Source organism: Sminthopsis crassicaudata, chromosome 5 (genome assembly GCF_048593235.1).
Source record: "Sminthopsis crassicaudata isolate SCR6 chromosome 5, ASM4859323v1, whole genome shotgun sequence".
In the NCBI taxonomy this organism is placed as follows: Eukaryota; Metazoa; Chordata; class Mammalia; order Dasyuromorphia; family Dasyuridae; genus Sminthopsis; species Sminthopsis crassicaudata.
In genome coordinates this window covers 112,816,472-112,881,105 of record NC_133621.1, presented here as the reverse complement: position 1 = coordinate 112,881,105, position 64,634 = coordinate 112,816,472, and the positions used below count along the sequence as shown (strand labels likewise).

General features: G+C 38.6%; 1 protein-coding gene and 1 pseudogene across 7 annotated transcripts; both read left to right on the top strand.

The window, feature by feature from the left end:
• Positions 1-3,906: 3,906 nt before the first annotated feature.
• Positions 3,907-34,658, top strand: LOC141543077 (carboxypeptidase A4-like). 7 transcript variants are annotated; one of them, XM_074267915.1, is made up of 14 exons: positions 3,907-4,115; positions 4,670-4,751; positions 7,222-7,330; positions 9,709-9,799; positions 17,480-17,561; positions 17,971-18,105; positions 18,572-18,670; positions 19,962-20,063; positions 22,373-22,474; positions 23,824-23,937; positions 24,690-24,780; positions 25,780-25,973; positions 28,672-28,756; positions 33,482-34,658. In XM_074267915.1, exons 1-14 carry the CDS (start codon positions 4,015-4,017, stop codon positions 33,775-33,777), a joined length of 1,683 nt encoding a protein of 560 aa, XP_074124016.1. In that variant the 5' UTR covers positions 3,907-4,014; the 3' UTR covers positions 33,778-34,658. The 7 variants fall into 7 exon arrangements, with proteins under 7 accessions (XP_074124016.1, XP_074124017.1, XP_074124019.1 ...); XM_074267916.1 differs by having other exon boundaries at positions 3,908-4,115; positions 7,222-7,315; XM_074267919.1 differs by lacking the exons at positions 3,907-4,115; positions 4,670-4,751 and adding exons at positions 4,832-5,107; positions 13,485-13,585 and having other exon boundaries at positions 7,222-7,315.
• An 18,210-nt stretch (positions 34,659-52,868) lies between these two features.
• On the top strand, positions 52,869-53,227 carry LOC141542516 (transmembrane protein 170A pseudogene; annotated as a pseudogene).
• The last annotated feature ends 11,407 nt before the right edge of the window (positions 53,228-64,634 follow it).

Genomic DNA, 64,634 nt, shown 5'->3' with positions numbered 1-64,634 from the left:
AAGCCAAAATCAGTTCCCAAATTACCTTGCCATGATCAAAGACAAATACATTTTGAGCCACTATGAAAGATTTACTACTCTGAATGGATTCCAATTCCAACAGTTCAGCCTGATATTTTTCTAAGCCTGCAATACAGGCTGAATTCTTATGTCTTACAAGCTTGCTGACTTTTAACATAGAACACAGAATGCAAAGCAGACGTACACACACAGACACATGCAGAACTCTATTTTTACCTTTTACATACAGATTTAAGTCTGATATACCCAAACCGTCCTGGGAACATCCTCCCAGTTTTCTTCTCTTTTATATCTGAGAAGTTCATTCCAGTCTTTAAGTCGACTTCCAAGAGGACTGTAGACTGGTATTCTCTGGCTAATATCCTGACACAAATTCTTGGACTGCTTCTGTCCTATTTTACAACCTGGTCCCAATCCAGGTGTCAGTGGAGGTTCTCATTACCCTCATGCCCACAGTCACCCAAGAGATTCCTCAGGAAAGTCCTTTATTACTGGGGTCAACAGCAGTCCCCACCAAAAACAAATTTAGGAGGGCTAATCCCTCTGATCTACCTTGAGTGAGCCAATAAACCCCCAGCCTCCTGAGAGCTTTACCTTGAGTTACACATGTAAATTCTTTCAGACTGCACTTTGCTGGCCATCAGGACTCAATTTCCCTCAGTCTTCAATTCTGCTTTCCACTGACTATTTCTGCCTCGAGTTGTTGTCTAAGGGGGGAGGGTAGCTACACACTCAGAGCCAGAGACCAGGAGAAAAGTACTCCATGTATGCGCCTGTCCCCATTAGGGGTGCACAGCTGTCTCTCCCAAAGACCCTCATCCCGGATGAGCCTCCATTTGTGTGGGATGCAGAAGACCCCTAAAGGACTACTCAGAGATCACTCAAAGTAGAAAGCAGAAAATTGTTTATTATAGCTTTTCATGAAAGGAGGGCAGTCCAGATGTGAGAGATAAAGGAAAGAGAAAGTACAGCAGGAGGGCCAAAGAATCAGTGACTATACACAGCTTTTATAGATTTTGTTACAAGAGATTACATCACAAGTAAGATAGCATTGAGGGGGGGAGACGTTGCTATCTGAAATGGAAAGTTTCTGTTTCCCCAAAATAATCTGATTTCTAGGAAACTGAAAATCAGGCCTTTAGGCTTTAGATAATCAAAGCAGACAGTGTTTAAACTAACAGACTAAATATCGATAAATGTCAAATACTGTAACATGCTCTCCTGGCAGTTACAATTACTAGTCTGTCCTACGCCCAACAGAGTACCTTTGACCACTGACCTTTGCAGTGTCAACTCTACCCAGCTTGCCTCCTCTGAGGCCTTCAAAGGTCTCTGGCCACAATTTCTTGAATAGTAGTTTAATAACTGGTAGCGCACTCAAGGACAGCACATGTAATCTTAAAAGCCTTTATTATACCTACTCACATAATGCCCTGACTTGATGCCCTGACTTGTTAGTTCCCTAGTGAACACCTGGTCTGAAGACCCATGTGTTCACTACCAAACTTCTTACCTCTCTCTGCTATCTATCAGCTTGGCTTAGCTACCCCAGGCTAGGGAGCCAGGTTAAAGAGCGTCAGGTTAAAGAGAGCGACTGCTGTCTGCAGTGGGCTTATAAAGGGCCTATGAGGTCTCTCACACACAGCCAACCAGCAAGAGAGCTGTCACCCATTACAAAGCTATCTCAATATGGACAGGATCCCACCCACAGGGCAGTCCTATATCCACAGAGATTACTTCTAGGACACTCAAATCTCCTGTTGTGCTGTGCCCGCCCATTTAAAGGGCCCTTACAAAATACTGATAAATGTCACTGACTAATGTTAAGTAAATATGTCTGCATATGCAGGACACAGGGAAATAACAAAAGGGGAGGGAATTTATACAATACTTATCTTGTAAGTTCTTCTCTCATACATCTATTTTTTAATATTTTTTTTTTAGTTTTTAACATTTAGTTTTCTAAGGTTTTGGTTTCCATTTTTCCTTCCCTCTTTCCTTCTCCCTAAAAAGTCAAATAATCTTATATAGGTTATACATGTTCAATCATATTAAACATGGTATCTATTTTTTAAAATCTCATTTCATTTTTTTTCAAGGAAAAATATATCTTTTTCCCTCCCCACTTCCTTTCCATTAAAAAGGGGAAGAATCTTTACTAAAAATATATAGTCAAAGAAAACAAATTCCCTCATTCATACAAACACATGTGTACCTAAATATAAACACACACATTTTTCTACATATTATCTAATATATACATTATTCTAATGTATTATTCCAATAAATAAAGCATATGCATAGATACATCCTTTATATATTGGAATAATTTATTACAATAATATCCTAATGAGAATAATAATCCCAATATATTCCTATGTACATTGTTTTAATATATTTTTCTAATATGAATTATCCAATATACTTGCCATTTGTTATTATAATAGGTATTATTCCAATATATATCCCTATTATTCTAATAGGTATTATTTCAATATATATTCCCATCTATTATTCTAATGGGTATAATTCCAATACACATCCCTATCTATTACCCTAGAATATAATACTTATATATAATTCCAATATATTATTCTTATATCTACTACTCCAATATGGATTTTTCCGTATGTGCCTTCACTTTACCCAGCTAGTGTCTAAGCCAGAAATAGGAGTTCAGGGCTTCCTTATTCCCAGACCCCTGAGGCTGAACATCACTCTTTCAGGAGGAGGGGAGAGGGAGGAGGGACGAGGACCACCTGTGTCCTTTGCAGTTCAGGGTTTAATTTTTTTTTTTTTTTAAACTGTGAGTCTCCTGGGGACCGAGGGCGCTGGGACAGGCAGGGAGTAGAGCCACCTGGGAGGACTCTTGATGTCCCTAGTCCTCCTGGCCGCCTCCGTTAATCTGTCGTTCTGGGAAGCTCCGGGGATGGGAGCGGGCTTCTGAGAAGCGCCCCTGAGAGTGACCTTTGTTTGACTGCTGGTACCGGAGCGCCAGCTTTCCCCGCTGTGGGTCCTCGGCTCAGCGGCCCTGAAGATCTCTTTTCTGCTCCCGCTGTGGCCGGTGACTCTGGCAGCCTCCCCATGGTGATCTCAATCGCCTCCATTGCAGAAATCTTGGTTCTGTGGGCCCCGGGAAGAGATTCTGCTTTAGGGAAGAGCACTGGGAATGGTGGAATGGCTTCCAACACACAGGGTCCTCAGTGCTCCTCCCTAAACTGTAAGGGGGATACAATAGGACTTCCCCCAAGAGTCAAATTTACATTTTGTTAAATCATTCAGCAAGCTTCTCTCAACTGCCCGCCCTCCCTCCCAGATAGGAAAAGTGAAACAGAGATAAATGACTTGTCAATGGTCACACAACTAGTAAGTGTCTAAAGCTGTATTTGAACTCATCCCTTCCTTTTTCTAGCGGTGGTGTTCTATCCTGCACTTACAGCACCCATGCAATGAGGTTACTGCTGCTTTGGGCATTAAATCCCAAGCTGGCTCTCCTGGGAGAAGGGAAGACCGAAGGGAAAGTGGGAGAGTGTGTGTTAGGAACAGGAAAGTTGTTTTTTTAAGTGTTAGAGAAATGCTAATTGTTTTTTTAACATTGTTATTTCCCAATGACATTCACCTAAAATTATATTTTACACGTCTTGGATTCTCATAAATATTACATAAAATTATCTTGGAACAGTCACAGTAGCTCCCTAAGTCAGAAATGATTTGGAATTAATCTGAACTCTCATTGTTCTGGAAGATAACGCCCAAATGCAGAGTAGAACGTAGTTTTATTTCCCCCTTTGTCAGGGCTGAGAGTCTTTTGTCGGGTTCCTCTCTGACCCTCCACCTGCCCCGGGGGCTCTGCTACAAGTGGGGAGGGCGGGGCAGGTGCCCTAACCAGAGCATCCAGCGGCTTCTCCATCCCTCATTTCTGTTCCTCCCAAGATAAGCAGAGGCTTAGCTGCTGAGGCCATGAGGAACAGCCCTTGAACGCTCCACACGCCCATGGCAGCCGGGAGTCCTGCTCTGCTCTGGCTCATCATGAAGCATCTCCCCGTCTTGAGCTTCCTCCTGGCAGTAGTCTCCAGCCAGAAGATGTTCAGTGGGTAAGAAGGGGCTCTCTGCCTTGGAGTCCTGGGTGGGGGTGGGAGGGAATCTCACTAGAGAGAGCCAGAGCTTTCTAGCTGCCTCAGTTCTCAGTGCCTGTGAAATGGGTACATTTGCAGTCACCCCCTTCCCCCTTCCTCCTCTAATTCTTTCTTCCTATTAGCATCCTGATACATCCTGCCCTACAGCATGTAGGGCAAGCAGGGGAGGATCTGGAGCCGCTGAACTGGTCCTGCAATAACCATCTCTGCCTCCTTTTCTCCATTAAACAAATGTCTTTCCTCTTTCTCTCTCCCTTCCTTTTCTAATTCCCCACACTTTCTCTCCCTTTGCTCCTCCCTCTTTTCTCTGCTGATCTCCATACCCAGAAGGGGTAGGGAGTGAGCTGGTCCACCCGCCCGAAGTTCTGCTGCTGGTACCTCTCCTTCTGGCCCCCCCCTTCCCCAATGCTTCTCCATCAAAAGAACCCCAGGGACTAACACCTCCCGTGGCTCCCACCTGCCCCGGACTCCCTGCCACCATCCCGCCCCTAGGCTTTTTTATGTCTTCCCAGAGACCAGGTTCTCCGTGTCAGGGCCAAGGACGAGAAGCAGCTCCAACTACTCCGGAATCTAGAGGACTCCGAAGACTTGAAGGTGAGCTTGGCGCCCGGGAGTTCCCATGATGCAATGGAGAAGCCACGAGTTCGAATCCCATCTCCGCTACAAACGGCCGTTGGGACTTCGGACAGATCCTCTCACTGGCTGGTTTCTCCTCTGCGCAATCAAGGGCTTGTGTCTGGAAATCCTCAGTCGGCCCTCTAACCCCGAGCCCAGCGCTGCTGGTTTTAGACCCAGAGACTGACAGAAGGCTGCTTCCCAGCGCTCATCCCTGGACTCCCTCGGGGTGTCTCTAACCTGGAGCTGTCGTGAAATACTCATTAATTTTAATTCATTTTCACTTTTGAAAGTGGCTCTGTCACGCGGCATTTACCAAAGAGTGGGCGGCTGAGGTCCGTGGAATTAATGTAACAGCAGTCGGCCCCTCCCAAGAGGAGGGCTCCGCGGGAGGATTGGGGTCCGTCTGGAGACCCTGCGTTAGCTGGCCCTCCTGTGCTAGAGCGCCCTTCCTGGGACCCCCAGCAACGCTAGCGGGAAGGAAGGAATCCGGCCTGGAGCACCCCTTCCTCCCCCATCCCTCCAAGATCATAAAATTCCAGGGAAGCCCCAAGGACCCTTGCTGGGAAAGATCAGAGCCCACAGGGATCCATCTCCATGCGTGTGGGCATTTACGCAGCTGAGCAGGATGGTTGAGCCGGGAACATCCAGTGAAACTGGGAGTTTAATAGTCATTGGCAGGGGCAAGAGGCATTTTTGCACCAAAATTGGGTGCAAAAAACACTGGTGTCCAGTATCAGGAACTGAGCACCACATAACTCATAGATGTCATGATGAAAAGGTTCAGGGAAGCAAATGTGTGCTTTGGGTCCATCCTAATAGCCCATTTTACCACCTGGATGAAGTAGTGGTTAGAGTGCTAAGTGCAAATTCAGCCTTGGGGGCTTCCTGGCTGCAAGTCAGGCCTCTGCCTGCCTCAGTTTCCTGAACTGTAAAATGGGGATCATTATAGCACCCACTTCTCAGGAGTCTCCTGAGGATTAAATGAAATAATATTTGTAATATGTGCTTAGCACAATGACTAGAATATATGAGGCACTATCTAATTGTTATTTATTAATCTTATTACCTGTAAGAGTAGTGCCTGCCTTCCAGGCTTGTTGTGAGGATCAAATGAGATAATTAATCATAAAGAGGTATTATTAATCTTTTATTTCTTATATTTACATTCTTGTACATTATGGTTATAGATTTATAGTATATATTCATATATTTCCTATATTTATATCTTTAATAATAATATCAATACTTTATTTAGATTGGAAACCTTTCTCTAATAGTCAGAAAAAAAAACCAGGTTCCTGATACTTGTGTGAGGCTCTGTAGTTCCAAAGTGTCCTCACTTACATAATCACATTTGATCCTTACCAGCCCATGTTTTAAGGAAAGATAGACTTCATTGTCTCCATTTATAGATGAAGAAATGGGATTAAGAGAGATTAAAGGATTTTGCTCAAGGTGATAGTCAAGAGTCCTCTGAGTTTAGCAGAATTTCTTTTGTTATAATAAAATATATTTTATTGGGGGGGGGGAGTTGAGGCAACCAGTATTCCTGAACATAGTCATTCCCACAGGTGAGACCAGTGGTTACCTCTGGGCACAATCCTCACTTTTTAAAACTTATGAGTTTTTCTATTGATCAGTTATCAAAGGATATTACAAATAACTTTCCCCTTTTTAACAGAGAGCCACGAAGTGACTTTGGGACACCAAAGATGTCCAAGAGTAGAATCCAAATGTTCTTTTTTATGATCATGATAAGCATTTATAAAGCATTTTAATGCTTATCAAGCAATGCAGACATCTATATGCATGTGTATATATATATTATAGATATTCTCATTTATCCTTATAACATATATCTTGGGAGGTAGATACTATTATTATCCCCTATTTTGCAGAATAAAAACTCAAGGCAGGGCAAGGATAAGTAACACAAGTGGCCAATTTTGGTGAAGGAATCTAAATGTTTCATAAGCTTTTGTTATATAACGAACTTGAAGTTTTCCTGTCCATTCCATGGCAGAAGGAAAGGGATATGTTCTCTATAATTCCATTCAACACCTGGTTTTTGTTGTTCCCAAAGGCCTTTTCAATTATAATTACAGTGATTGGTGACCACTCATCCCCACTTTAGATAAAGTCTCTAATAAGGGGTGCTTGAGGGCCTTTGGGACCCAAAGATGCTCCAGAACAAGGTGGAATTTGACCAAGAAGCAATGCTGGAAGATGGCAGTGGTTTGGGCAGCATGGGGTGGGGAAAAAGACAAGAAATTCTCTTTATACCTCCCCCCTAGTTTGCAGACATGAACTTTTCTGAAATATAGGAGGGGAGCGACTCTGCTAGATAATAGTAGACCAAGCCCTTACATCCCACCTGAGTGCAAATGTTGGGGTTACATGATGAAACTCAATCTACTTTCTTTCCTCTGCTCCATTTCCTGCAAAGGTTGATTTCTGGCATGGTCCAGCCAGGCCCAGCCTCCCTGTGGATATGAGAGTTCCTTTCTCTGAATTCCAGAGGCATCTCCTATACCGTCATGGTAAGGGATGTCCAGGTAGGACCAAGAATATCTCACTAATTAATTAACTAATTAGATTTTAATGTGGGCTTCCATCTAAGTCAGTAGGCAAGAGAGCACAGTTCCTCATTTGTGAAATGAGAGACCTGAACAATTTCTAAGGTCTGAGTCTTTGACCTTAGACTCCTTAGAACTGTGCTTGAGGGGGCATCTAGGTGGCACAGTGGATACAGCACCAGCCCTGAAGACAGGAGGACTGGAGTTCAAAAGTGACATCAGACACTTAATACTTCCTTGCTGTGTGACCTGGGCAAGTCACTTAACCCCAATTGCTTGAGGGGGAAAAAAAAAGAACCCTGCGTTAATGGAACTCTAAACAGGGAAGGAACCTTACAATTAAAAAGCCATTACTTCCTTTTGATCTATGTTTCTGCCCTCTATTATGCCTTTTGGACTTTGTGGGAAGGGGTGGGAGAGGCTGATAGATGACTTGAGAGAAATTAAGAGGATTGGTCAAGTGAATATCCATCTCAAACACAGTTTCTAATTTAATGAGTATCCTACTCAACTAAATTTCAGAGTTGCAAGAGAGCTTGAAATGAGAAATTTTCCTTTTTTTTTTCTTCCGAAGAAGATTTTTAGTATTTCTCTATTTCAGCCTGGGCCTAGAATCAGGAAGTCTGAATTCAAATCCTGCCCTAGACACTTACTAGCTGGGTTACCTGAGCAAGTCCTGTTTGATTAGATTTCTCATTTGTAGACTGAATTGGAGAAAAAATTGGGAAACCCTTCCAGGAAACATTCCAAGAAAATCCCAAATGGGGCCACAAAGAGTCAGACATGATTGAACAGCAAGAACTTTCAGTCTGAACCTGCAAACATTCACTTTTTTAGATAGTAGCACCAAAAAAGCATGATAAAATAGTTTGTTACCTTTTTTTCAAGGACAGGTCTCATTTATTTTGGAGGTGCTATCAGGAGGAACACTTAAGGAGAACTAATCTAGATGGAGCTCTACCAAAATTTGGTCTGAAAAATAGAAAATTTGTATAGACTTCCTAGACCTAATTCCTTTTGATATTTTAAATCTGGGTAAAGTTTGGTTCTACAACATGCCTTCGTGGTCTCTGATGGGCACAATAGTCAGGCTTGTGCTCAATCACAGATTGATATATTTACCCCTTTCAACTGAGAAAAATAGTGCAATCTTCAAACTTTAGTTAGTCCATGCCTCCCACCTGGGGCCAACTCAATGGTCAGATGAGTCATCTAGAACCAATATTCTAGCTTTGGTATTTTTTTTTTAATTGAATAATAAATGTATGAGCAGATTGCATTAAATATTTTGGTTGCTAAATTGACTCAGACACATTGAGCTTGTAGTACACTAAAACCCCCATTTTCCCCCCCACATAAACTATTGTAAAACTATGAAGTAGAACAGTAAATAAAATGCTGTACTTGGAATCAGGAAGACCTGAATTAAAGCTTGACCCAGATATTTACTAGTTGTGTAAGTTTGGTCAAATTATTAACTTTTGTCTGCCTAGGAATAATAATAACACCTACCTCCCATGGTTATTGTAGGAATAATATCAGTTTTGGGGAACATTCAGAACGTTAAATGATTTGCCCCAAATCACACAGCTGCATTGTAGAACTAAGATTGGAATCCAGGTCTTTTGATTCCCAAGCCAGTGCTCTATTCCTGTACCACTTAGACTAGCTATAACTTAAGTGATACAACTGGGCTAGAACCCCAGACTCCTACCCCTCATGACAGTGGCACCTCCAGCCCATGGTGAGGCAGTCTGTCCACAGACTGACCCATTTCTGACCCAAATCCAGTGCTCCCGGCCCGACCTCAGCGGTCCGGCCCCTTTGGGCCGGGGGCTCACACCTCATCCGTGGGTCTGGCTTGCCCTGGTTCTGACCCATCCCTCCCCGCCTCCCGTGGGGCACAGGTGGCAATGGCGGCCGGGTGAGTGACCCAGAGCTCAGTAATGGCCTTTGCTGCGTGACCAGCACCACTGGGCAGACCCTGGCTCAGCTTGTGGAGGGAGCATGAGGAGGATCACCGTCCTCATTTCATAATGATGCTTGGAATTTGGGGCCCAGAGACCGGATCCTGTTTTAGCTCTTTCTGTCACGACCTCTGTGACCTTGATCGCCTCTCTGCCCTCAGCTTCCTCATTTTTTATATGACCCAGCATACAGGAGGAGCCTAATAAATGTTCATCATCAACGGCTAGGTCTCTTCCGGTCCTAAAAGTCTGTGATTGTCCCAAATGACACGGCCCATAAGAGACGGGATCAGAAGCCAAGATTTGTACCAGCCCAAGTCCCAGGCCCTTTCCCAAGACACCCAAGGGTGCGAATGTCCTTGGGACACAATGACCATATTTTCCTTCTAGAACCGTCTGTGGCGCAAGAACAGAGCCGTCAATTCAAACTCCACTTGCAAGGGCGTCGATCCCAACAGGAACTGGGGTTCTGGCTTTGGAGGTATGACATTTTCCCTTGGGGGGAGGTCTCCTGGGGATTCCGTACAGAGAGCATGTGACCCGGAGTTAAGTAAATACCAGGAGTACGGCTAGCGGCTCTGAAGGTGTGAGTCTGAAACGGAACTGAAAAGGTGTAATGGGGCAAGCCGGAGCTGGCTGCTACAGGTTCCCTGAAGCCTTGTATGTGGTCAGTGCGAGCACTTTCACCTCAGAAACCCGATACAAAGCAGGACTAAGCTAAATTCATTGGCTAGACTTAAACAAGCCATGAGGAAAAAATCTTAATAATGCAGATTCAATTTAAAAGTATGTCATGCAGAGATCACCTCCCAGACAGGGAGCCCAGTGTTAAATATTCCCCAGCACTCTGCTGTTACAGTGAACATATTTGTGTAATCTGTATTATATATTTGGGTGTGTGTATTTATATATATAATATATATTACACTAAAGAGGGAGACAGAGAAAGAGAGACAGAGAGAGAGAGACAGAGAGAGAGACAGAGAGAGAGAGAGAAAGAGAGAGAGAGAGACAGAGAGAGAAAGAGAGAGAGAGACAGAGAGAGAGAGGGGGGGGGGGAGAGAGAGACAGAGAGAGAGACAGAGAGAAAGACAGAGAGGGGAGAGAAAGAAAGAGATACAGAGAGAGAGACAGAGAGAGTGAGAGAGAGAGAGAGACAGAGAAAGAGAGAGAGACAGAGAGAGAGACAGAGAGAGAGAGAGAGAGAGAGAGAGAGAGAGAGAGAAAGAGAGACAGAAACAGAGAGAGACAGAGAGAGAGAGAAAGAGAGACAAAGAGAGAGAGAGAGAGAGAGAGAGACAGAGAGAAAGAGAGAGACAGAGATAGAGAGAGAGATAGAGACAGAGAGAGATAAAGAGAGAGACAGACAGAGAGACAGAGAGAGAGACAGAGAGACAGAAAGAGAGAAACAGAGAGACAGAGAGACAGAGAGATAGAGAGAGACAGAGAGACAGAGACAGAGAGAGAGAGAGAGAGGGAGGGAGGAAAGTAGGGAAAGAAGGAGGGAGGGAGGGAAGGAGAGAGGGAGGGAAAGAGACAGAGAGATAGAGACAGAGACAGAGAAATAGAGAGACAGAGAGACAGAGAGAGACAGAGAGAGAGATAGAGACAGAGACACAGAGAGAGAGAGAAACAGAGACACAGAGAGAGACAGAGACAGAGATATAGAGACAGAGAGAAACAGAGAGAAAGACAGAGAGACACAGAGAGAGACAGACAGAGAGACAGAGAAAGAGAAGGGAAAGAGACAGAGACAGACAGAGAGAGAGACAGAGATAGAGACAGAGATAGAGACACAGAGAGAAACACACACACACACACACACAGACAGAGAGAGAGAGACAGAGAGACAAGAGACAAAGAGACAGAGAGAGAAGGGGGAAAGAGAGACAGACACACACAGAGACAGAGAGAGAGAAGAAAAGCAGGAGGGAGGAAACACACACATGCATGTAAAGACAGACACATGTTTTGTTTACACACATATATACACACATGGCTCATGTATTTAAGGAGTAAGAACCATTAATAGTAAGAGTTTTCCAGGCTAGCAAACTTTGCCTTGGCTGACTATCCTGTGATTGATTGGGAAACCTGGGTGTTGCCGCTACAGCTCATTGGAGGACACTTGCCTATTTGTAGTGAGCCGCCTGGTTTTGCCAAGTGTGAGTAAAGTCTTAGACCATACAAGACCAGCTGAATTGACCATCAGGAGTAATAGCAGAATATTTAAGAAAGCCGCCTTCAACAAAGGACCCTCAGAATGTACTTGGAAGACTTTTAAATAGAGGCAGAGAAATAGAGAGGAGACTGGAGTGAGGAAGACCTAGTTTCAAGTCTCTTTGTCTTCTATGGCTTTATATATGCATATCCTGTATACATCTATCTATCTCTATCTCTATCTCTATCTCTATCTATATTTATATATTTTCTCCTTTATAAATAATGGGGTTGGATGTGTTCACCTCCAAGAATTCATGTGACTCTGAAGTTTTTGAATCTAGAATATTCTAGATGCCCAAGTTCATTAGACTATTCAAAGGTTATTAACATGTTTTCTAGATCAAACAGCCAAGTCTGGATTAATGTGAAGAATGAAGTAGTCCCATTATTTTCCTTTTATTTATTTGTTCATTTTATTTGTTTGTTTATTTCCTTTATTCCCATTGAATATTCTTACTAGCTCTACATATTTTGAATTTGTGAAGATTTTGTACCTAGAGTTTTGAAAAATCCCAGGTGTTTGGCCAATGACCAAGAAGTTCTGTTCTTCATCGATTGGGCCACCCTGGGTCCAGGTGCAGGTCCACTGGTATAGTCCAGTTCCATCTAGAGAACATGGGCTGTGGCCATCTGACCAGGGTTTCTAATACAAACCTCACTGAGGAAGAACTCTGGCCTGATAAAGTCAGAAAAGTCATGAACTGGGAGTCAAGAGTCCTGCGCCCCTGCTAGGCCCTTCCTCCTGGATCTCCATTTCTTAGTTGTAGAATTGCATTTGGACGTGATGCTAGAACTGCAAGTCAGGGAGATGCTCAAAATACGATGGCTCCACTTGTTAGGAGCTGGCTGTTTTTCCTCTGAGTCACAGAATTTGAGTGTCAGAAGGAGCCTTAGTGACCATCCAGTCCCATCTAGCTTAACTCAGATGGCTTTGAATGTCTACAGACAGTTCTCTGAGTGTGGGCAGAGTCCAGGACATCTGCAGGTGGTGAAGGCTCTCTGTGAAACTTGGGTATAACTTCCCTGCTCTCAGCCCAAAGAAATCAGTCCCCATTGGATTTGTCATAACCTTTTGTCCGAATCTCTGTGGTGTCCGTTTGTGTCCTACCTGGCCCCCATCTTTGTCTATTACCTCTCTAACCTTCACCAGTGTATACAGGGTTAAGTGACTTGCCCTGGTCTGAGACCAGAAAGAAGAGTCTCCCTGGTTCTAAGCCCAGTGTTCTATCCCCTGCCCCACCTCTGCTGGCCACATTGGGAAGAGGGCTATTTGTATTGTGTGGTCACAACACCTTGGTACTGTGCTAAAAGTTTTACATATCTCCTTGGATTCTCACAATAACACTAGCTATATGACCCTGACAAGTCTCTTGATGCTTTTGACCTCAGTTTCCTCCTCTGTAAAATGAGCTCAAGAAAGAAATGGCAAACCCCTCTGCCAAGAAAATCCCAAGTGGGGTCATGGAGAGTTGGAAAATTAAAAAAAAAGACAATAAGAAGAATAACAATCAATATATATATTGAAGTAGAGAAGGAAATCACAACCACTCCAGTGTCCCTGCTAAGAAAAGCCTTAATGGGATCACAAACTTGTTCATGACTGAAATAACTGAATAACAACCCATCTTCCTTTTAGGATTGCACCTTTAATGTGCCATATAAAGGCTAGCTATCGTTGCTGTTATTAGTAGAATTCTTAGTCTTGTCCTGATCACTCTAAACTCAGGGGGAAAAACGTCCCTCAGGGAACTAGGCACCCCATCTACATGCCCAGGGCTCCTTAGGTCAATCTTTCTGAGCCTGAGGATCAGAGTAGTCTTGACTTGTCAATCAAGTACCTTGTCCTTTATCATCCCAAAGGAATGGAAGTCACATAGATACAGACTGTTATTGTACAGGAGTGGGAATTTCATTCACATTGTTGGGATTCCTTATAAATACAGCCTGACTCAGGAACTTCATGACCCATCCTATTGGACATGAGGTGGATACTGCTCTTCGGGGCCCTTATAGGGTCTATCTATGGCAAGAAAACTTTTAATGGGTAAGTTCCGTTTTTGGTTTACTTATTTATTTTTTATTATACTTGAAATATGGGAATTCAAGTTAAATCTCTTAGTATTTGTGTGTGTGTGTGTGTGTGTGTGTGTGTGTGTGTGTGTGTGTATGCTTTGCACAGTCTCCTTTTTTGTCTGTTTCTGTCTGTAATTCTATTTATAAATTTCAGCATTTTCTGCTTACTGTACAAATTATTTTATCAATTAATTACATTAAGTAATAAGTGTAATATATTATGTCTTATTATCAAGATTCAATCTCTTTGTGCCATGTAGGTGACTCTGTATTCTTGAAGGCTACATAGAAGTTGAGATCTGATAGATGCTAAGAGATTTTGAATGTATATGTATAGATAGTAGACTGTGTAGCTGTTGTTTAAAGACCAGTATAGCTGAGGTTTGAAAGGCTCATTAAGAGAGGATGGGGGCATGTAGGTAGAGCAATGGATAGAGCACCAGCCCTGAAGTCAGGAGGAACTGAATTCAAATGTGGTTACTAGTTGTGTGACCCTGGAGAAGTCACTTAACCCCAGTTGCCTCATCGAGAGAGGATTGGCTACCAGATTGTGAACTTTTTTGTCACAATTTATAAAATAATCTCCAAAGCCATTGCGTTGTAGAGATTGAAGACATGTGTGCATGGGTAAGGTAGGGTTGGTTGTATCAGGACTTCATGTTTCTTTCACATGAGAAGCTCTAGTAGTTTTTTCCTTTTTCTCTCATTGACTGATGTGGAATGTGCAAAATGGGGCAGTTACATATAGAGTCTCGTAAAAGTTAGTTTTGTTTAATCCTTGACTTTGGGGATAGTCTCTTTAATAATAATTTATACTGTGCTTTAAAATTCACAAAGCACTTCATGCTAATTATTTCATTTAGGCCTGCTATGTAAACTAGTGCTATGTAGTACTATGTAGCCCTACAGCCATAGTGCTGTCCCATTTTGTCCTAAGTCATACACCTAGTCAGTGTCAAAAATGTCTAAATGTGAGAATGTGATCCGGAAAAAAATCTATTAAATCTAGGCATTTACAGCTTGTCAGGGACCATTGTGGGCCTTTGGTCCCACTGCTTAGCACAGTGCCTGGCACATAGGAGGCACTCAATAAGTGTTTGTTAATTGACTGATTAATTTGAGGCCTAGTTCAACCTCATTTTATGATTAAGGAAACAGAGGTTCAGAGAGTGAGGTCGTTTGTTCACAGCGAGTAAAATGGCAGTGGGTATTGGAAGCCAGATCCTCTTGGCTTTTAGCATAATCAGTCCATCTCTGCCACCAGAAAAATAAAGTGAGAGTCTCACCAGTAATGTGATCGCCACATACAAGAGCAGTCTACCTGCACTGCTGCTGTGATTTCTGTTATTTTACAGTTGTTCCTTTTTGCTTATGCAGATGTATGTGTAAATACTAGCATCAGGCCATATTTTTGTCAGAAAGGAACTAACTTTAGCCTCTTTTTATGGATGAGAAAACGGAACTCCAGAGATTAAGGCACAGGTCTCACAGTGAGTGAATGGTAGAACTGGAACTGTATAATCTAAGTCTTCTGATCCTCAGAACCCAGTGCTCTTTCTCCTACCTCATCCTGGGACTCAAGACCTCCATGTCTGACCTTGCACAGGCTTCCCTCATTCAAATAAGTTTCATTTGCTTGTCATGGTGACCTCTGAGGTTTGCTTCAAGAAGGAAGGACAAACAACAGCATCAGTTGAGGACGTTGAGGAAAGTTTAAATGACTTGCCAGGGGCACTTAGCAAATGTCTGATGTTGGATTCATATTGCTAACTTTCAAAGAACAAACAGGAACAACAAAACAATGCTTTGTTTTGAGGCATGTTGCTAAATGCTTTACAGTTATTATCCCATTGATCTTTGAAATAACCCAGCGAAGAGGTAGGTAATATTATTCCTGTTTTTTATATATTTATTTACTTTCAGAATTTTATTGTTTTATTTTTTTTTAAAACACAATACCTGATGAATCATGTTGGGAGAAAAAAAAATCAGAATGAAAGGAAAAAAAAACACAAGTGGAAAAAAAAGAACAGGAAAAAGAAAAAAGTGAGCATAGCATGTATTCATTTACAATCAGTTTCCATAATTCTCTCTCTGGATGCAAATAGCACTTTCCATCCAATGTTTATTGGTTACCCCTGTGTTTTAGATGAGGACATTGTAGCTGTCGTGGATGGCTTATAGATGTGGTTCTTTACACAGAAGGATAAAAGGCAGAGGGCTGGGCTTTGAGTCAGGAACTAACTTATCCAGGATCATATAGTGGGATTTGAATCCATGTCTTCCAACTTAAAGTTTAATGGTCTTTTCATCCCATCATCCTTCATCAGTGACCTAGGTGAAATAGAAATAATTTTAGTTTTCTGGAAGGCGACACTCACATAATGATGACTGACAAATCATGAAGCAACCTTGCATTTGTGAAAGAAGGTTAGCCATAAAGTCAGGAATATATGTTCTCAAATCCCACATCTGAAGCTAATAGTAATTTTCTGTGCCTCAGTTTCTTTTTTTTTTTGTAAAATAGAAGGAATCAAGGAGAAATAAGCCATTATTAAGTATCTGCTATATGCCAGACACTTTACTAAGTGTTTTACAAATATTTCATTTGATGGAGATAATAACATCATGTACTTTCCTTATAGGGTTGTTATAAGTCCTAAATGAGGAATGAGTAAAAAATAAAATAAAAAATTAATACATAAAAAATACTAAAAAAGTAAAAACTACCTCCCAGTGCAGATATAAATGTTTTCCACTCAAATCCACTTCACTTGCCTGTCAAAGCACCATATCCTTGATGTCTTTATTGAGAAAGAAGGACAAACAACAAGTTCAATTGAGGATGCTGAGGAAAGATTAAGTGATTTGTCCAGGGGCTGGGTGTTTTGCATAGAACAATAAAAATCAGCACAGCCCCTGTCCTCAAAAAACTTGCAATCTATCATCCTCATCCACATCATTTCGTGTCATTTTCTTCTCCCAAAGGGCTCCATAATAATCACTCAATCAATGTTTATAGAATAAATTTGAAATTGTTTTATCCTCTCTACAATTTTCTATGTTTATCCCCAAACTCTTCCTCTTTGATGGAAGCTTTTCTATCTCCATGCCTTTTCACTAGAGCTGTGCCCTAAGTTTAGAATGCTTTACACCCTCACCTCCATATCTTAACTTCCTGAGTTTTCTGCAAGACTCAGTTCAAATCTCACCTTACTCCTGGAAACTTCCTCTTTTGGAGCACTTTTCATCTACTCTGTATATTCCGGTTTTTTGTTGTTTAGTCATTTTCAGTTGTGTCTGACTCTCTGTGACTCTACTTGGGGTTTTTCTTGGTAATTATCCTGGACTAGTTTGCCATTTCCTTCTCCAGTTCATTTTGCAGATGCAGACAGGGTAAACTGACACAGCTAGAAAGTATCTTAGGGTGGATCTGAAGTCAGGAAGATGAACTGGGAACTCTTATCCACTGTCATATCTTATATATACCTAGAGGCTTGTCTGTTATCCACCTTATTAAAATGTGGTCTTGAGACAGGGATTGTGATTTTGCTTTTCTTTATATGCTTTGTATCCCTTGTATATCATACAATTGCATCCTTTGTATCCTAGGCCTGTATCCTCAGGGCCTATGGTATCTGCCATAGCAGGCACTTAATAAATGCTTATTATTGACTGACTGACTGAAGGGAGAAAATCATGCAGCTATGAGACTGTCAATAATACTGGGTGTTTAGTAAAGGCTCATTGACTATCTGGCTGAGCCTAATTTATTTGAAATATAGACTGCAGGCAATTTGACTTTGCTTTACTATGCTGGTGAAGAACACATGAATTTATGTTTATCTGTTTATTTTGTTTTTAGGCACCAGGTTTTTCAAATTAACATCCGGGATAGAAATCACATTGACAAATTGAAAGGGCTGAGCAACATGCAGAACTCTACGGTAGCACATTTCCTTTCCTTTGGGCACCTTCTGATTCCTAGGAAGGATAATCTTTCATCAACATTCTTATTATTGTTGGTGATCCTAAATTTAGGTTCAATCACACCTGAGATAGTGATAGGGATATATGTACAACTCTTTGAGGCTGATAAAGCAGTTTGTGTAAGTTGTATCATCTCACACTGTCCTTGTGAGCAAAGTTTGGGGATCTTATTCCTGTTTGATGGGTGAAGAAACAGGCTCAGAGACTTGGCTAAGATCCTCCAGCTAAAGGTCAAAAGTTGGAGATTTCTCCTTCACTCAGTGCTCTTGGAAGTGGGAGGAAGAAAGGAAAAGGTGGTGCCCTAGTGCAGAGAGCACAGGACTTGGGTCAGGAAGACTCAAATTAGTTTCTTTGCTTTTTTTCCAGCTCACCTTTTGGAACCTGCCAACCACCCCTGGGCATCCTGTAAATGTTGTAGTTACACCAGCCAGTCTGGAACTTGTCAAATCCTTTCTGGAGTCCCATGGCTTCGAGTACTCAGTCTCCATTAAAGACCTGCAGGTGGGAAAGTGAAACCACACTTGGAGGTTCATTGTTGCTTCTAATTTACCCATCATCCAGAATGTGAACTTCATACAGTTTGGCCTTGATTATGGAAGAGATGGGCCTGAACTACCAAAGGCCTGGGTGCCATTATGCTATTGCCTTACTCAACTTAAACCACCAACCTGATCATTTGCCAGGCTACTAAAAAAACATGTCATAGTACAATTATCCTGTACAATTGTTGTTTCCCAGAAATGTGGTTAGGATGGCAGAAAAGAACTGGGAGAAGAAAGATGGGGAGGTTTGGGTGGTGTAAGGGGACTGCACGATTTCTTAGATTCTAAGAATTGTGATCCTTTTTAAAAGTGCTGGTTGGTATTTTCCTCTTAATCCCCAAGTTAGCTGAAATTTTGATTAATAGGAGCCTGTCTTCAATAAGTCCCATGGGCAATCCTTGTCATTCCGTCATTGTGTGTTTTAGGCTGTCATTGATAAGGAAAATGAAGAAATGAAATTCAATACAAGAAAAGAACAGCATGATGGTAACTTCAACTATGGGGCTTATCACAGCTTGGACGAGGTAAATATTTCAGAACAAATTCAGATTAGTGATTTTTTAAGTTGAGTGCAGCAGGCTTAAGATCTTTTCATTCAAGAGTAACACAAAATGTGTTTTTTCCTCCCTTTGTTTCTCTTGTTTTTTTTCCTTTTGTTCTGATTCTCCTTTCACACCATAACTTATGTGGAAATATGTTTAATATCATTGTACATGTATAATGTATTTCAGATTGCTTGCCATTTTGGAGGTGAGGGAAAAAAGAAGAAATAAATATCTTATAAAAGTAAATGTGGAATACTAATAAATAATTTTTGAAAATCTGGGTAATTAAAAAAAATAATAAATGAAAATATTCTTAGCTCCTTCCTTTTTTAATTTCAAAATAATTATTCATTTAAAAATAAAATCAATCAAGCGTAAATCTAAAAATCTGTACTCCAAAATTGTGTTTGATATGCAATATGTTCCCAGTAGCTTAATAATATATGCTCCTAATAGCTTATATTTTCTCAATTAATCCACTCCCTTCTATAATTTTTTTCATTTTTATTTTGTGATCTTTAACTATATTACAATATTTTCTGGTTTTGACTTCTTCACTTGGTATTCTTTCATTTGTCTTTTCAGATTTCTTTATATTTTTTAGAGTTATAATTTTAATGGTATTGTGGTATATCATTTCTATACTTTGACAAGTTATTTAACATATCTGGGGCTGGATTTCTTTATCTGTAAAAAAAAAAAGTTGAACCTAATAATCTTCAAGTTTAATTAGTCTTTCACCAATTGTTAGACATTCAGGTTAGCTCTTGGTAATATTTCTTTGTAACTATCTGTGTGTGTGTGTGTGTATGTGTGCATGTAGACATAATTTTTAAAAAACCTTTTTTTTTGTTATGAATCCCTTCTTTGGGTATATTCCCAATAATAGGATTAAATGGGTGCCTTTGTCATTTAAAGCTTTTCTGAATTTACTTCCAATCTATCTTTCCATGCTGATCATATATTATTCCTTCTCATTTTTTCCAGTTAAATTGACCCTTTTATTGTTCCTCAGATATAACATTTCATGTGCCTTTGCAGTGATATTATGTCTTTGCATCTTTGAAGTGAGGAGGGCTTAATTATGAGAACAGATATGTTATATCTTCAAAACTCAGATGATAATTGTCAAGGTCCCAAGAATGGGCATGCTGTGACTGATGTACTTGGAACCAAGGAGTTAGAAAGTTTGGGGGAAGAAAGTTTATAACGAAAAAATGTACAGGGACACAAAAACATCCATTTACAACCCAACTCCTTCACATTTCAGCTTTATCTTGAGATGGCCAACATTACTTCTGAATACCCCAATTTAGTGAGCCTGCTGAAGATAGCTAATTCTTTTGAAAATCGACCATTGTATGTACTAAAGGTATGTGATTGCGTTGAGAAAATCAGGGCATAACTACACAGGTTGGCCATATCCTTGAACTTACTTTCCTGTTGAAGAACAGGGAGACCTAGAAGCCTTGACCTGGTTTTTCAGATTGGTCATTTCTTTGCTGATTTATAGAGTTGGTTGTTCACTAAAAAAGGGGGAAAAGAGAAAACTGGCTGAGGTTTCTTAATAGTGAAACAGGGATGAGTGGGATTCTGGTATTTCTGGGTGCCTTTTTACTGTGTGTCTCTTGAAGAGCTCATACGTCTGGGCTGTGAACTCCCTGAAGACTGGCCACAGAGAACATTGAAAGTGTGAACGAAGTCACAGCACCCTGGCCATTAAAGCTGTGGAACCCTGACAAGTATGGGTTCGTGTACATCAATCCACAACAAACAGTTGTGTACCTACAACTCTTTCAGTGGTGGAAAGTATTGAGGTGACTATTGATTCCAGAAATGTATAGTGGCCACTGAAGAAATTAATAAGCAGAATTCATGTCTTCAGAGTTTGATCTGTATGAAAGACCCAAGTTCATATTTTTTTGTGCTTTATTGTACTAGAGCTTTTATAACCATATTAATTTACAAGTTTCATCAGAAAGATTATCTACTTCAAGGTAAGGGGACCCCCGAAATCAGAAATCTTTCACATGAACAACACCATTCACCTTCCTGCAGTGATTGAGAGAGTTCTCCTGCTCTCAGAAATCACAGATTTCTTTTCTCTCTCTTATTTTCATTAATGAGGTTGGGCTATAAAGAACAATATTTACCCCTTCACGGGGTTATTATAAAGGTGCAATGAGATGATATTTCTAAAGCACTTAGCACAGTGCCTTGCACAGAGTAGGAACCCCACTCCTGCCTCCCCCCACTTTTTCTGCTTTGACCAATGCCATACATTTGAGAGGCAGCTGGCCAGAGTTAAAGGTGACAAACTGCAACTGTGGAATACTATGATGATAACTAGCTAACATGAAAACTAAGTCTGAGCTTGGATTTTTTTTTTAAGCTGTAAACCAATATGGCAAACTTCAATATTGGTGGAAGCCAGAATTCACCACTATTATCAGACTTGAAAACAACTTGGGTACTAAGCTCACTTATTAAGATGAGCGCTTAAAGCAGGGTTGGAGTCTAGGTTATAACACTAGCTTGAGTTTTGAAAAGATATAATAGTATTTTTGACCATAGCACCAATAGCTATATGTGTGACAACCTTTGAGCACATTAGAATTAGTCAGGAAATATCTTGCACATGGTCTGTAAAAACAAGGCTACAATTATACCAATATAGGCAAATCATTTTCTTTCTGTTTGCTTCAAAGATTGCCCATGAAATTCTGACAGGTTGTAGGAAGCATTTTTGTTATAGGATGATCCCCATTGTTAACCAGCTGGGCTACTTTCCAATAGACCACTTGGACAATAGTGCCATTGATTACTTTGGTCTGAATTATTTTAAATACGTAAAAAGGAGAGAGTGAAAACACTTCCTAGCAAGGAGAAAGGGCTACAGGAGTATCCCTTGCCACATGAGATATAATAGAAATAACATTGGACATAGGATTTGAGAGACTTGGCTTGGCCACTTGCTAATTATATGGCCATAGGTGAGGCATTCTGATGAGGTTAGTGGCAGTCAGATAGTTGTTAAAATCCCCTTCTAGTTGGTGCAGGTTTTTCATGAAAGAATTCATGAAACCATGAATTATTAATTGGCCAAAGTGAAAGTTTATTGTTGGACAGAGAGCCAGTTTTGCTAAGAGACTCATTTTTATAGTGGCAAAATGCCTTCTCAGTAGGTAGAGGATTTTTGCAGGCAGCTATGTCAACGAGAAAGAGAGGTTCCTTGGCATGACATATTCCTGCTTTTGGGCCTCTGCAAGGAGTGAGTGTGAGGAAACCTGTTATATGGATAGGTCTTGATGGGGAGCTGGGACAGCCTGAGCTGATCAGACCAGGATTTCTCAATGTAATGAGAATTTAGTATTTCAAAAAGATGAATGGGAGTTGATTTGCCCTTGAATAGTGTTGCTTCTCTCATCTTGGGAGGACTGGCACTGTCTCTAGACTCTTTGGAGTCTGGGAGATCCTGATCTCTCAGATCAAAAAGGGAACAAAATTTAATTTTAAAGGGAACAGTTTCCCTTCCCCTTCAATTCTACCTTGATTTTCTTATTTGTAAAATCGGGATTCTAGAACTTGGACTATTAGCTTCACAATGTTGCTATGAGAAAGTGTTTGGTAACATTTTTTGGAGATATGTATTTGGCTTATAATTTCATTTCCATTTCCTAGTTTAGCACTGGGAAAGAAGACAGACCTGCCATTTGGCTGAATCTTGGATTACACTCCCGGGAATGGATCACACAAGCTACAGGAATATGGATAGCCAGAAAGGTCATGTCTCCTCCTGTGTACCAGAAAATTTTGTGGGCAAGTGGGATTTTGTAGAGTGATGATTTGGTTTCTGTACCAGGAAAGACATGCTGGACTGAACATGCCCCACTGATAAGTTGGAAAGTTACTGGAGTAAAATATGTTCTTAAATGACTTTACTGATGGTGTACAAACTGGCAGCTGACCAACGTTCATTCTGCTCTTAGGGACCCTGCTGCAACAGGATCAGCCCCAGGCAAAATTATAAAGCAGGCAAAGGTTGCCTTCAGGGGTCTCTCTTCATAGCTGTCCCCTAATCTTTTTGGGCACTCAGTACTCTCATTGACTCTCCAGCCTCCTCAGATAGAAACCTGTTTCCAGCTAGCTGTCTCATTGGAAAATGGCAAATGAAGTGGGAGAGATTGCCAAATAACAATTTCTCATCGTATCCCTGAGAGTTTTTTGCATTTTAACTGAGTACAGACTGATAGTGGAATTTCAGATATTAATGAGAGATTCATATGAAGAAAATAATCTTGGAATTGCCCCTCAATCTTATAACCTACAGGTTAGGTAGACCCTCCCTCTTTAATGATATTATAAAAATGGAAGTCCCTTGTTATTACCACAGTAGGCTAGAAAATGTTATCTCCCATTTTTCTACAACCAAATGTCCTTCAACCAGATGTGAACTGGAAGCTGGTCATACCTATATGCAGAGGAACAAATTCAGGAGATTTGTATTCTACAATTAGCACACTAGACCCAGAGTTAGGAAGACCTGAATTAAAATCCAAACCAGAAGTAGTATCTACCTTTCAGGGTGGTTATGAAGACCCAATAAAGTAATATTATGAAATCCTTAAAATGTTATGCAAATTACTAGCTAAGTATTATTGTATTACCTTGGTCAAATTAATTTCACCTCAGGTTCTTGATTTCCTTTTCTGCAAAAAGAGATTGAAATAGGTACCTCAGAATAGAGGTTCTTAACTTGAAACTGTGAAGTTGTTTTTAAAAATATTTTGAAAACTGTATTTCAATAGAACTGGCTTTCTTTGTAATGTTACACATTTCACTTTATGCATTTAAAAGCATTATTCAGAAAAGTAGGCCATAGGCTTGAACTACACTTTATGTCCATGAAACAAAAGGTTAAGAATCCCTGCCTTAACATTTCATGATTCTATGAAATGTCATCCAAGTGACTGATACCTTAATAATTAGATTTTGCTTGGAGCTGTCTCTCTGAAGGTAGGCATGTGGTGACAATTAATGGAGCACTGCTCAAAATAATTGACCTTGGGGTAAAAGTTAGTACCAATAACAATACTGGGATCAGCAGAGCTGATGGTTTTCTCTCTGCTTAGATTGCCTCTGACTTTTCTGGGAATAATACAAACATGACTTCCATCTTGGATAAAATGGATATCTTCTTAATGCCAGTGGCTAATCCTGATGGATATGTTTATTCTCAAACTAAAGTGAGTAACACCCAATGGAGTGGATTTGGGAGTCAAGAGCCTTGGTTGTTCAGAGAAATGTTTGTGGGAGGCATTGTAGCACAGCAGAAAGAGCACAGGATTTGAAGTCTTAGTAAATCAGTGAAAATTGGCCAAACTATTAGGCATTCTCTTGGGATCAGTCAGTGAGCCACAGCTGGGTCTGAAAAGAGTCCAAAAGAGCCTTCATTTTGAGATTCCACATTTCTGGAAGGGCAATGGCATGTAGAGAATTCAAAGCAGGGTAACCAGAGTGGAGACTGAACACCACTCTGAATGAAGATCATTGGAAAGGAGTGGAGAATTATTGATTCTTAGCATGAGGAAGTGGGGAATAATGGCTGTTTCTAAGTATTTTGAAATGCTAGTATGTGGGAATGGAGTTACATTTGCTCTGTCTGACCTTAGGGCAGAGAGACAGATTTAAACTTAATATAAAGAGAAAATTTAAGGACAGCATTCATTTGGAGCTGTCCAAAAGCAGCACTGCCAGCTTTGGGAACTATTAAGAGCCTTTCACTGCTACTTTTTGGGGAGATTGTAGGGTAGATTCCTGTTCAGGCATAGATTAGACTATTGTAGGTGGACTAGGAAGTCCATCCCTTCCGATTTTATAATTCTGGACAATTGTGATCTCTCAGGTCCTTTCTAACTCTGAGAATCTGTGGGCAATATATAGATCATGATGAGTAATACTTTGCATCTGACTGTTCTTTCTTGGATGGGTTTTCCAGGATCGCCTTTGGAGGAAGAACAGATCCTATATTCCTGGAAATAAATGTCTAGGAGTTGACCTAAATAGGAACTGGGATGTAGCCTTCTCAAGTAAGACAAAATCTTTAAAATATTTTGTCATATTGTATGGCTTTATATCATGTATAGTAACACTTAGCACAGTACCATCTAACAGTGTTTAATAAGTGCTTACATCTTGTTAAAATGCTTATTGATTTCCCAAAAAACATTCTCTTCCTCCGTCTCCAAAGAGTCATCTTTTTTTTTTTTTTTTTTTTTTAACTGCGGCAACTGGAGTTAAGTGACTGCCCCAAATCACACAGTTAGGAAATGTTAAATGTTTAAGACCAGATTTGAACTAAGGTTCTCCTGATTTCAGAGAAGCATCCTTTCAAACAACAAATTAAAAAAAAGTGAAGAGAAAAAACATTTATTAATAACCTACTATGTGCTAGGCACTGTTAAGAGTTTTACAAGTGTTAGCTAACTGGATCACATAGTAGTTGCTTCCTACATGCTTTTTGTCAGATTCCCTGGTGACTAACCTGCTGCAGAGGAATTTCTCCTAACATGGGCTATTTCTGGGCTTTTTTTGAAGCTTTCGTAGCCTGGTATAGGATCTGTTTTTGTGAAACCACAGTCCCATTTACATCATGGTGGAGCATTGAAATAGTTATAATGTAAATTATAACTTGCAAGTACAAAACAAGCCCCTTGATTCTTTCCCATATGATTTCTAGTCAGATTATTCCAGTTAAACCCAAGCTGAATTTCTGGCTAAAGAGAGGAAAATTTTGGGGTGAGCCCAAAGGGCTTATGGCATTGTAGAAGGAAAATTATTACTAAAAATTTCCTTATATTTACCTGTGGATGTACTATATTTCCATAGCAGAATGGAGGCTCCTTGAAGGCAAGAGGCTATTCCATTTTAATTATTTTCTTCCCAGCACCTAGAACTATGCCTTAGATAGCATGGGTATTTAGTAAATGTGTCTTGAATTTAACTGAATTAAATAGACTTGTCTTTCCAGAATCTTGTAGAGTCTGTTTTCTTACTGATGTTTGTGCTTGGCTTGGTTCCTGTCACAGTGGGCAGTCACCATCCCTGTTCTCTATTATACCATGGGCCCAGTCCTCATTCAGAAGTAGAAGTGAAATCCGTGGCAAATTTCATCAGAAACCATGGGAATTTCAAAAGCTTCATTGATTTCCACAGCTTCTCACAGATCCTGATGTATCCTTACGGTTACATAAGCAGCAAGTGCCCTGACTTTGATGAACTGGTAAGTGTTACTTTTCCCCATCTTAGAACCCCAGGAAGCTTTAAAACCATCAGTTACAGTTGACTTGTTAATCTTTATAGTGAAGGAAACTTTTCACAATGGGAGCTCCTGATACCAATGAAACTGCAGATTCAGCACAAAAATTAAATAGAGAGAGAGGGGAGAGGGAAAGAAGTGGGGGGGGGGTAGAAAGAGGGAATGAAAGAGAGAGAGAGAGAGAGAGAGAGAGAGAGAGAGAGAGAGAGAGAGAGAGAGAGAGAGAGAGAGAGAAACAGAGACAGAGGCAGAGAGAGAATCAGATTGCCTATATAGTCATAGGAATTCTTTAAAATCTTTACTTTTCATTTTAAGGCCTAATATATTGTGAAATAAATGGCTTACTAAAAACTTTATTTTCAGCATCAGTATAATACACTTAATGTGCTTAGTAATAATAAATCAACCAATAAACTTTTATGAAGCACTCATTATATGTCAGGCACTGTGCTAAGAGCTAAGGATACCAGAAGAAGCAAAAGACAGTCTCTACTGTCATTGAATATAAAATCTAATGGGTAATTATTCTCATTTACATTTTTAATTTTAATTTATATTTACATTATAATATAATTTAGAAATAATTTTATATGATAATTTATATTAACATTATTTTATTTGTTATATTTAATTGTATTTAATTTATCATTTATTTAATTTGTATTTATGTTATAATTTAAATTATAATCTATAAAAATTTATAATTTATATCTATATTACTTATTATTTTTCATAAATAATTGTATATAATTTTAATTTATTTTACATTTAAGCATGTTAGCCCTTACCTATCCTTCTCAGTCTCTGGTCCTCCCTGTTCCTTCCCCTACTGCCATAGATGGGTTTCCCATGTCCTTCACAAATTGTTATTGCCCCAAACCTCTCATAATTGAGGCTATAGTTGATAGAAGTTCTTATATCTCTACGTCTTTTCTCACATTTCTCTTTCATTCTCTTTTCTCTGAGTCTGACATAGAGAGGACATAGTGTACAGATATTTGTGACGAGCAGCCCTGGAAAGATTATTTCTACCTGAAGAAACTACCTTGACTTTTCCTGCTTCTTACCTAGATCAAGTTCCCATGAATTATTAGAACTAGAAGGGACATCAGATACCAGTTAGTCCATAAAAATGAGAAGTTCATAAAAATGAGTCTAGAGGGGAGAAATAACTTTCAAAGTTATTCAAGCAAGACATTTTTATCTACTTCTTCTTTTTCTAAATTAGTCAAGCATTTATTTGGTGCCTACTGGATGCAAGGTAGGAGCATCTAGATGGCTCAATGGATAGACCCTGGGCCTGGAGTCAGGAATATTTGAGTGAAATCCAGCTTCAAACACTTACTAGCTCTGTGACTTTGGCAATCTGCTTAGACTCTATTTCTCTTAATCCACTGGAGAAGGAAATGGCAAACATTCCAGTAAATTTGCCAAGAAAATCATCTGGACAGTATGGGGTCAGAAAAAGTAGAGCACAACTGAACAACAAATGTGCTAGGAACTGAGCTGGGATACCAAGAAAAACAAAGACAATCCCTATTCTCACTGGACTTTAATGGAAGAGAAAATCAAGAGAGGAAGCACTAGCATTCCAGGTGGTTGGGAAAGACTTCTGTTAGATTGTCAGATTTTAGCTGGGCTATGAAGGGAGCCAGAAGGCAGAGATAAGAAGGGAGAACTATTCCAGGAATGGAAGGGAACCAGAGAAAATTCCAGAGTCCTGAGATCAAGTGTCTATTGTAAGAAACAGCAAGTCCTCTATTGGCATGATGCTCTCTACCTTACCTACCATGCCTTCTGATTCTTTTCATTAATATTAATCACTCCCATTAATGTAGAAGAGTCTCAATGTTGAGAAATTACATAAATTATCTCAAGTAAGTTCTCACATCACAACCTTGCAATATAGATATTATTATTATATTATTTTAAAGATTTTAAGAATAACATTTTAAAGAAACTGAAGATTTTAAAATTTTAAGAATAAGATTTTAGAGATATTATTTTAAAATGAGGAAGCTGAAGTGCAGAAAATTTAAAGAGTAATAATAACAATAATGGCTTACATTTACATAACACTCACTGTGTTCCAGGCGCTGTGCTAAGGGATTTACATTTATTACCTCATTGGAGCATCACAAAAACCCTGGGAGTTAGATACTATTACTACCCCCCTTTTTACAAAAGAAGAAAGCACCAAACAGAAGTTAAGAGACTTTCCTCGGTAGTCTCACACAAATACTGAATTTCTGAGGCAGGATTAAAATTCTGACCCCGAGTCCAATGCTATTTACTGGGGATAGGGATGGGGATGTATTCAGGATGTGACCTGGATCAGTTTAAAATGCATTAAAATGCATAAAATGTATATTATTAAAATAATAAAAATATAATAAAGCACAGATAATGTTCATTTGAGGTTTTCTCAGGCAATATATGTAGTCTTCAGGAATCCATTCCCATCTGAAATTGACACCCCTGTACAGGTACACCTAGTTCACCAGCTGGGCATTAGTGAATAGAGCCAGGGGCATCTGTTGCTCCAATGGGACCAGAAGCAGCAGAGAAAGAGGGAAATAAAACAAGTTTGAGCGGCATGAATATGTCCATTGTTTCCAGGAGGATCATTATTTCTCACTTTGCTCTTGTTCTCTCCCTCTAGGACAAGCTTGGAAGAGATGCAGCAGAAGCCCTACACTCCTTGTTTGGCACCGAGTATCGAGTGGGATCTATCTATGAAAGTCTATGTAAGTTTTTGCCTCATTTATTTTGTACTTTGGAAAGTTCTTTGAGACATTGATAGAAATGCAGCAGACACTGGAAATTAGGCATCTTCTGTTTGCCCACCAAAGCCAAGGAGGATGGCATCTTAGGCTGGCCTGATTTTTACATTATTTACTTTGATGTTTTTGATAGTAACATTATTATATTAATTATTAATGTTATATCATTAGTTTATTGTTGTTTTTATTATTATTCTTATAGTGCTTTATGCTTTACAAATTATTTTCCTTATAAAAACCCTAAGAAATTGGTTGTACAATCATCCTCATTTATATAGATGAGGAAATTGATCAAAATTCATTGGCTTAGAAGCTAAGAGTCCAAATCTCCTGAAACCAACCCACAGCTCTTTCTATGACACCATCCCATCATCCTGGAGATTACAGAAGTCACATTGCAGGGTTATTTTTTGTTTCTACAATAAGCTTGATGTAGCACTGGTATCAATAACATGATTTGTGGGTTATCTGGGTCTTTGATTCTATCCCTGTTACAACTATAAGCAATTACATTTACAGATTGTCTGCTGAGTGGTAGATGTGCATCTCTTATGCACCCAAAGCTTGAAAAGACTTCAAAACTTTCTCAGAAGAGAAGTATCTGTCTTATATTCAGGGGCAAAGGCCCTAATGACACCTTTGAGGAGCTGGAAGGGTCCTTCATCTCCTAGCCAGAAACCCTTCTTAGCAGCCAAAGCAAGAAAATGAGAGAGCTGGGACAGATGGCGGGCTGAATCCAGTGGAGAGAGCCAGTGTTGGTCAGGTGTGGAGGTTGTAGGCAAGATGTAGGGACTGAGAGCCTTGAAGACCCTGTTTTCCAGAATCCATCCTTTGGCCTTAAAGGTCAGTGCTTTCAATGCCCACTTTATATCACTTTGGAGGTTTATAGTCAGAGACTCATAATAGGAGAGAGAAATGTTCTTCATTTTAGTTTTCATTGTGGTATCACTTCTTAGTAAGTGACCCATTATTGTAAAATATATAAAGCACTTTGTAAACTCTTAGGTACTACATTAATTCTGTTGTCACTTTTTATTCTCTAATCCATTCTGCACACTGGGGCCAGACTGATTTTCCTTAAAAACTGATTTGATTTGTAGAGATGATGTGGTATTAAGGAAAGAGCCCTGTATACATACATATATATCTATCTTTCTATATGGATAGGTATATCTATATCTAATTACACACATTTTTTGAGTTGGAAAGTTCAAATATTCTTCTATATTCTACCCTTACTTTTTCCTCATTCTTCTTCCTTTTCTTAGTTTTTATTGAGTAAGGTTACCTATGTCACCTAGGTTAGAAGTTCAGGAGTCTATTCATAGAGCTAGTCCCATTTAAATTTGACATAGGAGTGCTTCATTTTTTATCTTTTTGTCCTTCTTCCTGACCATTGGTCCAAGTTCCTATATATTATAACCACCTACTTACCCAGTCTGTTTGCCCCAATTGCTCCTGTGGACCACCATGATCTCTTCCAACCTCCTCCCTGGGACTATCAGTGCTTGCTTCTTGGAACTTTTCTCTTCCATTTGAACTAACTGCTTCTAATCTCTGTGTGCTAGAAAATTAGACAACTCCTAACCCAAATTTCTTAATAGATTCTAAAACAAGGATTCTTAATCTAGAGTCCGCAGACATTCAAAGGGTCTGTGGATAGATTTCAGAGATTCTCTGAACTAGATCATAATTTTAAAAATATTTTAACAGCTGTGTTCAATGGAATCAATTTCCTTTATAATCATACATATTTTATTACATGATTTTTTTCTTTCTTTTTTTGCAAGGCAATTGGGTCACACATCTAGTAAGTATGAAGTATCTGAGTCTAGATTTGAATTCAGATCTGCCTGGGCCCATGTTCTATCCACAGTGCCACCTAGTTGTCCCTATTACAGGATTTTTTTTTTTTTTTTTTTTTTTTTTTTTTTTGCTGGTGCAATTGGGGTCAAGCCCAGGGTCACACAGCTAGCAAGTGTTAAGTGTCTGAAATTAGATTTGAGCTCAGGTCCTTGACTTCAGGGCTGGTCCTCTTATCTACCGAGTCACCTAGCTTCCCACATGATTTAAAAAACAACATTATTCTGATAAAGGGTCCAAACTCTTTAGGAGATTGCCAAAGAAATCCATGGCACAAAAGCCTAGAGTGAGGGGGATGCAAAGCCTCTATATTTGGGTCTCGAATGAGCTTTACTGAAATGAGTTTGAGTAGCTCAGCAAACTCGTTTGCTTCCTTAATAATTCTTAACTGTGTTTTAGATACATAAAACTGCTATAAGAGTGACCTCAGGAAAGGGAGGCGTCCTTGAACAATGTTGATCATCAGTCTAACACAACACAATGCTGTTATAGCCATCCAGAAATGCAGGAGACACAATCCCCCAGCAAGTTTATAAGGGAAACATAATCCATTTAGTACTAGTGGTGGAAAACCTTATTCAGCTGCTGTGTGGCCACAGGCAAGGCATTTCAACACTCTGAACCTCCGTTTCCTTATCTGTAAAATGGGAATAGTAAGACCTATATCACTTACCTCCCAGACACAGATGAGGCAATCATGTAAAATGCTTGTGTAAAGATGGAAGTGAATTAAAACATTTATTTTGCCTTATGTCATACTCAAGTAGGAAATAGGTGCTCTTTGACAGCTTATGTCAAGAAGGAACTATGTGTCTGCAAAAATGCTCAATGTTTTTGCTGATACCTCATGTGGAAATGGAAAAATGAGGAATAAGAGCAATAGAAATAAGTGATATTTTCAAAGTACTCTTAAAAATAATACTTTATTACAGGATGTCCCAAAAATCTTAAAGCACTTTTAAGCTTATTAAAACTTTTCAACTTAATAAGGCTTAAATTGCACCAAGACTCTGGGGACACCCTGTTTATTAGCTCCTTCGATCTTATTATTGGTATGACTACAGAGATCATTTAACTTCTCTAGCTTCTGTTCCATTGTAAAGTGGGTCCATGCCTGTGATAATCCTGTGACAGGGGGTACAATATTTGTTGTTCTCCCCATTGTACTGACGGCCATACTGAGGCTTAGAGAAGTTAATTGCTTTGATTGGTTTTTAATGATCACATTAAATCTTCCCCCTTATTTCACATTGCTTAGATGCAGTCTTAGATGCATCATCCTTGAGGCCTCTCTAGAGAGGAGTGAGCAGAAGTAGGTCCTGTCCCCTAGTGTCCCATGAGGACAGAAGCAGGCTGGTCCAGTGGAAAGAGTGCTGGGGTTGAAGTTAGAAGTTCTGGGTTCAAATTCTGACCCATTTCTTTTTTTCTTAGTGGCCATATCCAAATCCCTTCATCTCTCTGACTTACAATTTTTATTTGTGAAATGGAAGCAGATAGAGGGGAATTGGGTTAGATCTCGCCAGAAGTTCTTTCCAGTTCTAAATCTACATCTCTTTGACCTGCTAGTGACAGGCAGCAAATAAGTACCCAAAAAACAGAGAGAGGGAGGGATTAAAACCTATTACTTTTTTAGTCTCTGAGCTCGAGTTCTCTTGAAATGATAAAATGTTATCGTTAAGTGTTAGCGTTAGCTCAAGGGCCCTCAGGGATCATTTGGTCCAAAGATTCTTCGCCTACTTTGTGTCATGGGCCTTCCTGTGGTCTGGGGAGTCCTATGGACCTCTTCTCAGAAAAATGCTTTAAGTGAATGAAATAAAACAAGTAGAAGTACAAAAGAGACCAGTGAAATACACAATGGAACAGGATATGATTCTATATATGACACAATAAGATGTGATATAGAATCCAACATAACAATCTAACAAAATATAACATAAAATAACATAATGTATAATATAACATAGTATATAATATGATATAATAAATATAATATAATATACTATGTGATATAACCATAACATATGAAATAATATAACTTGATATGATATGATATAATATAATGTGATATATAATATACAATGTAATATGTATAACATGACATGATAATATAGTGTAATATAATATAACATGATATGATATAATGTAATATCATATCACATACATAATGGGGCAGCTAGGTGGTACAGTGGATAGAGCACAGGGTATGGAGTCTTCCTGACTCCTCTTCCTGAGTTCAAATATGGCCTTAGACACTTGGTTGTGTGGCCCTGTTACTTACCCTGTTTGCCTTAATTCCCTCATCTGTAAAATGAACTGGAGAAGGAAATAGCAAACCCTCTAAAGTCTTTGCCAAGTAAACCCTTTGTGGGTTCATGAACAGTTGGACATGACTGAAAAATGGCTGAATAATAACTGAAACACACATAATATGTTTCATTATTTTTGTTGTATGAATACATTAGAATTAGATGTAATGTACAACTGCATTATAGCTAAATACAGTCATTGAAATATTTCAATAAAATAGGTTCATAACCCCCAAGTTAAGAGCTCCTGAGCTAGACTAGCCCTTTTATTTTTCATATGAGGAAATTGGGCCCCCCAAAAGTAAAGTGATCTGGTCACAGGGTCACACAGCTGGTTATTTTTCTCTTTAACACTGCAATAGGAGACAGACTGTTTTCAGTACAGTCATGATGATTTTCAAACACAGTGTAAGGTCCCTTAGTAAGTGCAGGCAGCAGACAGGAAGGGCTTCTGACCCACTGTGTGTTTTGATCTTGAATGAGACCTGTACCTATCAATGACTTTTTTTTTAAATTACAGACTTTATCAGTGGCAGCAGCATGGACTGGGCTTATAAAAATGGAATTAAATATGCATTCACCTTTGAGATGCGAGACACCGGCAAATATGGCTTCCTTCTGCCAGCTGAGCAGATCCTGCCCACTGCCCAGGAGACCTGGCTGGCCCTAGAAGTGATCATGGAGCACGTTAAGGACCACCTCCACTTGAACACCACCTCTGATGCTGAAGGACAGAAGGACACTCTGAGGAAACTGCTGCTTGTGCTCCTGGTCTCGTTGTCTGTCACCCATTCAGCCATGAGTTCTATCAGATGATGGCATCAAGGCATAATATTATTATGTTCCATATTGTGACATGACCCCTGGTTATCCCAATACTTTAGGGTGAATGCTTCACATGGCTCCCTCCCAAATGAACACCTGACACGGATATTTTATATTCAGTCTTGTTTTGGAGCCTTTTTATGTTTTCTGCCTCTACCTCTTTATGGCACATTTTCTAAAGTTGCCCCTGGGGTTTGTTGTTTTGCTCGGGGGGTGATTTCCTGTGTGGAATTTCTCTCTCCTGATGCAGAAATAGAGAATACAGCTTCTAGATATCTGAATTATTTCTGATTACCTCATCCTTCTACTTTGCCTCATTGTATCCTCACAGCATCCTTGCCTTCACAGTGTTTTGATTCTGCTCTCAGTCATTTGGCCATCTCTGAGTAGCCACCCTCTTTCATCTTTCCTTCTATCTGGGTATACTGTTCTATGTTCCCTCCTCCTAAATTCTCCCTCTTTCTTGCTTTTTCTCCTCCCCCTTTCTTACTCTTTCCCTCCTTTCACTCTCTCTTTCTCCTCTCCTCTCTCCTCCTTTCCTTTCTCTTCTCCTTTCTTTTTCTCTACTTTCATCTTTCTTCACCTTTTTTGTTTTCTTCCTTTGCTCTTTTTCTCTCTGTCTTTCTCTGTTTCCTTCACTCTCTTTTCCTTGCTTTCCATCTTCTATGCCGTGTTCTATGGCCAAGTCCTAACCAAATTCCAGGATTCACAAAATCCTGGACAGCCTGCTTGCATTTCTCCCCAGCACAGGCTGCTCACCACCTGTTCTCCCTCTGCCCCTTCTGACACCAATGCTGAGGTCTCACCTTGCTTGGTTTATGATGTATAAAAATCATCCATGGACTTTACTCAATAAATATTCATGATTGAGACTCCCCTTGCTTCTCTGTTACTTTCATAAATTGAGATCATGGCCATTTGCCAGGGGAAAAGAGATACACCATGAGGTTGGGAGCCTGTCTTTGACTGGCAGATTGAATCCTGGGGAACCTGGCATCCTAAAAGGGTTAGCTGTAAGAAATATTGGGTTGGGAATCATGGTAGAGTTGGGTCTCATCATCACTTCAAAGCAAATCACAGAGTTTTTGGACCTAGTTCAGCAGGTTTCTCCTTCGTTCCCAACTGAAGGAATTTTAGATTTGTCACAGTGGAAAATTGTGGGAGAGCAATTAACAGAACACTACCAAAAGGTAGGGCTGGATAAGTTTCCTATTCACTGTTTTTAGCTGTATAATATTTTAGCATTGTGCATGGCTGATTTTACTTGTTTCTGAGAAGTTAAGAACCTCTCTGCTGAAACTCAGACACATCCTGATAAAGTATGTCCTTTAAGTGGAGACAGTTATAATTAAAGAAAAGCCTCCAGACCCTGCTCAGAGAGAACAGTCTTTCCCTTCTGTCTCAGGGCAAGAGCAGCAGCTGCAGTCAAAATAGCAGCCTATCACTCCTTTGTATAAACTTTTACAGTCCCACACAGGGGAAGATTCTCTTCCAGCAGATTCTCTTTTTGAGAATTTTCCTGTCATTGAAACTCAAGATCCTAACAATCCAGGATAGCCTGGGCAGGATTTTGTTCCTTTGCCCATGGATATTTTTAAAGAGTTAAAGGCCACTTCTAAAGATTATGGACCTACATCTGCTTATGTAAGGAGTCTTTTAGAGCAAGTTCAGTATTCTGTCTTGCCTCCACATGATTGGTGAACTGTGGTTCAAATCTTCCTGGACCCAGGGGACTTTCTAGCTTGATTCACAGTGTTTGGTGAGCAATGTAGACTTCAGGCAGTAAATAATCAAACCAACAACATTAATATCACCTAGGAACAGTAAGTAGGGACAGGTCTATATGGTCAGTTAGGAAGACAATTGCTATAACATGCTAGCATATCAACAAAGTGCTATTTGTGCTTTAAAAACTTTGCAAAAAAAATTCCACCCGCAAAAGAGAGAAATGTCTCTTTTACACAGATAAAACAAGGACCTACAGAGACTTTCAGTGATTTTCTTGCTAGACTCATAACAGCAGTGCATAGAACAATTGGAGAAGGACAATCAGCTGATATTATCATTAAACAATTGGCTACAGAGAACTACAACAAGGACTGCAAAAAAGCCCTGGGGGGGGGGTGTCATCAGACATTTCTTTTGAGGAGATGCTTGTCAGTAGGAACATAGAATGTCGACTTATTGACAGAAGCCACGGCAGCTATTCTCAGAATGGTTGATACTGCCTTGGTGGGAAACGGTGCTGCTACAGCACCTTGTGTTAGTACTCAACCTTTAACTTGGGCATATAATGGACATCAAGGAAAAATCAAATCTTATATTATTGACCATCTGCCAGTAAATTTATGGGACACAGATTTACTCAGTCAATTAGAGATTCACCTCACCACAAGGTTGTTTCCTAGGGGCCATAGCACAATCTGCTCCTGTCCCAGGAAACAGAAAATGGAATGATGGAAATGATGGAAAACATCATCCAGTATAGCAGTGGCCCCACGTTAAAGAGAGATTTCAGGCTTTGAGAGACATAGTACAAATTCAATTACAACAAGGACATATTGAGATCTCTAACAGTCCTTGGAACTCTCCAGTATTTGTGATCAAAAAGAAATCAGGAAAGTGGAAAATGTTAACAGATCTTAGGAAAATTAATGATCAAATGGAGACAATGGATTCTTTACAGCCCAGACTCCCATCTCAAGATATGATTCCTTCACACTGGCCGGTATGGGTCATAAATAGTCAGGATTGTTTTCACTCTATACCTGTTTATGTCAAGCACAGAGTAAAATATGCTTTTTCTGTTCCCACTCCTAATCTTTCAGCTCCTTATGAAAGGTATCAATGGACAATTTTGCCACAGGGCATGAAAAATAGTTCTATACTATGTCAAATGTATGTTGCAGAAGTTATTAAACCTTTTAGGACAAAATATCCAGGTTCTATAATAATCCATTATATGAATGATATTCTTGGAGCTGCTCCAACGTCCTCAACTGCTGAGGACATGCTACAACACACAAATGGAGCCTTAGAAGCATTATATTATTGCTCCTGACAAAATACAGAAAACTACTACTGTTCACTATTTAGATTTCAAGGTGTCCCTGGAATTCATTTTACCTCAGAAGGTACAAATAAGAACAGACCAATTGATTATTCTTAATGACTATCAAAAGCTCTTGGGGGATATCCAGTGGTTACACCTGAGATTGCCATTAACTAATGCTCAATTAAAGCCTTTATATGATTTGTTCCCAGGGGTGGGGTGGAGTTGGGGGAACCAGCTTTACATTCTTTCTGTTTTCTCACTCCAGCAGCTAAAGCTGCTTTGGATCAGGTTGTAAATGCTCTTCACTCAGTGTCTCATCATTATGATCCAGCCCTTCCGGTTACTTTGTCTGTTCTTCCCACTTCTATCCCACTGCATTACTCTACCAAAGTGATTCTGTTTTAGAATGGTTTTTTCCCCTCCATTTCAACCTAACAAAGTAATATTGACTTATGCTTCTTCAGCAGGACATCTCTTACAGATAGCAATTAAGAGAGTTATTTCATGTTTTGTTCACTTCCAGATGCTATTGTGACAATGTATACTAACAACCATTTAGAGACTCTCCTTTCACAGGACCCTAAATGGCAAGTGCTTCTTGCCTATGCTATTCCATTTGTGCCATTATCTCACTCTGAAATTCCAATTATATCCACTATTTCTTGGATTGCCTTGGATTGCTCCTAGAATAACAAATCTTTCTCCCTTGTCACAGGCTATTCACACACTTACGAACGCCACAAAGAACTATAAAGCTTCCTTATTTCTCTGATTTATCTCAATCTTTTCTGCTTAACACTTTTATTTCTACACAATATCTCTGACGGTTTGTATGCTGTAAATGCTGTTAGGCAATTAGAGACAACTATCCTCCATAGATATTCCAATGATGTATTTCAATTGTTTTCAGACCTTCAAGCCTTAATTACACTCCCAGACTTCACCTTTCTATATCATTCATATTCCCTCTCACACAAATCTACCCGGCCCAATGGCTGAATCAAATGCTATTGCAGACTCTCTTCTCCTAGGTACTCTCCAAGAAACTCAGCTTGCACTTGCACATTTATCTCTCTCAGCAAAATTGCTTTGCTGCCTGTTTCATATTAAGAAAGAGCAAGCTAGACAGATAGTGAAAAGCTGTCCTGCTTGTCTGCTGTTTTCTCCACTCATTCTCCCTCCCTCTTAACCCTCGTGGTTGTTTCCCTAATGATCTCTGGCAAACTGATGTTACTCCTGTTTTAATATTTGGTCACCTTCATTATGTCCATGTTTCCATAGATATGTATTTGTTATTTGCATATGCTTCAGCTCATTCCTCAGAGAACATGTCAGCTGTACAAAATAATTTTCTCTTCGCATTTCAACCTTAGGCTTTCCAGCTTATCTTAAAACAGACAATGGCTCTGCATATGCTGTTTCTGCTTTTTTTTTTTTTTTAATTTAAATTTTTAAATATTTCTTTTTTTAAATTTATTTATAAATTTTTTGACACTATATATGCATGAGTAATTTTTTAATAATATTATCCCTTGTATTCATTTTTCCAAATTCTCCCCTCCCTCCCTTTACTCCCTCCCCCCGATGACAGGCAATCCCATACATTTTACATGTGTTACAGTATAACCTAGATACAATATATGTGTGTAAATCCAATTTTCTTGTTGCACATTAAGTATTAGATTACCAAGGTATAAGTAACCTGGGTAGATAGACAGTAGTGCTAACAATTTACATTCACTTCCCAGTGTTCCTTCTCTGGGTGTAGCTGTTTCTGTCCATCATTGATCAACTGGAAGTGAGTTGGATCTTCTTTATGTTGAAGATTTCCACTTCCATCAGAATACATCTTCATACAGTATTGTTGTTGAAGTGTATAGTGATCTTCTGGTTCTGTTCATTTCACTCAGCATCAGTTGATGTAAGTCTCTCCAAGCCTCTCTGTAGTCCTCCTGCTGGTCATTTCTTACAGAGCAACAATATTCCATAACCTTCATATACCATAGTTTACCCAACCATTCTCCAATTGATGGACATCCATTCATCTTCCAGTTTCTAGCCAATATGAAAAGGGCTGCTACAAACATTTTGGCACATACAGGTCCCTTTCCCCTCTTTAGTATTTCTTTGGGATATAAGCCCAATGCTGCTTCTGCTTTTTGAGCATTTTGTGCTTCCTTTCTTATTCATCACCTCACATATTCATAACTCCCAGCGTCAAGCTATTGTTGAATGCGGCCACCAAGACATCAAAACCTATCTCCTTAAACAGAATGGGGGAGTCAATGACCACGTGCAATTACTTTCTCCAGCATCAAGATTAGCACAGGTGTTATTCACTTTAAACTTTTAAACTCTTGACTCAAACAACATTTCTCCTGCAGAGACATTTTTTTTCTCCCCCACTGCAGCAGGCACCCCAGCGTTCTACTGGTTGTCATGACTAGCTCCCACTGTTAGCTTCACAGTCATGTGGAAAGAGCTGACCACAGGGCTGTGGCATGGTGCAACTACAGTGGAAAGATGGGAGAAGGGTTCTGTTCTTCTCATTACAGATTCTGGAGACAAGATAACTGCACCCTGGCGAGCAGTACGGCCTGTGGAAAGTAAAGCAGTGCCTGCTGTGCCCCCTCGTTCTTCTGTCATCAGAGCATGGATCCATGGGATTCCGTTGGGCATTGTGGGATGCACCCCCATGGTTTTTGTTGGTGACCTGGCAAGATCCACTTGTTCCCTTATGATGGATGACAGTTCCGGAAGCCACTGAAGCTGTGGACATATTAATACCTCCCACTGTAAAACAGTTGCTTTGTGAGAATGTTATATTACATTTTAATTATACTGGTGTGACAGTCCACCTTTCCTATTTGTTTCCACAGGGGGGCTGGTCCCGGAATCCAGATAGAAAAGGTATTATTGTTATCATCTGGAAATGTACATGTAAACAACAGATTCTTTTCTCTAGATGTTTTTCTTCCTGCAGCTCAAAATGTTAATCAACCCAACACAACTGCTCTTGGTCCTTCACAATTTCACTATTATCCCAATGTTAATGGACAAGGATTATGGAATGTAACTTGTATGGATTGTATGCTTTTGCAATATTTATCTTATGGAATGGATACTAAAGCTCTAACTTTGTGGCCTGAAAAGCAAATTCATACCTATATAGTAACATATGCTCCCTTCGCTATATTGCCTGTAGTTGCTCCTTAATGGTATTATTCTCCTGCCCAAAAAACATTGTATTATCTCCAGCACAATATAAAAAAACAGTGTATTTAATGTATTGTTTTGGCATCTCTTATGGCCTCAAACTCCATTGCTCTTTCTGTACAAGCTGTTCAGTGAAAATGGACAGCTCAATTTGTAACCTCTTTGCAACACAATATTACTTTTGTTTTTCAAAAACAAGAAGCCATTCACCAGAACTTATTACAACAAATTACTGAAATGAGAGATACTTTGTTAGTTTTAGGAGATCACATAGATTAGTTAGAACAGCTTACATTGAGATGTGATTATAGATTTCATCCTTTATGTGTTACTGCTATAAAAGTTAATGTATCTAACTGTTCTTGGAATCATTAAGAACTTATTTCTTTGGTGTGTTCCAGACTTCTAAAATAGGTGTTAATATGGCAACCTTTGAAAAAATCATTCAGGATATGAATAGGGTTTCTTTAGATCAATCTGACCCTAAGAACATTGCTGATAAAATTCGTAAATTATTCCAGCTAGCACTGTCATCTTGGTAGTCTGTTTTCTCACCACTTAGCCCTGTCTTTGCCATCCTATTGTACATATTTACATTCTGCTGCCTGATGCCCTGGATCTGTCAAGTAATAGTGAGCTTGCAGAAGCAAACAGCAGTTATTAATCACTGGATATGTTTGCAACAACAACAACAAATTAAAAGGGGGAATTTGTGACCTCCTAGGTAATCACACCTATTTTGGTGATTTAATACACCTGCCTAGTCTGTGCATAGCTTGTTATTTCCAAGCTGTACCTTCCCAGGCATTCTGACCTGCCCAATCTGCACTCAGTTTGTAGTAATTCATGTCATTCTGACCTGGTACAACCTCCCATTCCAGTCTGCTCATTGGCCGGCAGAGGCCAGGAAACTTTGAGAGTACCAAGATGTCATGAGAACAGAATTTGTGGGAATGATAAACCACCTGCCCAGAAATGAGAGAGAGTTTGTCAGAGAATGCGAAAGTTTCTCCTTGAACACAATTTTCTCATAGTCCCTTTATATATTGATGGATTTATCTACTTTTTGTTTTCATTTGTGTTTCCTTAGCAGCATTGTGGTTAGAAAGCATTTAAGGATATAATAGTGATAATAAAGAACTCAGTTCTGCTTCTATTCTCTTCTTGAGATAACTTCATTTTAGAGAAAAACACCGTGTTTCTTTTCTCTTACTTTTCGTGGTCTCTGTGAGAGCCAGAACAGCTGGTCTGATTTTGGGCATTTTCATGGGTTGTGCATTCTACACCTACTACCTAAAACTTGCTACTGTACATCAGGAAGGGAACACATTTGAGGTCCAGGGTAAACATCTTGCTGATGTAGAGAAGAGGAAAGCTGGGAATGAAGGAGATCTTACTGAAGTAATGATGGTATTAATTCCTGTTCTGCCATCCAATCCACCTTCCCCATCTTTACCAGAGAGGAAAAATTAAGGGCCCGTGATTTGGGCGCCCAAGAAGATGACATGGGATGATGGTTTCTTCCAGATGGCAGAGAAGTACAGATCAAAGCAGATTCTATGTTATCTACACCAAGGTAGCCATATATTGCATGGGATGTCCATGATCAGTGTGGTGCTATGCTTACTACGTTTGTGACTCCTGGATTACACACATTTGCCCTGCAATTGGTGGAGGGATGCCTGATCTGTCAAAGGACAGATTAAGGCTGCCTCGAACTATGTGCAGGCTGGAGGGAGACCTCCAGGATTGAGACCATTCCAGACTGTACAGGTGGACTTTACCGAGCTGCCCACAGTGAGCCACCTCAAATATCTCTTGGTTGTAATGGACCACCTGACCTCTTGGATTGAGGCTATTCCCTTGTCCTGGGCAACTGCCTCTGTAATAAGCAAAATTTTATTGGAAAATATAATGCCCAGGTATTGGATGCTGGAATGCATTGATTGAGACCAGGGCACCCATTACACAGCAAGAGTTCTTTAGGGTCTAATGCAGGCCCTGGAAATCCTTTGGGAATTTTATATCCCTTGGCATCCTCCCTCTTCAGGCAAGGTAGAAAGAATGAATTAGGAAAAAAAGAGGCAATTGGCTAAATTGGGCCTAGAAATTGGGTTACCTTGTACCAGATGTCTTCCCCTTGCCTTGCTTAGAATTAGGACTAAATCTAGGAGGGATATTGGATTGTCACCTTATGAACAGTTTATAAGGACATCCATATTCCAGAGGAAGAGGACTAAAAGGTGTAGACCCTATATGGGACATCAAAGATTTGTTTATTAGAAAATATGTTACACAACTTGTCAAGCATTTACATGAACTACAATTAAAAGGACTTATTGCTCATACCCTGCCTCTAGGATTTGCCATGCATAAATACCAGCCCAGAGATTGGGTACTGATGCAAAGCTGGAGGGAGGACAAGTTGATCCCAACCTGGGAAGGACATTTTCAAGGTCTTTTTACCTCAGATACCCCATAGGACCCAGGGACATGGTTGGAATCATCACACACTGTGCATGCTACAAAATAATGATTGTAGAGCCTGACCCTACAGATTATTTGAAATTATATTTGAAAACAAGGACTCACTAAATTTGGAGGGAATTGATGGATTGTGTGTATGCAGATTTCTGTCAGATTTCTTGATTTGAGTGATTGTTTTGGAAACTAGTACCTGCCAACACAAGAGAAGAACCAGAGAGAATCGCTGACTTAGAGAGAGGTTGTAAAAGTATGCTCTGATTATTTGAGGATAAGGAATGTGAAAGGATATTGGAAGATTTTAATGAAAAACCACAGTGAGGTATGGAAGAGGAGGGATTGTGTGGGGCAAACAATGTGGTTTCTAAAAAACTGCTAAGGCCTTAGGCCTCAGTTTTGATTTCCTAGAAATGTGACCTTGAAGAAAGGAAACTTTTTATGTAATTACCTCATCTCTAATCAGCCTATTCTCAACCCATCTGCCATATAAGGGAAAAGTAACCCCAAGAGCCAATCTAGACTAAAAGCTTTGCATAAGGGATGTGGGGAGGGGTTGGACAGTACTCTCTTATTGAACTGAACTCTCCTTCTGTGAAATCAGCCTCCTCCTTCTGGACTTCCCAGAGGTAAGGACAGCCTGCTTCTCCCCAGAATCTAATAAAACCTTTCTACCTTCACTTGGAAAGGTCTCCGAGTAGTCAATTTGGGTTAGGTTCTCTGTAATCCACACACATCCCATCTATTTCCAATAACCAAATCACTCCACTTCCTATATTTATTTAAATGGAGATAAAACACTTGTGACTGCCTTATGGTATTATTAACAGGAAAAGTGCTTTATGATAATTAAATCAGCATACAAATCAAAGTTATCATTTCAATGTTCTCCACAGAGATGTTACACGTAATGGGACCTCATTAATCACATTTTGATTTGATTCATAACAGGACAGGAAGTTAAGAACCACATAAATAACCCTGCACAACAAGTTAGAACAACAAAAGAAAGAAAAAAAAATTGATTTCCAACAGAAACTTTGGGTGGATTTCTGTGAGACATGTGCATGTTGGAACACACCAGAATTGGTGTCAGGAAGACAGAACAGAGAATTTATTGTCCCAATTAGAGACAGGAAAAAGCTGTTTTTAATTAAATGTTTAGCCATCTTCTCCACTAACAATCTTTTTGGATGCCTTATAATAGTGGGGGGTGGTAATCCTGCATCCTTTTAGGCTGGGCCAGTAGTTTCAACCCTGGCACATCCACCTGAGGTAGTCAGCTTTAAGACAGGTCAAGCAATAACTAAGTCTCTGTCATCCAAGGACCAGCTGAACTAAATTTATATGGGAGATGGTTGGTTCTGTGAGTAAGAGTCCTGGCCTTTGAGTTGGGAAAACTTATGCTCACCAACTACCTCAGTCCTTATTAGCCCTGTGACTCTGGGCAAGGATGATGACTTCCTAGTCCTAGGTGACCACCCAATGTTCCAGGTCCTAATGGAAATGCTACTTACTCACTAAATCATTTGTTAATGTCACCTCAGCCTCAGTTTCAAAACTGGTAAAATGGGCATAGTAAAAGCATTCATCTCACAGTGTTGTGAGAAAAAAATAAAATTATGTAAAGGACTTTGCTATTGTTACTTATCATCATCATCCTCATCACAATGAGTTATTAGGTGTTTTATTTTGTTCACAGAAACTCATGAGGAGCATCCATTAAAGAAATAGGGTGTACTACACTAGAAAGAATATTGGATTTGAAGTCTTGAGAGGATGGTGTTCAAATTCCACCTGACACTTTTTTTTAATGTAATATTATCTATTTTTATTGTATTTGGATAAATATTTCCCAATTATGGGGCTAGGTGATTTCCCCAAGATTACACAGCTAGTAAGTGTCTGAAGCTGAATTTGAACCCAGATCCTCCTGACTCCAGAACTGGTGCTCTATCTTCTGCAGCACTTAGCTGCCCACTCTGATATTTTTCTATCTGTGTGATTGTAGGCAAATTGCTTAACTATTCTGAGACCTGGTGTTCTTACCTGAATAATGGAGCCCCATTCTACCGATCCAGTATTATCTCATGTTATCCCCCTTTTATACCTTCAAAAGTAATACCTGTCTCACATAATTATCAAGAAGATCTATTAATAAGAATTAGCATTTAAATAGTCCTTTAGGGTATCTAGATGGCACAGTGGATAATGTGCCCAATTGAAATCAGAAAGACTCATCCATCTTTCTGAGATTAAATCTGGCCTCAGGGGAAAAAAAAAAAAAAGTTGGAACAGAAGTTTTTGCAAGGGTCAATGTTGAAAAATTACCCATGCATATGTTTTGTCAATAAAAAGCTATAATAAAAATGCCAGATATTATTATTACTACCAAGACATGAAGGCCTTGTGATTTGCCTAAATAAGAGACGTAACCATCTTGGTTAAATCCTGGACCCTAGAAATTGAAGTTAAATTCTCTGAGAGGTAGGAAGAGCCCAAGGTTGCATTATCCGCCATTTTGGACAACCAACTGAAACTGATTCCTTCTCTGCCATATTCTCTGTAGCTGGATAAATAGTACTCCACCTAGGAGCTGGAGAGTTAAGTGGTCACCAAAATACTCTCTGCTCAGAAGCTCCCATCACCAGGTGAACCATACCGATATATCTATTAATTCTTTAGACTATTATATTCCATGTTTCACTCACACAAATACTCTGTTGAAGATTGGTATATTTTTAAAAATGGACTTTGGCTTTCATAGGGACTTGGGATTTTTCTTGTGAAGAACTTTGAAGGCTAATTGAGTTGAAAGTTTAGATTTGATGGGATAGCAGATAGCTTTGAGCATTGAACGCCATTCTTGGTTTAAGTGACCCATTGTTTCTAACAGTAGACATAGTCTAACTGTAGACTGTTCCAGCACGAATGTAAACAATTTTGAGGAACTAAGAGCAGTGTAATCCCTTTGATGTTTCTTTCATTTTCAAGTTCTTTGGGAAGTATCCTGTTCCTGGCTTCTCAGTAACCTGTAAATTGTTGAGTTGTTAATGCGTTCTCTGCTTCTGTGAATATATACAAGATGTGAGTGAAACTTGCCAGATGGGAAGAAAATTTCAGGTCTCACTCTTTCTTTTTTTGCAATTGCTATTAAGACTTGTATAATTATGATTTCTTTATTCAAGGCATGTTGTTCAGTTGTTTCAATCATGAAAGTTTATGACTGAAGTTTTTTTGGTCAAAATACTAGCAGGGTTTTCTATTTCTTTCACCAGATCATTTTACAGATAAAGAAACTGAGGCAAACAGGGTCACACAATTAGTGTCTGAAGATGGATTTGTACTCAGGATTCTTAATTCCAGGCTTTACTTGCTATCCCCTGTGCCATCTCACTGCCTGTTTGGAGGTATAGTCCTGTATTATTTTCTTGACAAAGTAAATGAGTTGTAATTTCACAAAGGTAATCCAGCTTTTTCTCGTCTTCTTATTTAAGGCTGGCCCTACTTATTGCCCATTTGTATTGTCTGATTGGCCCTAGTAGTCCTTCCAATGAGGGAAATGAACTTTCCTGTGTGTATGGTCAAACCAAACTCTTGAATGACTTCAAAACTCTTCAAAACTCTGCAATTAGTGTGATGTTACTTATAAACATTAACATCTGGAGGACCTTACTATTGACAAAGAATCCCTACTTAATTTGGACTTTATCCCCTCCATCCCAGTGGGGAACACTCATATTTTTAAATTATTTTTATTTTTTGCTGAGGCAATTGGGGTTAAGTGACTTGCCCAGGGTCACACAGCCAGGAAGTGTTAAGTATCTGGGGCCAGGATCTCCTGATTGCAGGGCTCCAACCAGCTGCCTTGGAATATTTTTAATGGGCATAGATTTCCCCGTTTTAGGCATCTCCTGATATTTAGGCCACCAAATGGGATCATTCCCGTCATTATTGTATCTCTAAAGAAATTTTTTGAAGCACAAAACCTTTCAAAAGTGAATGTTGAAAACTCTTTATGTGTATTTATATACTATTGAGGAAAAGAATAAAGAGAAAACTACACATCAAAACCCCAACATTTTCTTTATCATTCTAATCCCTAGCCCAGATAACCTCTTAGCAGTTAACATTAATGTTAATAATAGCTGCTGAAGGAAGAAATTTTTGAGGTAGTTTTTAAAGAAAGAATCATAAGATCAGTGATTATCATGGATGATATAAAATTCTTATCTAAGCATTTGTTGTATAGATCTTACAAATGTTATCATATATATTTATTTATAAGGAAAATGAATGTATTTGAATGGTTACTTAAAAAAAAGATTTTAATGTATGGATGAAACCTTTCTCAATGCCACCATCTGCTTATATCTTTCCTTAAACTTCTGTGTTAATTTTGTTTTTATTCTATACACATGGAATGTTTTCTTCATATTGTAATGTGAGGACACAGACAGTTGTATTTTTGCTTTTTTTTTTTTTTTGTTCTCAGAACTTTACACAATTTCTGATACACTGTATGTAATTACTGAATGTTTGTGGATTGATGACTGATTGTTTAATGGGAAAGAAATATATCTTGTAGCAAAAAGCTTATAAGATGGCATTTTGCTCTACTTTTTAAAAAAAATTTAAACATAATAAACTAAACAACAAGCACAGTATTTTGTTTCTTTTATTTAATAAACTAAACAATAAGCACAATATCTTGTCTCTTTTAGTCTTTTAACTGTGGGATCCACAGTAAAACGTCAGCATTTATTAAGCATGTATGTGCCAGGCACTGTACTAGGTGCTGGGAATACTGTGAAAGGCAAAAGCCAGTTCTTCTCTTCAAGGAACCCACAATTTAATGCTTCCTTGTTCCCTCATAGTATTCTCATTAAGGATGCCCTTGATTTGTGCAGAGATGATTATCATAAAGATTGCACATAAACTGGAGAGAAGACATGTAGGTTGTTGGTCACTGATATTTCCTTGGGTGTCTTTTTGGAATCACTAAGTCTGTCTGAGATTTTTTTTCATGCCTTCATTAGTGATCTTTAACTCCCTCACATGTGTGCTGCAGCCATTGTGGATCTTCTTTATATAGATTTAATTCTCTTTGGTTGCCTTCTGCATCTTTGTACTTTTTAATGGGGAGCCACCTCCAGTCATCCTGACTTTTTCTTGCTATGGCACCCTGATGACCCTGGAAGAGAAAATAAGAACAATGACTTTGTACAGCGCTCCTTCACTTAACTCCAGCCCACACCACTCTCATCAAGAACAAAGAGCTAATGACAACAAAATTTTAGTGACTCATAATTTCCTTAGAAGCACATTTGGGTCTGTGATGTTAAGGTCTAAGTGTGATGTTCCTATGACATTTATAGAGAAGTCAACTTGTCATAATTTTTAGAAATCTTTTCTATTTAGAAATAAATAGATGATTTAAATAAATAGATAATATGCCAAATTGATAAGAGGAATGATACTAACAATTATAATAATTTTATTAAAAATTTAATCACTATAAATTAATTAACACAATAAGAAGTCTAAAGGAATTTTGAAAAGCTCTAAGTCAGCAAATATCTGAATTTATGTGCCAAATAGAGAGAGAATGACTTTGGATTAAACTATAAACTGGCTTGTAAAAGCTTATTGATGCAGTTTGAGGTTAATACAGAAAGAATTGTAAGATTTTCTCTTAGCCCTCAGGAGTTTTATGCACATAAAAGCATACAGACTTGTCATGAGAGAATAATAGGGTTGGAGAATCTAGCAAATGGGAGAGTTTGTGGGGATCAAAGAAGTAGCTATTATAGTTATAATTTTGGCACTTTCCCAAGGCTTCCAACTTAGCATAGCCTACACATAGGAACAGGTGGATAGATGGTACAGGGATCAGGGAAAAGATATGGGTCTCTGAGACCTCCTCCATGACCTCCATGAAGAGGAGGAGGAAGGAGATAATGTCTGCCATCCAGGAGGCAGATTCAAGCAACCCTTGGCATGTAATTCCACTTTACAGAATTTTTTAGCGTATATGCCACGGGAAGTATTAGCCAGAGCACCAACATCTCCAGAGGATGCTAAGAGATAATCAAGAGCTACATGGTTATTAAAGACAACATTGGTCAGAGGATTAAGAGACTTTGCAGTTTGGTGAAGTGATGGGATATTTCATTGACAATGCAATTGACAGTTGCAGCAAGATCAGAAAATATGGATTCATGGGTCCAATGCCCATACCATAGCATGAGATATTCAGCCCCCTTTGAAAAATGCCAAATAGCATTCCCCCAAAATCTGTGTTTACTATGGGAATAATGTTGAGGATGGATCCTATTATCACTACTATTGTAAATATAATTCTGGGTGTAATATGGCATGCATTGTACAAGAAGCTTATTTGGCGAAGGACAGTAAGTGGCTAGGACAACATTGAGGGGGTAAGTCTCATTGGGAAGAGGGGAGGACAGCCCCAAGAGGAAAATAATTCCCAGGGGGCACAAAGGGAACCCTGAGTTTGGTTCAGCCGGTGCCATAATACTGTGGGGAGGAGGTATTACAGAAACCAAGGAGATGCTATTGATGATATTGTAAGAACACAAGGTGGTATTGATCTATTGATCACTAGGTGATCCCTATTGGGAGACTGGAGGAAGAGGTTAGAAAAATACTGCACTGTACTCACTCTTGTGCCCTGAGTACATGTTTGTTGAGATACTGATGATGGTGGTCTCTGTAGTGTCCCCTGCCCAGAAACAAGGGTGCTGAGTTGTCAAGTTCAAAGAAAAAGAAAGCTACATGAAAATACAAAACAGCTACAACCACTCCATCATAAATTGGTCAGGAAGGTCCTCTGCTGCTTTTTTTTTTTTTTTTTTTTTTTTTTTTTTTTTGAGGCTGGAGTTAAGTGACTTGCCCAGGGTCACACAGCTAGGAAGTGTTAAGTGTCTGAGACCAGATTTGAACTCGGGTCCTCCTGAATTGAAGGCTGGTGCTCTATCCACTGCGCCATCTAGCTGCCCCCCTCTGCTGCTTCTAAGGGAAAATTCAAGTCCTCGAATGGTCACTGGGGCACCCAGTGAGAGTCTGCCTGAAACATGAGAACCAGGAACAAACTATCTGCATACATGTGTCCAGCTGAGGAGGCCTTCAAGTTTGACAGCCACAGGGTCATCAGAATGACCTTGTAACAGACCTGACCCAATCCTCCTTTATTAACCTCCCAGAGAAAATCTGGTTAAGGTGAGCTTTAAAGTGCGATTCACTATTTCAACTTTTCCAGATGATTGGGAGTTCCAGGAGATAGGAAGAGTCTTAGCTATGCCTTGAACCATTTGGGATGTAAACCCAAGCCCATTTTGCTTTGCAAGAATTGAGGAAGACCAAAATATGGAATAATTTTGTTAAGGAGAACCTTTGATCTCCGGGGATTTTTCCTTTTTTTTTTTTAGGATTAAAACTTTTAATTAATTAATTAATTAATTATTTTAAATTTTATTTAGAATTTTTTTCCACAGTATATATGCATGAGTAATTTTTAAAATAATATTATCCCTTGCATTCATTTTTCCAAATTATCCCTCCCCCTCCCTCCACACCCTTCCCCCCCCCCATGACAGGCAATCCCATACATTTTACATATGTTACAATATAACCCAGATACAATATATGTGTGTAAATACCATTTTCTTGTTGCACATTAAGTATTAGATTCCGAAGGTATAAGTAACCTGGGTAGATAGACAGTAGTGCTAACAATTTACATTCACTTCCCAGTGTTCCTTCTCTGGGTGTAGCTGTTTCTGTCCATCATTGATCAACTGGAAGTGAGTTGGATCTTTATGTTGAAGATTTCCACTTCCATCAGAATACCTCTTCATACAGCATTGAAGTGTACAGCGATCTTCTGGTTCTGTTCATTTCACTCAGCATCAGTTGGTTTAAGTCTCACCAAGCCTCTCTGTATTCCTCCTGCTAGTCATTTCTTACAGAGCAATAATATTCCATAACCTTCATATACCATAATTTAACAGGGGATTTTTCTGAGCAGCATGGAAAGGTTTTTACCCAATTTGCTGTATCTGTGGGAAGCAAAAGAATGGCAGATGAGTAAAGTACATGCTTTGTAGACCTGCTGAACTGTTTCTGAAAAACCACGGCCTGTACATACTGACCCTACTCCAATTATAGTAAAAGATTCGGAGGGCATTTAAGTACTTAATTCCAGAACACAGCATATCAAATAGGATGTTTATTTAAAAAAAAAATGTATGTACTGCAAAACATGTAGTACAAACAGAAATTACTTCTACAATTGTAATAAACTTGTACACACATGACTTTTCCATTGATGTAAACAAAATATTCCATAAGTTACATCTTTATCTGATTACACTAAAATTCTCTTCTCCAAAAAACACTAACGATGCTTCTGATTTAATTTCAATAAGCAATAAAATACCATCTGGGGTCACACAAATTGTGGTTAGTTAGTAGTTGATAATTAATTTTTATAACATTTAATAGTTAATTATTCTTACATAATTTTGAAATATTTAAAGATCTCTTTTCCTGCAGGCATATACAGCTTATAAGAGGCAGATGACTGAGTCAAATACTCATTTGCTTAATGAGTATATTTTCAGATTGAAAAGAGCAAGATCCTATATATTTGCATTGTGCTTCCATCTTCTACTGACTAATTATTCTGATTATAGAAATTTGGTGTGAGAAGGAAAAATAGGGATACGATTATACAGCATCAAACTGGTTCTGCAAGCTTAAACCTAAAGACACATATATGGCAGGATAATGCATCCTTAGTTCTGACAGGCTTCGAGTAAGACATGCAGAAACAATTCCACCTTATATTCAGACTCAGGAATTATCAGGTGGGAAACATTGTTGTTCAAAGGAACACAACCTGATGGGGAAACTGAGCCAGAAGGATGCTAATATAACTTTAAGTGAAAGATGGCTTTCCCAGCTTTTGTCCAGACACAGACCTCCACTAAAACTTTCAGGATGCATCCTCTGAGTAACCTGTAGCATTTCTCTGGAATGGTGGATTACTGACTTGATGATCCATCAGACTATCATATTTGATTCAAAAATCAAAAGGATATCAGTTACAATCTTGAGATTTTTTTCTCAAATAGCAAGTTTCACTAACCATAACATATAAAAGCAATAAAAAATTAATTATATATATATATATATATATAACCATATAATAGATTTCCCTTGTCACTTTCCCTTGTTTTTCTTCTCTTCTGAGTTTCAACTCATCCTGATGCAAAAACGAATCATTAGAAATCATTTCTATAGAAAAAACTTGTAGATTCTCGGTAAAATATTCCTTTTTGGGGGAACTATATACACAAACTATATAATAGCTCATAAGTTGATTTCAAAAAAATCTGGCAAGTTTACAAATTAAGGGGAGCCAATGGGGACTTTAGAGAAAGAACTGAGTCTGATGTTCCTGCCTATCCAACCTAACTACCCTTAGAACCTCTGTGCGCTGTGCTCTTTGAGATCTCTTCCCCCCCCCCCATTAACTTCTTAACCTTCAAGCAAAATTGAAATTATCAGTTACCTATCTTGCATTTTAAAAACATAAAACAGAGTTAGCAGGGCATATAAAATAACATAACTTGTTTTAAACAAATTTCTATCTTCTTTTAGTTGTTCAGTTCATACTCTTAAAATATTCATGTTACTGGATGACAAGCTAAATCTGGGTCCTCCAATCTCAAAAAGAACCCATTACATATTGATTAGCATTTATCACTCATTAGTGGACACATCTGGTAGGATTTTCTTTTCCCAAGCTATTGAAGCTCTGGGAGTTCTCAGAAGAACTTAATACTTCCCCTCCTATTCCCTTATAGACTTTCCCTTTGGGCGGAAACAAGGCATTTCTTAAAACTCAGAATATCATCTATCACAAAAATGGATAAAAGTCTCATATAATTTATAGTCAAGTTTCCAATTGTAACACACGCACGCACACACACACACACACACACACACACACACTACTTTAAAGAGTTATTTTTAAATTGACCAAAACTTAAGTTCAGTTTGCAAGATTCCCTAAATTCTAACTAGATATTCCAATCAATCCTTATTACTCTTTGGTTGTTTCCTAATTCACACAAACCTTTTCTCTTTTTGTGTTCTAGGAAAGGGTTAAGTGCCAGTTTTATTTCACAGTACAGGCCTTGAGGAGAGTGGGTGACCTGAAGGCATTGGCAGCAGCGACTGTGGTGGTGGCCTCCCCCTCAGATCCTCTTGCTGTCTTCTCTCACAGGTGAATGTCCACAGGATGGAGAGCGAGGGGAGCAGCAGGAGCAGGGGCTCAGCCCGGCTCCTGCAGCAGATCCTGAACTTGGAACTGGTGCTGTGGGTGGGCAACGACACACTCTGCCCCAACTCCACCTCCCTCTGCTCCTGTCCAGAAATGTGCTATGGCGTGTTCCCATGGGCATCGGTATCTTCTGGCACATCCCTACTGGATTATTGGCACTATCACCCTCAGGCATGACAAATATGGTGCAACCATTGCTGGAGTTTACTGAGCTGCAGGCAAAGAAATGATCCCATTCAAAGCCCTCACCCTAGATGTTGGTCAGACATTTTTATGTAATGATGGTTTCCTTTTTATATATTTTAGCAACACTATAGCACCTTCTTACAGACTATGATAGTACAGACCATGAAGAGAGGATTTCTGTTGTAATACATGGGAGCCACCTGGCAGTGGCTGCTGGAGATCCAACCCAGAATGGATCTCCTCTTGTGAGAGGATGATTCAAGGAGACTAAGAGGCAGTTGCTGTTCTCTGACCTCTCTGACTGAGAGGCCCTTGCATTGTCTGACCTCTCTCCTCTTCCCTCTACCTCCAATTTATCTCAATCGCAGTCCACAACACCTGTTTTAGCAAAGGCTGCCCTGCAACTCCTTCAGATGCTATGATCCACAGCTGTGGAGGCATTCAGAGAATTGACCTGTCCCTTAACAGATTTCAGAATATTTATTAAGAGCTTTGCTAAAAGTGCTAATTTATTTATTTATTTATTTTAAATTCATTTTTCCAAATTATCCCCTCCCTTCCTCCACTCCCTCCCCCCGATGGCAGGTAATCCCATACATTTTACATGTGTTACAATATAACCTAGATACAATATATGTGTGTAAATACCATTTTCTTGTTGCACATTAATTATTAGCTTCCGAAGGTATAAGTAACCTGGGTAGATAGACAGTAGTGCTAACAATTTACATTCGCTTCCCTGTGTTCCTTCTCTGGGTATAGTTATTTCTGTCCATCATTGATCAACTGGAAGTGAGTTGGATCTTCTTTATGTTGAAGATTTCCACTTCCATCAGAATACATCCTCATACAGTATTGTTGTTGAAGTGTATAGTGATCTTCTGGTTCTGCTCATTTCACTCAAGTGCTAATTTATTTAAAGTTTTTCAGCTAGAAACAGCTTGAAATAGAGTTTGTGAAGACCTACTGTCTTGGTCCCTTCTTAAGTTTGAAGACAGCTTCAGATCTTTTTGATGACATCCAGATTTCTTATTTTTTAAAAAGCATAGGGTTCATCAACTTTTCTCTTTGAGGAAATGTCAAGCATTTGAGCTCTTTTGCCTGCCTGCACAGTGGTACATTTGGATAAGTTTTTGTGCCAGGATTCTGTGGGAGCTATGACAGTTGAGTGTTTTAGATCTACACAAAAATTGCAGAGCAATTTGTCTGAGGGGAGTTAGGTTTTATTGAAGTTAGCTTTTGCAACTTTTATTTTGTTACATTTTTGTGACAATTATGTGCCAAGTAGGTTTTTGCTTAAAGATTATAGCTGAGAATAAATGTGGTGAAACATTATAGCAGAGAAATTGGAATAAAATGTAACAATGGGGATAGCATTGCTTCTCCTTGTTTAAAGGAAAAAAAGTAACAACTACTGGATGATGACAATAAGTGAATTAAATATTCTTACCTCTGACTTTAACACTTTGTAAAGAGCTAATGAGAACTCCTAAGTTTTTTTTTTATGTGAAAATGAAGTTTTGTATTCTCAAAATATATTTGCTAGTTGCTATTTTTTTCTGAATACCTGTCAATTGTATCTTCCTTCTCATTCTATTAACTTTACTTGATTTTATTGATGAGGTGCCCAATAGAAAGCAACTTGAACTGAAAAAATTTTATCTTGATCAGTTAGAATGCACTTTAATTATTAAGACCGAAAGAAGGGGATTCTCCAGGTTTGCGCTCAAGGAAGCTTGTTCTAAGTGGGGTGTCCCTCACAAGAGTCTGATGTAGAAGTTCAGCTTGAAGTAAGGTTGGTGCTTTTGATGGTTTAGTCTTAAATTTTCAACAAATTTTCATATTCCCCAGTTGTATGAGAGCTCTTTCATTCCAGAAAAAGTCTAAAATATTCACTCTAGTTTATTCTTCTTAATTCTTTTCTTTATCTCACGTTTTGCGCTTGTAAAATTAGATCACAGAATTCCCTCACCAAAATTTATTTGTTTTTAACTATGACAGAAATAAACCTCAGAATTGTTTTAACTAAATTTTTGTTCTTTTATTGCTTGTTCATTTCATGTAAATTAGAAATTTATCTTCATTCATTATGGGCTTGAAAACTATGACCTTAAAGATGAGAGGATTAATTATAGGATTTATAGACATTATATCCAAGTTGATCTTTACTAAGAATTTGTCATGGCACAGAATGCAGTCAATTTTAGGCTCTTTTGATCTGGTTCTGGAATAATTTAGATTACTTGAGGTAACTAAATGTTGATCCGTAAATGGAAGAAATTCAAAGTTAGGGAATTATTACTACTACTACTAATATTACCACATTAACACAATGTGGTAATATGCATTCTGTTGAAAAAGACATATTCATGCCTCTAATACTAACAGATAAAACTAATAGAACTATACAGAAAAATTATGAAGGCATTACACACAGAATGAAAACTGATTTATCACTAGTAGAATACTTACCCAAAATATAAATGCCATATCCTTGGGAAAAGTGAAAATAAATAGTATTCTAATCTATTTTAATTTCACACACAATTTATAGCCATTATTGAAATCTTGTGGTAGGCAGTATTATTCAGTGAGTAAATTTTCCCACATTTCCCACATAACTATCCAATAGTTACTATGTCCGTTGCATAGAGAGAATGATAATTGGTCTTAAGAGATCACTTAGGCTTTTGTTTAGATTCACTGAAAGATAACAAATGTAAATTTAATTTGGGGAACCATTCCAAGTATTAGATCATGTAGATTTTCCAGGGACCTTGTGGAAATTGTGTTTTGGAAGTTGTGTGAGTGCCTTTCTTCTCATCTTTAGACAGATATTGTCATGTAACAGCTGCCATTCAGGTAATATTTTGCTGGACCTTATCTTTGAAAAGTTTCAGTGGACCTTGGGATGGGCATGAATAAAAGTGAATAGAAACCATTTTCTTATATTCTGTTGTTAGGTTTTTCAAGCTTCTGCATGTATTTTGATTTTTTTTCCTACTCTCATATAGTTAACATCTATGTTACAGTGTAGAATTTTATGTTTAAATTTAAACTGAGCCGAAGTTTTTCCTTTAAGTTTTTGAATCAAGATTGAATCCCAGGTTTTCTTCATGTAATCAGTCAACCAGTAGTTGGGCTTTACAAATTGAAGGAGCTATTTGATGTTAAGACAAAAAAGCTACTAATAATATTTTGTGTTGTGCCCAAAAAGTTATCAAACTGTGCATACCCTTTGACCCAGCAGCGCTACTACTGGGCTTATATCCCAAAGAAATACTAAAGAGCGGAAAGAGACATATATGTGCCAAAATGTTTGTGGCAGCTCTTTTTGTAGTAGCTAGAAACTGGAAGATGAATGGATGTCCATCAGTTGGAGAATGGTTGGGTAAATTATGGTATATGAAGGTTATGGAATATTATTGCTCTGTAAGAAATGACCAGCAGGAGGAATACAGAGAGGCCTGGAGAGACTTAAATCAACTGTTGCTGAGTGAAATGAGCAGAACCAGAAGATCACTGTACACTTCAACAACAATACTGTATGAGGATGTATTCTGATGGAAGTGGAAATCTTCAACATAAAGAAGATCCAACTCACTTCCAGTTGATCAATGATGGACAGAAACAACTACACCCAGAGAAGGAACACTGGGAAGTGAATGTAAATTGTTAGCACTAATATCTGTCTGCCCAGGTTGCATGTACCTTCGGAATCTAATGTTTATTGTGTAACAAGAAAATGATATTCACACACATGTATTGTATCTAGACTATATTGTAACACACGTAAAATGTATGGGATTGCCTGTCATCGGGGGGAGGGAATAGAGGGAGGGGGGGGTAATTTGGAAAAATGAATACAAGGGATAATATTATAAATATATATATATATAATAAAAAATTTTTAAAAAATAATAATATTTTGTGTTGAACAAACTCTACCTACATTACTCTCAAAATCATTTTGTCCTAAGATTGGGCTATCTTATTTCTTACTACCCTGCTCATTGCTGGTACCCTTCCAATAAAAATCATTTCTACCTAGATAAAGGTAATAGTGGCACTAAAAAAAATTATATCTACACTTACATCAATATTTTAATGGATCTGTGATGTCAAAGATGTGGGTATTCTGACCAATGATGCGGATTGCAGCCCGTCCATGAGACTCTTGGCCATGATTTCTCATAAATCCAAATCTAGGATTTATGTGAAGCTTTCCTTTAGATCACAAAAAAATATCTAATATTTAGGCTTTTTTCTGAAGGAGTTTTTGGTTGAGTACAAGAGACTGCTACTTGCAAAAATACTCATAATTTGTCATTTCAAGTTGAGAAATTTTAGCTATGTTACAGCACAATATTTGACTGAATAACTGGGTAGTAAGAGATTATTTTGATTCTGTTGTTCCATAAGATATGTCCATAGCATTTGTAATATTCAAAGGGATATGTGAAAATTACAAATATACACATATAAATATATCACTTAATATAATTACTGTTATGGTTCTGTGGTTTAGTTATGCTTGTGTTAAAGCACAGAGATCTTTTAAAAGGCCTCCTAGTTTCCTTCTCTCATTTTTTTTTCGTTCAACTGCTCTTTTATCAGCAAATAGCATATGTATCCTCAAATTACTGCATATTCTGTGTTCATGTGGCTAGTCCCACTCTCTTTTGAATGGTTATGAATACTGTACATGAATTTTATGTGAAATGTGTGTAGCTTGAATTAAGTTTTCAGGGAGCATTTATTTATGTAAATGCAGTCATTTAGGGAAGAAAGAAATTAATGCTTGGTTTGAATAGCACTTTCATATATTGTATGTTATGTTTTTATTTTCCTCCTCAAAACTCAATTTCTTTAGAACAAATAATTTCCTCTGTTTAATTCTTTCTATATCAAAAAGCTAATAAAACCAATATTGTGCCTCTTCCTTGGGTTCTCCCCCTTCATGAACAACCAAACCTTATCTTTCATGTCTTTATTGTGGCACTGTGAAATAGGAAATAAGCTTTTATGGAAACATTTTTAAATGTACAGAAATGAATTCCTGAATAAAGGAGAACATGGGATCTTTATTCCAGGATCATCAACACAGCCTTGTACTAATTTTTTTAAAGCAACCTTTTATGAAACATGGAACCAATGAGATACATTTTGTTCATGCACAGAATTACCTTCTAAATTTTCTTCTCATGTATTTAAATTGATTCATCTTTCAAGCATTTAAAAACTTTGATCTAACTATTTTCTAATTATAGTTTTGTTATGTTATAGAGCCTAATTTTAAAAAAACACAAAAAAGGAATGGTTTCTTTGAATGTAAAAGCACTGGTGCCATTAACTGTCCACATTCAGAAGTCTCTTCACTTTTGTGCACACACTGTATGCAGGTTGTAATTCAAATCAGCTTATCACATGCCTGCTGTGTGCACTTTGGAAACAGGACCTCATTTTATTCTCACAGCAGCCTTGGCTATGATGATCTTTAATTTGATTGCTTTCCTTATTGCCTGTGAAAGTTAGGATAAATCAAGCCAACTTTCTAGGTCGCCTCTGTTTGATCTTGGGCAAGGGAATGGAAGAAGCATTTATTAAGCACCTACTCTGTGTCAGGTATGGTGCTGAATACTCAATATCTCAGTCTATCCTCAAAACAATTCTGGGAGATAGGTCCTCTTCACAACCCCATTAGGGTTTTCTTGGCAAAGAGATTGGAGCAATTTGCCATTTCTTTCTTCAGCATGTAGATAGTTTTTTTTGTTTGTTTGTTTTTGTTTTTACCATGACTCCTTTGGAATTGTCTTCCTTGCGATAAAATTGTTTAAACATACAAATAATGAGCCTAAGAAATGTTTAGGTAATGGACATAGGTCTAGAGTGTTTTGGTGATACCAGTATTTAAGTCAGAGAAAACAAAGGACTTGGCTAAGAAAATGTAATTTATACTGTCCTGAGAAATATAGCAGAGCATTCTGTCTTCAGCATTTTATTTCATTATCTCACATTTATATGGTGTTTTGCAAAATTTGCAAAATGTTTTTCTTAAAACCCTGTAAAATAGTAGTAGCAGTTATAATAATGAGAATGATGATAATGTCAATTAGAAAACACCTACTATATGTAAAACACTATGTCAAGTACTTACTTAATTCTTATCTCTTTTGATCCTCACAACAACCCTGGAAAATAAGGGACTTGGCTCCTTTCAACAATGAGGTGATGCAGGCCAGTTCTAATAGACTTGTGATGGAGAGAGCCATCTGTACCTGGAGAAAGGCCTGTGGGGACTGAATATGGACCACAACATAGTATTTGAGGAACTTCCGGCCAAGATGGCGGCGTGGAAGCAGACAGCTGCTTGAGCTCCTCGTTTTCTCTCAGAACTTACTTCATGACAAGCCTCTGACTTAATGCTTGACCCAGAAAGAAATCCACAAATAATCACCAGGAGAAGACATCCTTGAAAGTCGCCAGAAAAGGTCTGTGTTTGCTCGGGGGAGGGTCAATCAGACTGGGCGCAGACTGAGGGCAGGCAGCCAAAGCAAGACAGGCAGCTCACACAGCTCAGACCGGAGGGGGAGGGGTGTGATCTCTGCCGTTTCTGTGAAAGGGCTTTTGCCCCAGTGTGGATGCTCCGTCTTGGCAGCAAGCTAGGAGCGGCGGAGAGGGTGTAAACAACGGAGGTGAAGATTAAAACCCCGGAAAGCCAGCGTCTCTCAGAGCCGGGCCACCCCCAACCCCCACCTGGACTGACTCGGTGCGTTCTCGGAGCCTCAGAGCGCAGACTCAGTACAGTCATTGCTGTTCTGTTAGTGGCTCTCTGCTGCCCTACCCCCAGTCTGTAGAGGAAGCCCATTAATACCATCCAGCCCCATCCCCCGCAAAACAGACCAATTGTTTCTCTTGTCAGTTTGTTTTCTTTGATTCCTACTCTGACAAAATGAACAAAAAATTCAAAAGGGCTCTAACCATTGACAGCTTCTGTGTGGAGAGGGAGCAGACTTCAAATGCTGAGGAGACTAGGAACAGACTGTCCCCAGATGTATCCCCTGGGAGGGATATAAGCTGCTCCTCAATACAAAAGAACCTCATAGAGGAAATCAAAAAGGCTCTCACAAGAGAGCTGGAAGAGAAATGGGAAAAGGAAAGGGAAGCTTGGCAAGAGAGCCTGGAGAAGTCATCCCATGCATTCAAAGACAGAGTGGATAAAGAAATCAAATCATTGAGAAACAAGATTAGTGAGCTGGAAAAGGTAAACAACTCCAAGGAAAACAGGATTAGTGAGCTGGAAAAGGTAAACAACTCCAAGGAAAACAGGATTAGTGAGCTGGAAAAAGAAATCAGCTCTCTAAAAAATAAAATGGATAAAATGGAAAAAAATTCCATAGAAGATAAAAACTCAATTGGACAATTACAAAGAGATATAAAAAAAGTGAGTGAAGAAAATACATCATTGAAAATTAGACTGGAACAAATAGAAATGAATGACTCAAGGAGAAACCAAGAGGGAGTCAAGCAAAACCAGAGAAATGAAACAATTGAAAAGAATGTCAAGTACCTTACCAGAAAGACAACAGACCTGGAAAACAGATGCAGGAGAGACAATTTGAGAATAATTGGACTCCCTGAAAAATGGGAGGAAAAAAAGAGCTTGGACACCATTTTCGAGGAAATTATCAAAGAGAACTGCCCAGACATTCTGGAAACAGAGGGTAAAATAGACATTGAAAAAATTCATCGATCACCTACTGAAAGGGACCCTAAAATCAAAACGCCAAGAAATATAGTGGCCAAGTTCAAGAACCATCAGACAAAGGAAAAGATATTGGAAACTGCTAGAAAAAAGCAATTCAGATATGGAGGATCCACAATAAGGATAACCCAGGATCTAGCAGCGTTCACATTAAAAGAACGAAGGGCCTGGAACATGATATTCCGAAAGGCTAAGGAACTTGGTATGCAGCCAAGAATAACTTACCCAGCAAGAATGAGCATCGTTTTCCAGGGAAGAAGATGGACATTTAACAAAATAAATGAATTCCATCTATTTTTGATGAAAAAACCAGACCTACATAAAAGGTTTGATCTTCAAATACAGAACTCAAGAGATTTCTAAAAAGGTAAAAAGAAATCTTGAGAACTATACTTCTGTCAAAAAAATATGTAAAGAACATATGTACAATTTGTCTTAGAAACTAGAGGTGGAAAGGAGATTATATCATAAAAAAGTGTAAAGTGGTGGTACTACATCTCATGAAGAGGCAAAGGTAACCTATTATATCTGAGAGAAAGAAAGGAGGGAGATGAACATAGCGTGTATCAATAGACATATTCGATTTATGGTGAAACTTCTTCCACTTCATTGAAAAGTGAAAGGGAAGGAGTAAGCTAAGGGGAAGGGAATACAGTAATTTCGAGGAAAAGGGGTAAAATAAGGGGAGGATCTTTAAGATGGGGGAGGGATCCTAAAAAGGGAGGGCTGTGTAAAGCAAGTTGTGTTCACCAGTTTAATACTGGGTAGGAGGGTAAAAGGGAAGGAAAGGGGAAAAGCATAAGCAGGGGTTAATAGGATGGCAAGCAATATAGAATTAGTCCTTCTAACCATAAATGTGAATGGGGCAAACTGCCTCATAAAGAGGAAGCAGTTAGCAGACTGGATTAAAAGTCAGAATCCTACTATATGTTGTTTACAGGAAACACACCTGAAACAGGGTGAGACATTCAAACTAAAAGTAAAAGGGTGGAGCAGAATCTATTATGCTTCAGGCAAAACCAAAAAAGCAGGAGTAGCCATCCTCATCTCAGATCAAGCAAAAACAAAAATTGATCTAATTAAAAGAGATAAGGAAGGGCATTATATCCTTCTAAAGGGCAGCATCAATAATGAAGCAGTATCAATATTAAATATGTATGCACCAAGTGGTGCAGCATCTAAATTCTTAAAAGAGAAATTAAGAGAGCTGCAAGAGGAAATAGATAGCAAAACTCTAATAGCGGGAGATCTCAACCTTGCACTCTCAGAATTAGATAAATCAAACCACAAAATAAATAAGAAAGAAGTCAAAGAGGTAAATAGAATACTAGAAAAGTTTGATATGATAGATCTTTGGCGAAAGCTAAATGGAGACAGAAAGGAATATACTTTCTTCTCAGCAGTTCATGGAACCTATACAAAAATTGATCATATACTAGGGCATAAAAACCTCAAAATCAAATGCAGTAAGGCAGAAATAGTAAATGCATCCTTTTCAGACCATAATGCAATCAAAATAACATTTAATAAAAAGCCAGGGGAAAATAGACCAAAAAATAATTGGAAACTAAATAATCTTATACTAAAGAATGATTGGGTAAAACAGCAAATCATAGACATAATTAATAACTTCACCCAAGAAAATGACAATAATGAGACATCATACCAAAATGTGTGGGATACAGCCAAAGCAGTAATAAGGGGAAGTTTTATATCTCTACAGGCCTACTTGCATAAAATAGAGAAAGAGAGGGCCAACGAATTGGGCTTACAACTAAAATTGCTAGAAAAGGAACAAATTAAAAACCCCCAGACAAACACAAAACTTGAAATTCAAAAAATAAAAGGTGAGATTAATAAAATTGAAAGTAAAAAAACTATTGAATTAATTAATAAAACTAAGAGCTGGTTTTATGAAAAAAACAACAAAATAGACAAACCCTTAGTAAACCTGATTAAAAAAAGGAAAGAGAAAAAGCAAATTGATAGTCTTGAAAATGAAAAGGGTGAACTCACCACTAATGAAGAGGAAATTAGAACAATAGTTAGGAGCTACTTTGCTCAACTTTATGCCGATAAATTCAATAACTTAAATGAAATGGAAGAATACCTTCAAAAATATAGCTTGCCCAGATTAACAGAGGAAGAAGTAAGTCGTCTAAATAGTCCCATCTCAGAAAAAGAAATAGACCAAGCTATTAACCAACTTTCTAAGAAAAAGTCCCCAGGACCAGATGGATTTACAGGTGAATTCTACCAAACATTTAAAGAACAACTAACTCCAATGCTATGTAAACTATTTGAAAAAATAGGGATTGAAGGAGTCCTACCAAATTCCTTCTATGACACAGACATGGTACTGATACCTAAACCAGGTAGATCGAAAACTGAGAAAGAAACCTATAGACCAATTTCCTTAATGAATATTGATGCTAAAATCTTAAATAAGATATTAGCAAATAGACTTCAGAAAATCATCCCCAGGATAATACACTATGACCAAGTGGGATTTATACCAGGAATGCAGGGCTGGTTTAATATTAGGAAAACTATTAGTATAATTGACCATATTAATAATCAAATTAATAAAAACCATATGATCATCTCAATAGATGCAGAAAAGGCATTTGATAAAATCCAACATCCATTCCTACTAAAAACGCTTGAGAGTATAGGAATAAATGGACTATTCCTTAAAATAATAAGGATCATATATTTAAAACCTTCAGTAAACATCATATGTAATGGTGATAAACTAGAACCTTTCCCTGTAAGATCAGGAGTGAAACAAGGTTGCCCACTATCACCATTACTATTCAATATAGTACTAGAAACTCTAGCCTTGGCAATAAGAGCCGAGAAAGAGATCCAAGGAATTAGAGTAGGAAATGAAGAAATCAAATTGTCACTTTTTGCAGATGACATGATGGTATACTTAGAGAACCCCAAAGACTCTGCTAAAAAGCTATTAGAAATAATTCAGAGCTTTAGCAAAGTTGAAGGATACAAAATAAATCCACATAAATCCTCAGGATTTTTATACATTACCAACACAATCCAACAGCAAGAGATACAAAGAGAAATTCCATTCAAAATAACAGTCGATAGTATAAAATATTTGGGAATATATCTACCAAAGGAGAGTCAGGAATTATATGAGCAAAATTACAAAACACTTGCCACAAAAATAAAGTCAGATTTAAATAATTGGAAAGACATTCAGTGTTCTTGGATAGGCCGAGTGAATATAATAAAGATGACAATACTCCCCAAACTAATCTATTTATTTAGTGCTATACCAATCAGACTCCCAAGAAACTATTTTAATGACCTAGAAAAAATAACAACAAAATTCATATGGAAGAATAAAAGGCCGAGAATTGCAAGGGAACTAATGAAAAAAAAGTCAGAGGAAGGTGGTCTAAGTGTACCTGATTTAAAGCTATATTATAAATCAACAGTCACCAAAACCATTTGGTATTGGCTAAGAAATAGACTAGTTGATCAGTGGCATAGGTTAGGTTCACAGGGCAAGATAGTGAATAAAAATAGCAATCTAATCTTTGACAAACCCAAAGATCCCAAATTTTGGGATAAGAATTCATTATTTGACAAAAACTGCTGGGAAAACTGGAAATTAGTATGGCAGAAACTAGGCATGGACCCACATTTAACACCACATACTAAGATTAGATCAAAATGGGTCCAAGATGTAGGCATAAAGAACGAAATCATAAATAAATTGGAGGAACATGGGATGGTTTACCTCTCAG

Coding starts and splice junctions, on each gene's coding strand:
- LOC141543077 (XM_074267915.1), top strand. CDS start 4,015: ATGGCAGCCGGGAGTCCTGCTCTGCTCTGGCTCATCATGAAGCATCTC. Junction 7,331..9,708: donor TCATGGTAAGGGATGTCCAG/GTAGGACCAAGA, acceptor TTTTCCTTCTAG/AACCGTCTGTGGCGCAAGAA. Junction 18,671..19,961: donor CTTATCACAGCTTGGACGAG/GTAAATATTTCA, acceptor TTCACATTTCAG/CTTTATCTTGAGATGGCCAA.